The sequence below is a fragment of the Cannabis sativa genome, chromosome 2 (assembly GCF_029168945.1).
Source record: "Cannabis sativa cultivar Pink pepper isolate KNU-18-1 chromosome 2, ASM2916894v1, whole genome shotgun sequence".
NCBI lineage: Eukaryota > Viridiplantae > Streptophyta > Magnoliopsida > Rosales > Cannabaceae > Cannabis > Cannabis sativa.
In genome coordinates, this window is record NC_083602.1 from 77,144,913 (window position 1) to 77,217,001 (window position 72,089).

The 72,089-nt window shown below is 36.0% G+C and overlaps 1 protein-coding gene and 1 long non-coding RNA gene across 2 annotated transcripts; both read right to left on the reverse strand.

Moving 5' to 3' along the window:
- Positions 1-2,400: 2,400 nt before the first annotated feature.
- LOC133034527 (protein FAR1-RELATED SEQUENCE 5-like) lies at positions 2,401-3,771 on the reverse strand. The gene has a single exon (XM_061109628.1). The coding sequence runs from the start codon at positions 3,769-3,771 to the stop codon at positions 2,401-2,403; it is 1,371 nt and encodes a 456-aa protein (XP_060965611.1).
- A 16,780-nt stretch (positions 3,772-20,551) lies between these two features.
- Positions 20,552-42,274, reverse strand: LOC133035134 (uncharacterized). The gene is made up of 3 exons (XR_009686410.1): positions 42,265-42,274; positions 21,000-21,137; positions 20,552-20,864 (listed from the first exon to the last, which is right to left on the reverse strand). It is a non-coding gene; the product is annotated as an uncharacterized LOC133035134 (long non-coding RNA).
- Between the last annotated feature and the right edge of the window lie 29,815 nt (positions 42,275-72,089).

Consider the following 72,089-nt stretch of genomic DNA (forward strand, 5'->3'; position numbering starts at 1 on the left):
TTTAATGAAAAATTCAAATTAAGCTTCAGAAAGAATCTAGTTGGTTATAATTCTATATATAATTTAATACAAGAAAATACATATAGTTTAGCTTAGAATAAAATTCTTTAAACTATGGGTTTCTTAAATTAATTTCAAAATAAATGAAATTAATTATGTTGCTAATCAATTTTATTAGGTTAAACTAATTTAATTAACCGAGTACAGTTATTCGAATCAGGCAAATGGGCCTTCACAATTGGGGTAGTTCATGTGAGGGGGTGCTGGGTTCAGTATGTCGTACCCACTTCTATGACTCTCAACTCTCACACAAGGCCCAAAAGAGAGGAATTTAACCTTCAAATGAACAACTGTTATTAATTGAATAGGCCCGAAACTAAATGGGCCTTAATAAAATCTATCAAAAACTATGATATTTTGTTTAGCAACAACAACCTATATGCATCTATAACAAAATTAAACATATAGGCTCACACAGGCACACAATTTGGATGGATCCTATCATGTTGCTAGGTCATACACAGATGAAAGAAGATTGTAAAAAATTACCTGTTACAAATTATTTACTTGACCAATGGAACCATGAGTTAAAATCAGATCATTGGATCTGTCAACAAGTTAACCATGGCTATTTGCAATCAAGCAATAATAGGTTTTATAAAACTTACAAACAAGCTAAACACATACTCCTGCAACAAGGTTAGCTGGATAGTTGGATGTAGGATTTATTTAATTTTAAATAATTAAATTTCGAAAAATAATTAAATAAAAAAATATTTATTTTCGAAACAAAATAATAATATAATAAAATATAGGCAGCAGATTTTGTGCCCATATGTGCAAAATACGGATTGGAATCCGTTGTACGGCAGGTGGGTCCCACCGTACTTTTAAATGTTTTTTAATTTTTGAAATTTTGGTGGTAACCAGTTGTTGTAGGTGTGGTTACCGGTAGGGAGTTTATTTTTTTAATTAAAAAATAGTTAGGTACGAAAAAGGTACAAAATAGTACTGTGTGTGTTAGTTAGAGTACAAAAAGGTACAGCAGTCTTCACTATTCCTGGCAGTTGATGGTACGAAAACACTGTAGGCAGTGGGTCCATGTTGTCGGATTGAGGCTATTTTGGTATTTTCCTTCATTCATAGGATCATATGTATTTGTGGGATGGTAATTAAGTACATTATATCGAGTACCGTGTACATTACTTGTTTTTGCGTGATGTTTAGTAAAATTAGTGTACATAATATAACGTACCGAGTACAAAATTTCACGTACCGAGTACGTTCATTTACGTTTCGTAGTATATTGTTTAGAAATTTTTTTTTAAGTGATGAAATTATTTGTTGTTATACATTGAGTTTTTAGTTGGTGTAATTTTTTAATTGTAAATATTTCGTATATTAAAAATTACCACAAAAATATATTTTTTCACCTTATAAGATTGAGTTTTTTTTTCCTAGGCATAATTTAGTTGTTCGTCAATAATAATTTTGAGATTTGGTGAAGATGAGAAAATTACCTTAAACACGCCAAACATAACAAGAAGTATATAAATGTAGAATTTTTGAAGCAATAAGTAGAGTCATAAACGTTAAAACAACAATGGCTAAAAGTAGCTAGTTATAAGAATGACCATAGTAAGACTCTTGTGTGGAGGAAGGCGGTTCCGGGAAATACGCGTTGGAGTGGTCATTGAATGAGTCAGATGTTGGTTGATTGTTTGGAGGTTGTTGCCCCTGAGATCCAGTGTTATGTTGACGATTTGGGCACCGTCGATAATCATGGTCTGATGAGCGACAAATGCGACAATGTCTTGAGTTTCTTGGGATCTGCTCCCCGTTTGGTCCTTCCCTTGTATTTCCCGTACCCTTTGTTCTCACAACTTTGGGGTCTTTAATAATGTTGGGGTTGCTACGATATCTTCCAGGTTGTGGCGTGTCTCCTTCCAGATTGGAATTCAAGTCAAATTCTTCCTTGAACATTAGAGTTAGCCGTTCAAGCTCTTCCTTTGCACGGTTGTACGAGTCCTCTGATTTTGCTGCATAGAAAGTGAAGTTATAAGTCAGTGAACTGAGAGATCCAAACCTAGCCATCTCGTAAATGTGCTGTTGTGGTTGTGCTGGCGGGTTAAAATGTAGGTGGAGATTTGTCTTTGTGGATTTGCTCCATCGCTTCATGAGAAGAGAATTAGGTATTCTTCTCATGTTTAATCTTTTCATTGTAGCCCATAAATGTCTACAAGGGTACCCTTGACTTTCATAGAGCAAGCAACTACAGTGTAGTACTCGTCGGCCTTCACAGTAATGAACTCGGTATTGGACGTCCGGATGCTGAAACTTTCCAATGGTGAATATCTGCCACTCTCCTTCTTGCTCCTGACTTATGACAAAATAGTTATTCTATAAATCAAGTTGCTCAGCAACCTTGTGGTACATAGTTCTTGTGTAGAATTCAGCACATTGGTTGTAGTACGTGGTCAAGCATGTAGGATTAGGTGGGTGAGGTCGAGTGCATCTGCTTTCGAAGTCATTTGCAGTCTCGTTGTATCTGAGCTTTGAGACTATCATATCTATGGTTGTTACAAATTCACGCAAGCAATAATTCTTCTCTAAAATTTTTTTTAGAGCGGAGTTGATGGATTCGCAACATTGTGTGGTTCTCATTCCTGCAACGAATGAACCCCTTAAATAAGTTTCTGCCCATTGTTGTCTTGACTCGAATGTTGTTTGACACCATTCATTATCTGTTAGTTGTTGGGTTTGGATGACGTCTAACCATCTTGCTTCAAATTCTTCCTCCTCGTAGTAGTTGTACATGAGATCCTTAAAAGTTTTTAAGAAGATCGGATCTTTAACCTTTTTCGAAGCATTTGTATTGAGATGCCAAGCGCAGAGACGGTGCGTAACATCGGGCATGTGTTCAACGATAGCCTGTTTCATGGCCGCATCTTGGTCAGTAACTACAACATTTGGCTTCTTATCTCCATGGCATTCTAGAAATTTTTGAAGTAGCCAAGAATATGATGGAAGCTTCTCGTGGAGGAGGAGAGCAAAGCCGAAGATGCATGTGTTGAAATGGTGGTTGACGCCAATGAGAACAGTGAGGGGCTTATTGTACTCATTTGTCATGTAGGTTGTGTTAAATCCTAGTACATCCCCCAAAGCTACATAGTCCACGCGTGAGTTTCCATCTGCCCAGAATAAGTTAGCCAAGCGATTCTCCTCGTCAACCTGATAGACCACGAAGAAATTAGGATCCTTCTCTGCGAGACAATCAAGAAATCCCAGAGCCCCTTCTGAGTCCGTCTCTATCTTCTCTTCTCGCTTCGCACCAGCAGCCCTGTTGTACACATCTCGAAGTTGACATGGCATTTTCTCGTAACCTCCACTTTGCAAAGAACCATGAGACATTATGTTGGCAGTTTTAATTCCTGCGGAGTTCATCGACCTAACTTGGGCAAGCAACCCATCGGACACAACTCTATATGATCTCAAAAATTGTACCTCACTCGATGAAGCCAGCTCGTGATTGTGTATTGTGCTGAACTCTTTGCATTTCCAAGTGTTACACGGTTGTGTGAGTAAAATACGCAATGCTGCATGACATCCGGTTCTAGTGACATCATGAGGTCTTTTTTTTCTTGGTGTGTTCGGTGATGCGATTTTTTTCGAACCCTCGGAACAACAAACCCACCTCCGCATTACAATGACCCCATGAGAACCCCATACATCGTCTTTCCTTGTGCTGAAACCCATATGTTTCGCGTACATTTCGTAGAATGCTTCCTATTTTTCTAGTTTGTCGAGGCTCTTGCCAAGCACGTCCTGTATTTCAATCTCATTCACTGGTTTTATCATGTTTAGTTGTGCTGTGATGGTTTCCCATTCATAAGTGTGTTCGTCATTCATGTTGGCTTGTTATTGATTTGTGAGAATTATAGATGAGGAGTAAGGTTTAGAGGGTGCTGAGGGGATTGAAATTAGATTTTGTGAGTTTAAAGGGCTGAGATAATAGGGTTGTGTGGAGTTGGTGATCTCATTTGGTGATCACATTTAAAGCTGTTGGGCTGATATTAATGGGCCTCTACAATATTACAATCTGAACTCAACTCCTCTCGTACGTCAGAACAGTATAATAGTACAAATTGTTTTAATTTCATTCCACATGTAATTGTAAAATAAGGCTATTTGACGAAAAATTTAAAGGGGTGATGGTATTGAGTTGAAAGGGTTGGTGGTTGCATTTAAATAGATTGGCCTTATGTTAATGGGCCTTCACCTAAGTTTTTCAATGAGTTGAACCATTTTCGTACGTCCGAAATAAAACATTGTACTTCTTTTGTTTTTGAAAAAAAATATGTAAAGAAAAGAAGAAAATTTTAATAAATGGTTAGTTGTTCACATTTAAATCTATTGGGCTTATATTAATGGGCCTATACCAACATCTTTTAATGAATTCAACCATTCCTGTACTTTACAAAGATAACGCAGTACTATTATGAAAACTCCCTGCGTGTACACGTGTATTAAAGTGATGACATTTTTTAGTAGAATGGGTAGTTTCTCCTATTTATATATGTTGGGCATTTATATATGGGGTTTTTTCTATTTTGGGTTAATATTACTTTAAATAAACATTTATACTATTACAAGCAAAAATAAACATTTATATTTTTTTTATTAATTTCAAAAATATTATTTTCAAAGTTTCTTATTTACAAAAATACGGTACAAAAACTCCCCTAGATGCGCAAGGAGAAGTGTGACACACATGTGGCTATGTGGGCGAGTGAGACTCACACGGGAGTGAGGGACAAAGCCTTCAGAGTTGTCTGACGCTCACAAACTGTAGCGTCAGAACACAGCAGCCGTTGCCACGTGGCGAATTCGGACAAAGTAGATTTTAACGTGTAGGGCTTCTTTTCTCAGCGCAAAACAACTAAATGACAACACAAAAACAACTAAAAAACAACTTAACCATAACATATAAATCAATTAAAGTTGTTTCCAACATCTTATTTCAACTTTAAAATATTATATAAAATCAAGTTATTTTTATGTTGTTCTATAGTTGTTATGAATTGTTATACACTACACTAGTTGCTCAATAAGTAAAAAATAGAGTTTTACATGTTAAAACAAAAACTTATATTATCTCTTATATTAAGACATGGAAAATAATAAGAGAACACAAATTATGTTGATTTTGAATTAAGTGAAAAATTGATAGGAAGAGATTGTAAATATGAATAAAAATTACTTAAATTTAGTAATAACATTATTGTTGTTTTAAAGTTGTAAATATGTTATTTTTTGAGAATGTTGCTTTGAGTTGTTTGTACGTTGAGTCTCAGTGGTCAAAATCTGTAGATTTCCAGTTATTTTTATGTTTTTATATCGTTGCTAAATTGTTGTTAACAATTTAAAAAAGCCACTAACAACTATTATCTTTTTTAAAATATATATATAATTATACCAATACTTGATGTAGAAATTAAAAATATAATAATAGTTGTTTCTTAATGTACTAAAAATATAAACAAATTAATATATATAATGTTCAATATCCCGTACAAAACACATATGAAGGTCACTAGATAAAAATTTAAAAAAATGTCTAAGCAAAATTTTTTAAATGATATTGCTCTTCAGCACATACAGTCAAAACCAAATACACTTCTCAATTATTAATCCATGCACAGTAGCTTTAATCTTCTTGAAAGAGTTTGGAACATTTTCTTGTACACTTTCAATATGTGTGATTTACTTCATTCTACCAAAAGAATAGAAATGAACAGAAAGCTTATTCTGATTAACTACGAAATTCATCATCACTAGAAATTAAGTTTATTGCATTCAACTGCAGCAGCAAAACAATAATATAAAAATGGATGCATTTAAAAAATAACATATAAGCAACTTATAAACAACGCTATATCAACATAATTATTAAAAAAACTATAAATAAATTAACTAATTCATAAAATCAAAATGAACAAAAAATAATAGCAGAACAACAATACGAAAAGCTCAACTTAAAGAAGAAAAAAAGTACAATTGAATATGTCTTCTTTCTTTAGGCTAGTGAAAACTTAGTGTTTTTGAGCATTTCATCAAACACATAACATATGTGTTTTTATATATGTGCACATATATACATACACAAAAAAAATATACAAACTCTCATATAATAATATATTTACAGAACAAAGTTTGCAACTGAAATGACATCAAAATCAATAATCTATTTTGAAAAAAAAATGTAACTTACAAATGAATAGAAATGGACAACAAACTTATTCTAATCAACTTTGAAGTTCACCATCTTTGAAAAATCAAATTTTTTTCATTCAACTGCAGCAGGACAACAACATAAATAGTGAAGGCATTTACAAAATAACATATAAACAACTTATAAACAATGCCAACACAACTCTATATCAACACTATCATTAAAAATTTATAGATAAATTGACTAAATTATAAAACCAAAATGAACAAAAAATTATGCCAGAACTACGAAAAGCTCAACTTAAAAAAGAAGAAAAAATACAGTTGAATAGGTCTTCTTTATTTAGGCTAGTGAAAACTCAATTCTTTTGGGCATTTCATCAAACACATAGCATGTGTATCTTTATATACATTTAAATATACATATATATATACACATAAAAAAAAATCCAAACACCAATATAATATATTTACAGAAAAAAAGTTTGCAACCATCAATTAATGTACTCAAAAAAAAAAAAACTGAAATAACATTCAAAATTAATAAAATATTTTGGAAAAAGTAAACAAAAAAAATAACTTACAAATTAATAGAAGCAAATGAGAATGGAGATGAACGATACGGGGAGGGAGATGGACTTTGTGCGGCCATTGAGGGATGAAGTGGAGGTTGATAGCAAGGGACTTGGAGATGAGCTTTCTACAATTAAAGATAGGGATGAAGTTAAAGTTAGAGGAAAAAGAGATTCCGTATAATTGTAATTAACAAAACTTAAAAAGGTATAAATGAAAAAGTCAAATTGTATAAAAGTAAAACATGGCACGTGGCATTAAAAATGTAAATAATTTGTCAAATTTGTCATTTTGTGTAAAAAAACCTTTATATATGTTGGGCTGATATTAATGGGCCCTTCACCTACATCTTCTTATGAGTTAAACCATCGTCGTACGTTAGAACAGTACCGTAGTACATTAGGTTTCTTGGAAAAATGGGATTGATGAATAATGTTGACATTTGACCATACTACGTACGCCTACACGTGTATTTAATTGTGTAATTCAGAGATTTCAGCACCCCTCTTTTGACACATCAGATGTGCCCAATGGAGTACATCCCAATGGAGTACAACTAACTAAAAAACGTACTATAGGGTTATTCTCCACGACTTATATAACACACTTGAGACGTTTTCCAATCCAGCATCAAGTTTATAGAGAAATTAACTTGTAATTTAGTTATTAGCATTACAATATATCAAGTATGAGTTCAGGTCCGCACTGGGTTATTTTCAATGGACCAAATGAAGGTATCTATAGTAGGTACGAAGATGCTGTAAGCAAAAACACTACTTCTGATGCGTCCATTAAAATAATTCTTTATGAATCTTTCATATAAGCTTTTTCTGCTTTATGTCTACATGGAGAGATGGGACAATGCTTCACTGGGCAGCAAGTTAGAGAACTTTGCTGTGTTAATGAGTTTCCCTGCATGTGGGATTCTGATGATGATAATGATGAAGAGGCTATCCTTAATTCTGTTTGCTCACTGTTTGATGAGGGTGAATGCTCTGGTGCAAATAAATCACCCGAACAGGACAATGTGAAAGATTCGACTGACAAAGGTGAGGACCGAAATGGAGATGATATAGAAGTTGGGGACAAAGGAGGAGTGGATACTTCTCCCAAAAATAGTAAATGATGCACTGTGTTAGTGTCCAAGTTATGTTATTTTATATTTTGAAGCTATAATGTTTTATGAGTATTTGTTATGAAATCTGTACTTTGGTTTATTTTGGAGTATTAATGTCACTTTCCTCATTAATTAATTGTGCAATTAAAAGTGAAGTGAATCATTGTGAAATCACAACTGCAAATAGAAAGAAAATAATATAGTAGAGTTACATACAACTACATATATAATGGAGGTAAGTGCTTCAATCTCATTAAATGGCCTAACAAAAAGTTGATTCAACGGCCATATGAGATGAGTTGTAACAAAAGTACACTATATATATAAAATACCACGATTGAAACTGAACGGATGTTCAATAAAGTTCTATAACTTGAGGGAACTTCCGTTGAGACGGAGGGCTATTGTCTCTGAACGGGGACTTTGGTCGTGAAGGACTTTGTCTTGGAGTAGTGTTTGGTGATTCTTGTTTTACATGAAGTGGGTAGTGGGGTATGGACACCTCGGTGTAGTCGAGAATGTCATCCATGATACCCTCTAATTTTTCTCTTGAAGTGTTGGCTTCTTGCATGGCATTGGCTGAATGGTAGAGGTGTTCCGCCAGTTTGTATGACTCCTGCTTGGCCTCTGTGGCTCTTAAATGTGCCTTCCTTATAAGTTTTTCGTGTTCGTGGAGAAAAGTCTCGAGCCTTGCACAGTTAGGACATCCTGAAATGGAGGCTGAACGGAGTCTTGGACTTCGTGACGATGTACCTACGGGTCTTGTGGAAGAAAAAGGATGCGGTGGGGATTTTTGAGGACTTGTTTCAAAAGGGTTGAAGTTTTGGTAAGGGTCCATTTGATGTAGGTAATAGTAAAACGGGGTTTGAAAAAAATGCTTAGTTTGGATAACCTAACCTTTACTGATATAGTGGTTTGGTGGGTTGATGTACACGTGATTGGGTTCATGTAATAATTATGGATTTTTTTCCCAATTTAACCATTTAATAGTTAATAAATTTTCACAATGGTAATATCCACTTACGACAATTTGAGAAATCCCAATTTACCCATTTATTAGTTAACCAATTTTAATACAAGGAGAAGGTCAATCGAATCCCACAAATAAAATCTAAGCAATATCGAGAAAGTACTATGTGATGTGACATTTTTATATTAAAAACTAATATACCTATGGTTTTATGATTTAAATAATAATTTCCAAAATTAAAGTAAAAATAAAATTCTTTAAAGTATTAGTACACATGGAAGACATAATGAATGAAGTCAGTTGATTTATTACGGCCGTATAAAAATGTCACATCACCATCTTCAAATAATAAGTACATGGTTTAAATGGTGAAATTAAAAATGTGATATGACATCCACTCATTTCCGTAGTCAATAATTTATTAAAATTTGACATCATAATCGTTGTTGGTACTACTATCATAATTTATTAAATCTGACCTATTTGATTTGTCCAAATTTTAATAAGAAAAATGTCATATTAGTATATTAGAGCCCAACAAATATTAAATCTCCTTAAGTAATATAGGTAGGTGTCGTGTTTTCATAGAGTATCTTAATTAACTCAAATCAAGGAATCCCATGAGATCTGCATGTCATAATGTACTGAGTTTGATTTGACGTTACACTATGAAATCGCTGACGTACGTTATTTAAAGTATAGGAAATACTCCATTTAACGTCAGTGAGTACACTGTGGGACGTACACAGAAAATTAAATATTGATAAGACAACAATTGGTTTTTTTAGTGAGTATCTACAAATTAAAATTACAGGAAATAGTCCATACTTGGTTAAGAAGATTACAATATTTGGACAATTTTTAAATAATTCCCAACAACTTAAGAACATGGACTATTAAGAATGGGTAGTAGTCCAAAATTAGTACAACTCCTAAATAGGAAATGGTTTAAACTGTATTAAAATAAGTATTGTACGAATAAATATGTCCGAAATTATAGTTTACATTTGAAAAAAAATCTTATTATCTCATTAAATTCAAATATTGAGTAAACATAATTGGACCATACTGTATTTACGATGTGAAGTACTCTGTACAGATATTGATGTATGTTATTTTCAAACTTGAACTTATTGAGATATGGGAGATCCAGCTTCTGACGTACATTGAAATACGTTCCAAACATATTTTCATATAATTTATTTTTGTGGCTGTTGAAAATTTATTTTAGGGTTGGAAAGACATATGTAGAAATACGTTATTAGAATAAAGAAATCTTTTATATTTGCTAATTAATTTGTAGGAACCACATTACAGTTTTTCACATCTTGATTAGAATAAAGTATTCAACATTACAATTTTCCAATAATAAAAGTGAACAACCAACTACCATTACAATGAAGATGTTATGAATCCGTGTTGGTCAAATTAATATTAAATATTTACATTTAAAACCTGATTTGACTAGACTGTACAACCTATCAATGAAGATGACTTTGTGAATGCGTTGGAAAAAGGCATTTGGATAAACCCAACCAAATGGTGATGTGAGTTCAAATTTCAAATGAAATATTAAAAAATAATAATTAATAATTTCCAAGGTATTACTAATTACTTCATAGTTATATGTAATTATTTTACTAATATTTTACCATCAATCCGTATAAGGTCACATCAGTAGGGTGTAAGATCTACTTTGAAAACCCTAGCTCATACCATATCAATTATTAAAACAAGAGCAGAACACGCCAAAATATCCCAATAAGATTTTTAAATTGAAAATATTTTTTCATTTGTTCTCATCAAACCCAAATATGCTCCGCATGTCACGCATTATTGAAATTTGATTGTGACGTACTGTGTACAGACTTTGACGTACGTATTTTAAAAACTTTCAACATATTCAAATACGCTGCGAATGTGAGGACTTACGTAGAAATACGTTATTAGAATATATAATAAATCATTTATATTTGGTAATTAATTTGTAGGAACCACTTTCTCTATAAAGATGGAAGTTATTTTTGTGAGTTATGAAGGGTACAAAGTTAGGTGATATGTCATCCACTTATTTTATTATGGAATTATGTTTTAAAATTTGACATTGCAAGTGTTATTCATAGCTTATTGGAAATAATGAAACTCAATGGCACATATTCGGTCAACATAGTTCCATTCCAAATAAAATTTAAGTTTACAGTTACAAAGACATACACAATAGAACAGAATTTGTACATAACATAGTTGTATCCTAAAATAAATTTAATTAGGATGCTTTATTGAGATATACTATAATATCGGTACTGTTATTACATGATGCTTTATCTGACCTAAGACTTTAGTTTTCCTCCCCGCGTCTCGATTTTGTTCTAGTGTTTGGCGCACCGACGGTTGTGTCAAATATGATAACACTCATCCCTCGATGGCCTTGTGGACTGCGGGAGGTTGGGTGAGGTTCGGTTGGATGGCATATTTGGCGGCGTCTCAAGTAGTTCCGTCCAGCCTAATCCACCCATCCGAACCCTTCGTCAACATTACCTGAATATACATGTACCATCCGAACCCTTCGTCAACATTACCTGAATATACATGTAGTACATACATAAAATTTCTAAGAATCAATTTGTAATAATATACTATTGAAATAAATAGACATAAAGAGTTGGGTTATTACCCAGATTTGTTATGAGATGATTGATTGAATTGCTGAAATTCCCTTGATGCACCTACAACACACGGTTGTAGTGCATACCAATCCTTTTATTTACACATCTTCACTTCGGTGCAACAACAATATATAATTTATTTTTTTATATATTATCCCTACACATACGTCTACAGGAAGGGAGTGACTTCTCTAGGAAAGAGAACAATACTAAATTGAGGTGTGAAGGAGTAAGGACAGGTACAGGGCTATATATAGTACCTGTGGATGTGATTGTGTTGTGTAGTCTTTTCAAAAATTAAGAAATAATAATTAATACAAATTGGTACGACTAAAAATGGGGTGATATAACACCAATATAAATCTGATTTTGTCAATGCATTGAAAACCGTAAGTTCAACATACCCAACCAACTAATAAATTTTTCTTGAAAGACGTAATTTGAACCAACCTAATGACCGGTTTTGTTATGGTTTGGTTAAGTTTGGTTAGAAAAATCAAATATTTAAATAAGTGAAATGTTGTCCCATTCGTAAAATTGTCACATGTAGCAACAAATATGCCCATATTATGTCCAAATAAACATGTGTGGCCAAATGAATAAGAAATTAAATTATGATGTTTACTAATAATAAAAACTCAATTTGTGAGTACTACGAACCAGCTCAGTTAATAATTGGTACGTGTAAGAAATTAGTACAATTTGTGAGAAAAATAATTGTTATTAGTTTGTATTGGAATACTAATTTCCAATAATTAGTTGACATCTGTAGGATGTACTACCTTCTTTAAAAACATAAAACATACAAATTTAGGGATATTATTATAACACAAACCTTTGAAGTCAATATGAAAGAAAATAATGTTTTAATTTAAATATACATTTTGACTGGGTTAATACAATAAAACTTAAATTACCTTTGTTTAATTTTTGTCTTTTGTTAATAAAAACTCCTACAGTACAATGATGTGACATATATATATATTTAAAACTCAACCAAGTACGATTTTATAATAAAATAATAATTTGAACACTTAAAGTAAATAGCAAATCCTTCAAAACCCTAAACAACAATTTTAAATAAATGAGGAGGACCTTTTTTGTATTTTAAAATAATAAATATTTTAGTAATATTTTCCCATCAATCCATATACGGTCAAATCAGTATGTTGTACTATCTACTTGAATAACCTAAAAAAAATAATTACGTAGAAATATGTTATTACTATAAAGATACCTTCATTATTTGTTAATTAATTATGATAAACCATTTTTGAAATGATACATGTATATTTTTTGTGTACCGAAGGGTGCAAAGTTAGTTGATATTTTTTTTCATCTCATTTTATTTTTATCTTTTTTTTTGTCAAATTAAATAGATTATTTAACTTATTCTGCTAATTCTGTTCTTAATAAAATTACAGAATTTATTAAAAAGAAAATCAAGTAATATAGTAGTATTTATTTTTTTGATCTAAGTCAAATATTGTATATATAGTTTTTTAGTACAATTTTCTTTAAAAAAATGATTTTAATAATTAATATCTGATTGATTGGGACAAGATATCGTAAAATACGGTTGTTTAATTTTTGGTATAGTTTATTAAAGGATATAATATAAACCAGTTAACCATGTACATCCTCAGATTTGAGTTTGAGCGTCAAATAATAGATAAATTATGGAACCAATTAATTATCATTATTATTTTAGTACGTAAATTGATTAATTATCATTATTATTTGATACTGTAAATATACATTGTATTGAGATAAATTTGTACATATACTATAACATCGGGACTCTTATTACATGAGGAAGCAATTTGACCTAAGAATGTAAAAAAACGCTGACATTTGCCTCCCGCGTATCATTTTGTTCGAGAGTCTGGCGCACCGTTGTGTCAAATATGATAACACTCATTCCACGGTGGCCTTGTCGACTCGGGAGGTTGAGGTTCGGTAGGATGGCATATTTGGGTGGCCATATTGGAAGTAGTTCCGTCCACCCTACTCCACCCATCCGAAACCTTCGTCAACATTTCCTGAATATACATGTACCACATACATAAAATTTTTAAGAAACAATTTGTAATAATATACTGTTGAAATAAATAGACATAAAGAGTTGAGTTATTACCAAAATCTGTTATGAGATGATTGATTGAATTGCTGAAATTCCCTTGATGCACCTACAACACACGGTTGCAGTGCATACCAATCCTTCTATTTACACATCTTCACTTCGGTGCAACAACAATACATAATTTTTTTTATATATATTATCCCTATACATACGTCTACAGATAGGGAGTGAGTTCTCTAGGAAAGAAAACAATACTAAATTGAGATGTGAAGGAGTAAGGAGAGGTAGAGGGGTATATATAGTACTTGTGGATGTGATTGTTGAGTGTAGTCCTGTCAAAAATTAAAAAATAATAATTAATATAACCCTAGGTACGAATAAAAAAGGGGTGGTATAACCCCAAGATAAATTTGATTTTGTCAATCCCTTGAAAAACGTAATTTCAACAAACCCAACCCCCTTTTAATTTTTCCTTGGAAGACGTAATTCGAACCAACAAAATTCTCGGTTTTGTTCTGGTTTGGTTGACTGTGGTTAGAAAAATTATGTATTTAAATAAGGTAAATGTTGTTCCCATTTTTCACATCCGTTAAGAACAACAATGGCCACATAAACTTCTCACATGTAGCAACAAATATCCTAATATTATGTCCAAATAAACATGTGTGGCGAAATGAATAAGAAATTAAATTAGGATGTTTACTAATAATGAAAGCTCAATATTTTTTTTTTGAAACGATTTTAATATTTCATTAAAATATTATTCATTAGAATAAATATTGCAATAATTTTTGTAAGATTACATTAACGTATTAATCGTTGTAATCAAGATTGTAATAATTTTTTGAATACTATACAAATATAGATATTTAATAAAAAAAACAGTTTAATGTTATGAATACAATAGTAGTTTCAGACAAAAAGTGACTGTAGTAATAAAGTCAGGAGAATAGTGACTCTGGTACGCTTCATGATGAACTGAGTACATACTCAGCCCAAACAACCTAAATTCATAATGCGACTTCTGCCATAGTGCATCGGTGTCACTCCATACAACCCGAGGTCGAACTGGATTCGGTGAGTTCGTTAGGAGAGTAGTCACTCCGGTACCCCACAGCTAACTTCACTACATACTGTGTGTCACCGGGCCCGTAAACACCGCAAGTCACAGTGTGATTAGTACGAATGGTTGAGTGTCACTCCGTACAACCGTAGGTCGAACAAGATTCGGTGAGTTCGTTAGGAGAGTAGTGACTCCGGTACCCCAAAGCTAACTTCACTACATACTGTGTGTCACCGGGCCCGTAAACACCGCAAGTCACAGTGTGAGTACTACGAATGGTTGAGTGTCACTCCTACAACCCTAGGTCGAACTGGATTCGGTGAGTTCCTTGGGAGAGTAGTGACTCCGGTACCCCACAGCTAACTTCACTACATACTGTGTGACATTCCGTACAACACTAGGTCGAATGGTTGAGTGTCACTCTGTACAACTCGAGGTCGAACTGGATTTGGTGAGTTCGTTGGGAGAGTAGTGACTACGGTACCCCACAGCTAACTTCACTACATACTGTGTGACACTCCGTACAACACTAGGTCGAATGGTTGAGTGTCACTCCGTACAACTCGAGGTCGAACTGGATTCGGTGAGTTCGTTGGGAGAGTAGTGACTACGGTACCCCATAGCTAACTTCACTACATACTGTGTGATACTCCGTACAACACTAGGTCGAATGGTTGAGTGTCACTCCGTACAACCCTAGGTCGAACTGGATTCGGTGAGTTCGTTGGGAGAGTAGTGACTCCGGTACCGCACAGCTAACTTCACTACATATTGTGTGACACTCCGTACAACACTAGGTCGAATGGTTGAGTGTCACTCTGTACAACTCGAGGTCGAACTGGATTCGGTGAGTTCGTTGGGAGAGTAGTGACTACGGTACCCCACAGCTAACTTCACTACATACTGTGTGACACTCCGTACAACACTAGGTCGAATGGTTGAGTGTCACTCCGTACAAATCGAGGCCGAACTCGATTCGGTGAGTTCGTTGGGAGAGTAGTGACTCCGGTACCCCACAGCTAACTTCACTACATACTGTGTGACACTCCGTACAACACTTGGTCGAATGGTTGAGTGTCACTCCGTACAACCCTAGGTCGAACTGGATTCGGTGAGTTCGTTGGGAGAGTAGTGACTCCGGTACCCCACAGCTAACTTCACTACATACTGTGTGACACTCCGTACAACACTAGGTCAAATGGTTGAGTGTCACTCTGTACAACTCGAGGTCGAACTGGATTCGGTGAGTTCGTTGGGAGAGTAGTGATTATGGTACCCCACAGCTAACTTCACTACATACTGTGTGACACTCCGTACAACACTAGGTCGAATGGTTGAGTGTCACTCCGTACAACTCGAGGTCGAACTGGATTCGGTGAGTTCGTTGGGAGAGTAGTGACTACGGTACCCCATAGCTAACTTCACTACATACTGTGTGACACCGGGCCCGTAAACACCGCAAGTCACAGTGTGAGTACTACGAATGGTTGAGTGTCACTTCGTACAACCCTAGGTCGAACTGGATTCGGTGAGTTCGTTAGGAGAGTAGTGACTCCGGTACCCCACAGCTAACTTCACTACATACTGTGTGTCACCTGGCCCAACACTAGGTCGAAATGGGTTCAGTGAGTTCGTTTGGGGAGTAGGGACTCCGGTATCGTCAAGATTTATAATAATTAACATACATGTTGTTATATGATTAAAAGAAATAAACATACAAATTGCAAACTCAATTAATAGAGAAAAAGTATTGCACAATTTGTTTATTAATTTTGGCCGACATGTGTATTTGGACATAACATAAAATATAAGAAAGTTCATACAATTCCATTAAACCAAACTAAACTGGTTGTATGTGTGGTTTATTCATGTGGGGAGAAATATTTATGTGTTGTACTTTTAACTGTTCATAGAGTTGACATAAAATATTATTTTAATTTGATTGGACTGCTTGTGATTGACACTACTTTTTTGTATATAAGTATAGTGGACCAAAGACTTTGAAGCAAAAAATTTAAGGGCAGCACGAAATATGCTCCCCAATTTTAATATACTTTCTAACATTTTCAAAGATATTCGGTTTCCCCCCTAAATTTATTTTCAGAAGCCTATTTCCACCATAAGGTCGAGGGAAATACTCCTTTTCAAGCCTCACTAACACCCTAATTTGGTTTGTTAAAAAAAAAAACATGGTGGCTGGTTCTGGAGAGGACCCCTACGGGTTCGAGAGGGATTTCCCTTCATGGAAAAATTCACTTGGGGGACACCCCCATTGCTACTGGGGTGATCTAGCTTATGTTCGGACTTCTAGTAGTAGAGCAAATCCTGGTCGTCGCTTCTTTGGATGTCCGCACTATGTAAGACTTCGAACGCCTTAATAATATTTTAAACTAGGCTTTTTAAATATGGTAATGTACTTATTTTAACTTCAGGAGAATAACGAAAGTCGAGGATGTGATTACTTTTGTTGGATCGATCAAGTTCATCCTAAAAAACCTGCAGACACTACTCTCAGATTGCGAAACCAAATAAGGAGTTTGGAGAAAGAGAAGATGCACCATGAAAACATTATTAAAAAATTATATTTCATTATATTTATTTTCCTTTTCATCATTTGCCAACTTTCATTTCGTTAGAGATATTATATGTGGTATGATGTTTATTTTATGTTTTTTAAGTATGTTGTCAAAGGAAAGGTAGGCATTTAAGTTGGTTCTATTAAAAATTTCTTAATTACTATTTGGTCATTGATTGTGAATGTCAATATGTGCGTAGTACACTAATTAATCTAGTGTGAAATACTAGGATTTAAAGATAAATATCAATAATTTTCACAATATAATCCAAAAAGTCTTATAGTAACTTAGTCAATATTGTTGTGTTTCACTATATTGCATTTTAAAAATACTTAAACTTTTTTTTCAAAGTTTTAAATTACATGATTTACTTACCTATGAGTTTAATGCTTAATAGATTGGTACCATTTTCAAACGTTGATGTTCAATACACTGCATTTTTGAAAAATAGTAACCTTTCTTTATTTTGATAGCTTTTAATTGCATTATATAGAAATGGTGAAATTGTGTGAACGCCAGAGTTATTATTTCTCATTATTGTACTGTACTTTAAGTATGAGTTTAATGTTTAATAGATTGGTACCATTGTTTATAATTTTTAATATGTTGGAGGTATCCATATAATTGTTGTAAACCTTGATGTTCAATACACTGCATTTTTGAAAAACAGTAACCTTTCTTTTTTTTTCTGATAGCTTTTAATTACATTATTTACAAGTGGTAAAATTGTTACAAAGGAAATTGTGTGAAGGCCAGAGTTATTATTTCTCATTATTGTACTGTACTTACTCTTTTTGATCCAAATTTATGTCCAAGGCCTGAATTAATGCCTTCATCTCTACAATGGGAAAGTACATAAGTGTAGGTATTTTTATTATTTTGGCTATGGACATAATTGGACTAAAACGGATAGTGTGAAAGAGAAGGTAAAATTGGTCAATTTCATTTTCAAAATAATGTACTTCACTTATTGTTATGGTAAAAAAAAATCCAAAACCTAATAGTACTGGCAAAATATAACAACAGTAATAATATTCATAATAATAATGGGAAAGTACATAAGTATAGGTATTTTTATTATTTTGGCTATGGACATCATTTGACTAAAACAGATAGTGTGAAAAAGAATGTAAAATTGGTTAATTTAATTTTCAGAATAATGTACTTCACATATTGTTATGGTAAAAAAATTTCGAAAACCTAATAGTAATGGCAAAATATAACAACAGTAATAATATTCACAATAATAATCACCATACAGTAATAATAATCTGTTCTACCAAATTCCAAAAACTACCACAAGTCTTACCCTATAGTAAATTATAAAATCACCAACATTAGTGCAATTCCAAATCACCTAACAGTAGTATGATGCAAATATATAACATGACTCACTAAATATAATTTATGACCTAAAACCTAACTTTTGTAACCATTGTACTGAATATACTAAATATATAAATAACGTAACTATTGTACTGAATATACTACTTGTTACTTATGGCCAGCCTTTTAGAATGACGGGTTTTCGGGGACTTGCTTTTGCTAGTCCACATGTTGTCGGACTTGGCCTTCGCTGTGCTGAATCAGGGGTCTCGAGGAGACCTTGATGGACTACGTAATGGTAAAGTTGTAGATGTTGATGGAAGAACTTGGGTTTTTCTCAATCCAAATTGCTTCTTAACTCCCTCCATCAAAGCATGTTTAGCCTTGTTACTCTCGTGGGTGACAATTTTGCCAACACATTCCAGTCTGGCTTCAATAGGATCAAACTGCATTGTACATTAGGAAACCAATTTAGTAATACACATGACAACCAAATCCATAGAAACAAATCCATCAAAAAATAGATTGACACCTCAATTTCGTTATAAACGGTTAGTTAACTGGATGAAAACTTAAACTAAAGAAATCAACATTACATTACGTCTTCCATTATTTCATTTTCCTCGATTAGTGATTCCATGTACTTCATTACAAACATTTCACAATCGTGACCATTTTGTTGTTGTGGGTAGTCCTTGCTTGAAGAAAGAATTACAAATTCCTTGAAATTCAGGTCTCCTAGCTTGACAGGGGCAAACAATTGGTCAAAAGTCTGGAGCTGCAAAAAAATTAAAACAATCACAGTTGAGATTATTGCAATTACACTAATAAAACAACAAACCATGTACACACGTGCATACCATCTCTACGCAGGTGCTCAAACGTGACCTCTTATGCATTGTAGAAGACAACGAGTCCCTAATTTCCACTGTTGTATTCTCCATGCTCACATTCGCCGCAAACCAGTGCGGAGCACTCTCGGTATCCAGTAGGGGTACCACCATCTGCGACAAAGTAAAGCAAACAACGTCATCTGAAAATTGAACTACACACATTTGATTCAACACAAAAGTTTCAAGAAAATGCAAATTACAGTGTGACATAAACTCAAATCTGCATCGTAATAAAGAGTGGACCACTCTTGCTGCTTCTCCATCCTCTCCACAGTCATCGTTCTTCCAAGTAACTTGCTCTGCACAATAAGCACACATAATAGATTACATTTTAAATAAAAACATAGATTTCACAAAGTTTACAGCACAAATACAAAAGATTCATGTCCACTTTTAAATATCAAATTTCATACCGAAATTCTGGTGGGCATAAACCAAGTTCTCTTTGTTCCAATGCCGTTGCGCTTCTTCTCTCAAAAATTCATGATTTGAGCAAAGCAATCTATGACCTGACATTTACACAAACAATATCCGTTATGTTGTCATTCATACAATTTCTAAATGGCATTAACTAAAATAATGAACTACAAATTTCAAAGAAACCAAATGGGAACTTCTACTACACTATTTGATATATCGGTCTCCGGTTTCATGCATTTGAAATACCTCCGCTCGACCTCAACTTTCCCAAAATGGGCTAACACTTCACTGAAATACAAAACAAATAATCAACAACGAAACGAATGTACTAATATCTACTATGTACACAGTAATCATGAAACATGAGATTACCTCGGATCATTGGCGCTAGAGAAAATGTAACGGAAGAACTCGTACTGTTGATTTGAGTAACCCCTCTTCACAGTGAACGGACCAATCACCTTCCCTCCAGATTCTTTGAATCTTTCGAACGCAGCATCATCAAAATCATCCTTCATGGTCTGCTCAACTTCCTGTTTTAAAATAGCGGGGAGATCTTCTCCCGAAAATTTCATAACCTCAAACGACTCATCAGAAACAACCACCTCAGTTGGAACAACGACCTTCTCTTCTGATAGATTAAGTGAAGGGACACTCTCTACATCATCAACATCCTCTTCCAATTTATCCTTCGTCCCTTCACCATCCTTTTCCTCGACACCCACGCCATCCTTCTTCTCGGTCTCCCCGTTGAACGAAAGCGAGCGCTGAACTTTGCTCGTCTCAGGTATCTCCAACACTTCATTCATAGTCCCCTTCCCAAGGTAAGTCGAGAGTACCTTCAGTAACAGCTCTTTTGCGCTGTTCACCTTCAAATCAAGCCGGAAGACCTCATCTTTCAACTCACACACAACTTTGAATATTGCGTCATTTGTGGGTTGCCCAACTGTAGCAGATTCAAAACTTGGTAGTAACACATATGTGTTAGTCAATTTCACCTGCTTAGTACACCAAAAAAACTAGTTAGCATTTCTCCCAAATAAAATTCTAACGCATCAGAAAATTGAAGTACTAAATGTACCTTTCCACTTGTGTGACCACCGTGGTCTCGAATCCACTTGTACACTGACTTGCACTGTTTTGTGGTCCAAAAGTCAATTGGAGCCACAGTGCGGTCCACGTGACTAGCAGTCCAGTCAACGTGCGTCAAATATACAAGCTGCCACCAAACAAAAGTGCATACATATATTACCACAGCAGTACACGAGAGAATAAAATTACTACCATCACAATAATTCGAAAACTTACCTGTAAAAATATCGTGCAACCGAAGACATTTTTGGTGTTCTCCGTCTTGTACCGGTGTAGAGAGCTCATTAGATATCGAAACCCGGCAGTCGCCCAATTCTTCTTCTTAATTGACCTTGTGTCAACTAAAGAATGCATGTAGCTAGTGCTGACCTCGGTACCATTCTTCGGCAGTAACACAGTTCCAATACAGACAAGGAGAAACTTAATGAGAAACAGGTAGTCACTGTCGCTGGTTTCCTTGAGCTCATTCTCCAGCAAAGTTAGGGAATACCTATAGTCCTTGGCCTTAAAGAGGAGGTCAAACTCAACCAGGCCACGCTCACTTTCGGTTGCCACGGGTTCTCCGCCATCCCGGATTCCCATGACATCCTCAAACTGCTTGGAGGATAGTTGGATCGTTCTTCCAAATATCTCCAGCCGAGAAGTGGTTGGATCCACGTGATCGATCAGCCAACTAACTATCTTAGCGTCTATGTACGGGGCATCCTCCCTTAAAAATGTTGAGAAACTGGCATTTCTCACCATTTCTTTTTGAGCCTCGTTGAGCAGTGGGACTATTCTCCCCAAACGCCCGAAGGAGCAACGACCAGAAACTTGAACGTCCCCCACACCTTCGTTGTTGTCAATCCCTGGCTCAGCAGATAATGTCTCCTTCACCTTCTTCCCTTTCCCTCTACCAACAACCTTGGAGGGGGAAGCCTAGACTTCATATGAAGTCCAATGGTCAATCTCTTCCTCGCTAAGAAGCTTAAATTGCTCCTTAAAACTACGAAGCACTTGCAATATTAAGACTCTCGATTATTAAGTAATGTACGCTAAATAAAAGATAAAAAATAAAAGATCCATAACACAGTCCCAATCACTCACATCTGCTTTAGATTTTTCTTTGTGTGCATCAGCATAAGCATAGAAATTGGCTTGGCTGTATCAATTAAATAAAGGAATGGAATTACAAATATTATTTTCAAAACCAAAAAATATTACCACTAAAATAACTGCCACAAATAACTCACTAGTACTTCCTTAAGCTTCCTTCGGATCCTTCTTCTTTATCTCTGCTGCATCCTTTTTGTCTGCAGCAGCCCCCCTCTTCTGTTTATATACCATTTTATAAACCTATTACACAAGACAAAATAACTTAAATTAACAAACATTCAAAACACTAAAATGTTGGAAGACAAAGACTTTGAATAATTCATTTTGATCGTCTAACATTTCAGTGTATTCATGAAATCCCGACACTTAATTTCCTATATGTGTACAATAACAGGTAGGCATCTCTTCCTATATAACATAATTTTATTATATGTATTATATGGAAATTGTTAAGTACAATGTACCAATATGCCTAAATAATGGATTCTGTATCTTGCTAGTTTTGTTATAATTATAATTTCCCTAAAGAAAAATTGAAATAAGATTAAAATGCAATTAAAAGCAATGTCAATTTCCCAAAATCGAGTGGGCTGTACCAAACCAAGAACTCCAGTTACTGATTGGAACAAAAAAACCGCCAAGTACAGCAGTTCACAAACAATTAATAAAATAAACAAGTAATAATAACAATAAAAATCACCCATCTTGTTGCAAAATAGTCTCCCTTTGCTTCCAAGTTATCATATTTTCCTAAGATAATTTACTATTACAATACCATCACAGCAAAGTCAGTTATACAGTATTTACTTTTAACATACAATGATGCCAACATATGTAATATAAAATATAGAAAAAATTATATTAAGATTTTATTGTAGTATAAAGGTTCAAGGGTAAATAGGCATCTCAGTGTAGATGCAGAAGGAACATGAAAATATACACTGAAAAGAATAAATAATAACGATCTACCACTATTTTTAAACTTATTTTCTATCCCTTCCACATTTTTCCCCTATACCTAACATAGTCAAAATGTCCATAATTCTTCAAAGGAGAATGCAACTAATGTCTTACTTGCAAACTAGAGTACTTACTAATGTCTTATTACACTTCCTCAAGTACGAACATTAAGCTTTGATGGGGTTGCAAAATGGGACTTCTAAACCTTGTCCACTTGTATATTACTTTACAAAATAGCTTTCTTTTGATAATATTTTATAAGATGAATTCTATCCGGATGAGTGAAAAAATTTCGAAAGGGTTTTAATTTCATAAGGTCTAAAAAATGTACGAAAATTTTATTTTCTGCAGTACAAATATCTTTACAAAATTTAAAACATATATTTTTTTGAGTTATTCTTATCCGAATTTTTAATAGTACTCCTAATTTATCTGTGTTAAGTTTTTAATTCAATACACAACTTGTTTGGTTTGATAATATCTCATATTTCTATTAGGATATTTAAATTGTATGACATTATGCTCATTACCAATGAGTATAGTGCCTCTAAAATTGGTACCATACTTACAAATACTTGATGTTTTCATATTTTATCCCAAAAACAAGAAAGAAAGCCAAATCAGTTACATAATGATAAGATCACTAAAACACCATCCAACCGAATATTATAGAACTCGTGAATTATATTTTTCTCATGTTGCTCAAAAACATATGATACAGTTATATCTTTAGTCTTCACCGTACACATAACTGAAAAAGATAACATCTTTTTCTCTAATACCTATACATAAGGCCATAATAATAATAACAATACAACTATTTTTATTTTATTGGGTTCAAATTTTTAAATTGAAATGAGTTTTGTCATATTGCTCAAAAAATCTCCATTTATCCAATCCCCAAATATTCAAAATCCAAACAAGTCAACTAACACATTTCACAAATACCGAACTCAAAATACCTAAATCAAAATACCTAAATCAAAACCCCTAAATTACAGTACATTCCACACTAAATCAAAATACCGAATCATATATTCATAAAAATGTATCACCAAAAACTCAAAACAATTTACAGTAAATTCCACACTAACAACCAAGCACATGCACGGGGGGAGACAGAGAGAAAGAAATGCAAACTCCATTCAACACAAAACCCGAGAGAAAGAGATAGAGAGAGACAGAGAAAGAAATACCTCCACACAGAAATGCACAATTCCGTTCAACACCTCACCCTCCACCCCTGAGACAAAATGGAAGATATTAAGTACACGAAAATGCAAAAACACCACGTTCGCTTGAAAAATGTATTTTTTTTTTCTGTGAAAAGTATGTAAAGTAGAACGGACAAAGTGTAAAACCCACCGTCGACACCCCCCTGTAACAACTCCAACAATGGCAGACTTCGAGTAATGTACACCACAGTGAACAAAATGTACAGTATGGGTTTCACAACCTCAAATGAAAATGGAAAATGGAAAAACAAAATGGAAAATGAAAAAGAAAATGGAAATGAAAGAACTTTGCTTTTGCCCTAGCAGAGACGAAAATGGAAATGAAAGAACTTTGCAAAATAAAAAACAAAATATAAATAACAATGAAATGGTATAATGGAGAGGGACGACGGTTGATAGGTTGATAGGACTTGATTGATGGATGCTACGGTTCACTTTTCCATTTTTTAATAAATTTAAATTTCAAAAAAGTAACCGGTACCCATTTATTTAACCCTACATACCCCTACATCAACCCCTACATGAACCCCAGCCTTTGGATTAAAGTAACTGCCCATCCGACGGTTACTGTACATCACGGATTGCAATCCGTGTCCGTACATTAACGGGACAAAATCCGGTCCCATAAAATATATATATATTTTCGAAATTAATAAAATAATATTTAAAATTAAACCTACAATTTTGAAAAATTAGGTTTCAACTAACCTAAATATCATTTCAAAATTTGCTAACTACTTTTAAAAAATTTAATGTTATTTTATAAATTAAATATTCAATAAAAATAAAAAAGATAAATAAATATTTTTTTTCAGATTTTATGATTTAATTTAAATAAATAAAATAACAATATTTAAAAGTTAGCGAAATATCTTACTTCTATTTAAAATTACATGATTATAGTTATCTTATTTTAAATTTAAATAAGGTCAAATTATTTAAAAAAAATATTTAATTTAAAATTTAAAATCTGATCTTAAATTCAAAAATAAGATAAGATATAATCAAATTTAAAAATAAGATAGATAATTAAGCAAAAAAGATAGATATTTACTATTTTCAATTTCAAATTCAAATTACACTAATATCATGAATTAATTTAAAAAATTAATTAATTTAATTATGATATTTAGAATTGAATTAGGAATAGTAAATGTCTAAATACAAAACTACACAAAAAATCGGAAGTTAAATCCATGAAATAGCATGAAAAATCGAAGAAAAACAAAAAAATTGCGAGCTGTACGGACAGTATGCATTGCATACTGTCCGCGCGCGCGCATCAGCATGCATGACCGAGAAATCTCGGCGCAAGAGGCTGCTAGCAGCCTCTCCGCGTACGGAAGCCTCGATTTCATACAGGAAACCGTGTCTGAGCGCGTGTTGTCCGAAGGTTGCCCCTCGTCCGCGCGCGTGGGTTGGTGCACGATCCCTGATATTTTTTGAAACTTCAAAAAATCATAACTAATTCAAATTAAATCGAAATTGAGTTCTGTAAAAAAGTAAATTGCTTAATTTTTTCCATAATATCCAATAAAAATAATTCCAGAAACAGATATTCAATTATTTTTCACGAAAATTCACAAACATCAATCAATCATCAAACAACACTCAAAACAACATGATACCATCCAAAACACAAACAAATTGTTTTAAGTCCAAATTTCTTGCAAGCAAATCAATTACCATGGCTCTGATACCATTTGTTGGACATTATTTTACCAGGATCTTAGATCTACTCACAAGTATGTTGATTAACACCCTAAATATGAACTTCTAAACCGATTATGAAATAAACACATATAAAGCATTAGAAACCTTACATTGGGTGCAGCGGAATTAAATGTAATATCCTGGAAAATAAATAATATTTAAATAGATATATTTTATTAAATATGTAATTATTTTGGTAACGAAGTAAGATTTTGATCTTGCTTAGGGTAATTATTGAGAATTTACTCAATGAAATAAATAGCGTAATTTATTAATTACGGAGATTATATTGGGATATGTGAGTACCGCATATATCAATTTCGAAATAAAATATTTTTTTTGGGCCCGGTAATTGTGGAAATTTAGCGATGTGGTCAGAAATGTCATGACGTTAATGGAAGAATTATTTTGGGAATATTCCGGATTAGGTTAGAAATTTTAGAATGTCGGTTTAATGGAATTAGCAAAATTACAAAAATGCCCTAGGTTATTTTAAAGTTTATTTTTATTTCATTGGGGGTAAATTAGTCTTTTTCTTTTAGGTTTTAGTGTCCCTTTTATTTTTGGGCTGGTAAGAAAAGAAAAAAAAAAAGAAATGAAATGAAAATGAAATGAAATGAAATGCATGAAACCTTATTTAAAGGGAATAGCTTCCAAGGCAAGAAACTAAGTTTCTTCTTCTTCTCCCTTTCGTGTGAACCAAGACCAGCCAGCAAGAGGATTGAAAGCTCACCATTTCACTTGAATTGAAGCAGCTTGTAGAACCTAAGTCCAACCTAGAAACAATCAAGGTAAGTTCTCAACAATTTTTGGATTGAAAATCCTAGTTTTGAGTTAGTTTTGAAGTAGGGTTTTACTTCTTTGTTACTGTAGGACTTAAACTAGGTTTGGGGTGTGTTTAGAGTAGGTTTTTGAGCATGATGGGAATGGTTTTAAGTGGTCTCCATGGCTGCTTGAATTGGTTTTGGTTTGTTGAAACCAAAGTTGAGTTTTCTTCACTTTGAAGTGTGATTTTGAGCAAATGGATATATTTCAATGAATTGGTTGTTGGGTTATGTCATGTTTACTATATTATACTGTTTTGGAAGGTTTGAGCAGGTTTGGTGGAGGTTTGATTGGTTTTTAGGGTGAAAAACCAGAAATCACCATGGCTGCCAGGAAAAAAAGGCAGGCCGTTTTTCTGGGCGTCTGAAAAACGGCCGACCGTTTTTCCCAGGAAAGGGGGATTTTGGGTTTTTCTCCTCAAGTCCGATCTGTTTCGGGGTGTCTTTCGGAGTGGAATTCAGGGTGTTTTAGAGATGGTTAAGCTAGTTTGATCTGGGGGAAAGTAGGGTGTGTTCGGTTGTGAGAATAGTTGATTATCAGAAATTTGATTAAGGTTTTCATTTGAGTTTTAATTGTCATGACATAGGACCGGAATTGCTTAGCTTGTTTTCCACTCAGGTCGGCCCGTACTCTTGATTTCTGAACCAAGGTAAGAAAAGCGGTAAGCACCGTATGTGGTTAAAGATTAATGGTTGAATGGAAGTGGCCTTGATTATTATCAAGACTTTGATTAAATATTTAATAAGCCTAGGTTATGACCTAGGGTTGGAAACGGTTATTACCGTTACGAGTAATTACTCTTGAAACCGCGGTTAGGTTTCTTACTTATCGTCTGCTTTATCGGGCAACGATAGTGACATATTCAGCTCGTGGTTAACGAGTGGTAAAAAGGGGTACTTTATAAAGTACCAAGATTGTGTAATGTGAATGTGTAATGTGTAAAGGAATACTTTATGATATTGTATAATGAGTAAACATATTGGTATGAGATTAAATTGATAATTATTTTCAGTTAACATTTTGGTTACTTTTCTTGCTGAGTCTCTGTGACTCACGGATGCTTTATGGTGCAGGTAAAGGAAAGGCAAAAGTTGAGCAACCATGAGTTTGTGGTCGCAGCAGCAATGTACATACCGAGTACGGTGACACGGCCCGATAAACAGGATGCTCTATTTTGATTGTATTTTGGAAGTATAAAGTTTATGTTGTAAAATACTTTGAAACCAGTTTGTGAATATTTTGAAAACAGGGGAACCCCGTAGTCCATATTACTTATCTTTTGTTAAACAGTTTAAAAGTTGAATTTTAATTATCAAAATTTAATTACCCACACTTTTAGTATAATTACATATTATATAAATATCAGTATTTTATTAAATTGCACACACGTGGCGTCCCTGTTGGACAGGGCGTTACAACATGGTATCAGAGCGCCAAGGTTTTTAGATCCTGAAGACTGGTTTGATATGTACATTGGCTGCAAGGACCTGATCGACTCATGGTTTAGTAAGCTTTAAGTTAAAAGATAGTTTGTTAATTTTCTGATTACCTGATTATTTGAATTATGTTGATATCGTAATGGTGTGGGTAGAATTATAATATATGGAAATACTTATCAGTATTGCTATTACATGGAATGTGATCGCAGGTGTATAGTTATGCACCCGAGGCGGACTGGTAGGGGTACCCGTGAGCTAGCTGGGCTCGGGGCTGCCGGTGAGGGTGAGAACCCTCCACCACCACCTAACTGGGAAGAGTTATATGCTGCAATGCAAGAAAATATTCGACAGCAGGGTGAGCAAATCAGAGAATTAAGAGAGCAGCGAGCTCAGCCTGCTCTAAACCTTAATCCTGATCCTCCGGCACCTCTGGTAGTGCCACCGGATGCAGGGAATCGTTTGGAACCATTATATGAGCGGTTCAGGAAGCAGAACCCGCGAGTGTTTGAGGGTGGTGTTGATCCACTCAAGGCGGAGCAATGGATGAGTATGATAACATCCATTTTTGATTTTATGCGAGTTGAAGATAATGACTGGGTCAGGTGTGCTACTTATATGCTACGAGATGATGCCCGTATTTGGTGGGAGATGCTATCTCAGGGCCATGATCTGAATAACATGACCTGGGAAACTTTTCGGGCCTTATTTTATGAGAAGTATTATAATGAGTCTATTAAGGCAGCAAAGGCAGAAGAGTTTATACGGTTAACTCAGGGTAGTATGACTGTGACAGAGTATGCTACTAAGTTTGATCGACTGGCAAAGTTTGCCTCAGATGAGGTGGCTACTGAAGCTGCTAGAAAAGCAAAGTTTATTCGGGGGCTGGATGAACACATCGCCCGGGATGTGATTATTGCTTCTAAACAACCGGGGGTCGCCCGAACTTATGCTCAAATAGTTGAGTTGGCCTTAGTTTCTGAGGGTGCAGAAGCTCAGATACGAAAGAAAAATATTGCCAGAAGAGATTCATGGAAGCAAACAGCAGGTGCTGGTTCGGGTAGGGGTACTGATCCCGGTGACCGCAAGAAAAGACCTAGTGAATCATCAGCAGCAGGCCCAAACAAAAGATTCCAGGGTAACCAAGGTTTCCGTCGTGGTGGAAACGAAAACTGGCGGACTTTTCCTGAATGTTCGAGATGTAAAAGGCATCACCTGGGCGAGTGTCAGGCCAGGGCCTGTTTCCACTGTGGAATGGTGGGTCACATGAAGAGAAATTGTCCACAATTGCTACGACTAGAGCAAAAGAAGGATGATACACCCACTCCTGCCCGAGTGTTTGCCCTGACTCAAGCTGAGGCTGATGCTGGTCCTTCTACTGTGACAGGTCAGCTTTCTGTTGCTGGTACTTTATTGACTGTGTTAATTGATTCTGGTGCGACGCATTCTTATATTTCAAGTAGAATAATTGAGAAGCTGAATAAACCTAGTGATGTGCTTTCTAGAGGTTTTGGAACCTTGTTGCCTACTGGGGAGTTGGTTATCTCCAGCAGGTGGGTTCGATCCCTTCCAGTATTTGTGGAAGGAAGAGAGTTATCAGTTGATCTGATAGAATTGAACCTGGAGGATTTTGATGTTATTTTGGGAATGGATTGGCTTGCTAAATACAACGCCACCATTGATTGTAAGAGAAAAATGGTAACTTTTCAGCCTGAGGGTGAGGATCCTTTTGTATTTGTGGGTAAGATGCAGGGATCTCGGATTCCTTTAATTTCAACACTTAAGGCAAGGGATTTGTTGTGTGAGGGGTGCATTGGTTTCTTAGCAAGTGTTGTGGATATTACTAGGGAACCACTGGCGGGACCAGAGCATGTCCCAGTGGTTCGAGAATTTCTGGATGTGTTCCCAGAAGAGTTACCAGGGTTGCCACCAAAACGTGAAATTGATTTTGAGATTAATTTAATACCAGGAGCTGAGCCTGTATCGAAAGCTCCCTACAGGATGGCACCTGCGGAGCTGAAAGAGTTAAAAGTTCAATTACAGGGGATGATGGATTTAAAATTTACTAGACCTAGCACTTCACCTTGGGGTGCACCAGTTTTGTTCGTGAAAAAGAAAGATGGAACTTTACGAATGTGCATAGATTATCGGGAGTTAAACAAGTTGACAGTGAAGAATAAGTATCCTTTGCCAAGAATAGATGATTTATTTGATCAGCTGCAGGGAAAGACTGTCTTTTCTAAGATTGATCTTCGGTCTGGTTATCACCAGCTGAGGATTCGGGAGGAGGATATTCCCAAGACAGCTTTCCGGACCCGGTATGGCCATTACGAATTCCTGGTAATGTCCTTCGGATTAACAAATGCCCCAGCAGCATTTATGGACCTGATGAGCCGAGTGTTCAAAGACTTTCTGGATGATTTTGTTATTGTCTTTATTGATGACATTCTAATTTATTCAGACTCAGAAGAGACTCACGAAAGACATCTTCGAATGGTATTACAACGTCTCAGGGAACATAAGTTGTATGCCAAGTTTAAGAAATGTGAATTTTGGTTACCTCAGGTGAGTTTCTTGGGCCATGTGGTGAGTAAAGATGGTATTTTAGTGGACCCAGTAAAGATCGAAGCAGTACGTGACTGGCCTCGACCTAAGTCAGCAACCGAAGTTAGAAGTTTCCTGGGGTTAGCAGGGTATTATCGAAGATTCGTTGAAGGCTTTGCAAAGATTTCTACGCCTTTAACTGAATTGACCCGAAAGAATTGTAAGTTTGTTTGGACTGACAAGTGTGAATGTAGTTTCCAGGAATTGAAGCAAAGGTTGATTACCGCTCCTGTGTTAACTTTACCAAAAAGTGATGAAAAGTTCGTGATTTATTGTGATGCATCCAAACAAGGGTTAGGTTGTGTTCTTATGCAGACAGGGAGAGTGATTGCTTATGCATCCAGGCAATTGAAGGAGTATGAACAACGATATCCTACCCATGATATTGAATTAGCAGCGGTTGTCTTTGCACTAAAAGTTTGGCGTCACTATCTGTATGGTGAGAAGTGTGAAATTTATACAGATCACAAAAGCCTCAAGTACTTTTTCACTCAGAAGGATTTAAATATGAGGCAACGACGATGGTTAGAACTGGTCAAAGATTATGACTGCGAGATTCTCTACCACCCTGGTAAAGCAAATGTGGTAGCGGATGCTCTAAGTCGGAAAGGACCAGGGCAAGTTTGTGAACTAAAGGAAATCTCAGCAAAGTTGGCTGAGGATATGACGAGAGCGGGAATTGAATTTGTAATTGGAAAACTTGCTAATATCACCATACAGTCTGATTTATTGGAAAGGATTAGAGTAGCTCAACAAGGAGATCTTGAGTTACGGGGGCATAATGAGAAGTTAGAGGCCGGATTGGCAAAAGATTTTTCATGTTTATCTGATGGGTTGTTACGATACAAGAACAGAATCTGTGTGCCGGTTGATAAAGAAATCAGACAGGAGATTCTTGATGAATCTCATACTACACCGTACTCCTTACACCCAGGAACAACCAAGATGTATCATGATGTGAAAGCTTTATACTGGTGGTCGGGTATGAAGAGGGATATTGTTGAATATGTGTCAAAATGCTTAACCTGTCAACAAATTAAAGCAGAACACCAAAGGCCGGCAGGTTTGCTTCAACCTCTAAAGATTCCTGAATGGAAATGGGAAGACATCACCATGGATTTTGTGGTGGGTTTACCCAGAACAGTAGGGTATTATGATTCTATTTGGGTAATAGTGGATCGATATACGAAGTCCGCTCACTTTCTCCCGGTGAGGACAACGTATACAGTGGATCAATATGCTGATTTGTATATCAAGGAGATAGTTCGACTTCATGGTGCCCCAAAGTCGATAGTTTCAGATCGAGATCCAAAATTTACATCCAAATTTTGGGAAAGTTTACAGCAAGCAATGGGTACTAAGTTGAAATTCAGTACAGCTTTTCATCCTCAAACCGATGGTCAATCTGAAAGGACTATCCAGATACTTGAGGATATGTTGAGGGCATGTGTAATGGATTTTGAAGGTTCTTGGAACAAGTACCTACCTCTGATTGAGTTTTCTTATAACAATAGTTATCAGAGTACCATTGGCATGGCTCCGTATGAGATGCTTTATGGAAGGAAATGTCGATCACCTATTCACTGGGATGAGGCTGGTGAACGTAGGTACCTTGGACCTGAAGCTGTCCAAAGAACGAGCGAGGCTATTGAAAAGATTCGAGCTCGTATGCTTGCTTCCCAAAGTAGACAGAAAAGCTACGCATATCCAAAGCGTAAAGATGTTGAATTCCAAGTTGGGGATTTTGTTTTTCTTCGGGTATCCCCAATGAAAGGAATTCGAAGGTTCGGGAAGAAAGGAAAGTTGAGTCCCAGATTTATTGGTCCATTTGAGATTCTTGAGAAAGTAGGTCAGGTAGCTTATCGGTTGGCTCTACCTCCTGCTTTATCTGGGGTTCATAACGTGTTTCATGTCTCGATTCTTCGAAAATATGTATCTGATACAACTCATATCTTAAGTTATGAAGACATTGAGCTTCAAACCGACCTGTCATATGAAGAACAACCAGTACAGATCTTAGATAGGAAAGAAAAGGTGCTGCGGAACAAGACTATTCCGCTAGTTAAAGTGATGTGGCGGAACAGCAAAGTTGAAGAAGCGACTTGGGAGTTAGAGTCGCAGATGCGGGAGTTGTATCCCGAGCTTTTCAGGTAAATTTTGAGGACAAAATTCCTATAAGGGGGGATAGTTGTAATATCCCGGAAAATAAATAATATTTAAATAGATATATTTTATTAAATATGTAATTATTTTGGTAACGAAGTAAGATTTTGATCTTGCTTAGGGTAATTATTGAGAATTTACTCAATGAAATAAATAGCGTAATTTATTAATTACGGAGATTATATTGGGATATGTGAGTACCGCAGATATCAATTTCGAAATAAAATATTTTTTTTGGGCTCGGTAATTGTGGAAATTTAGCGATGTGGTTAGAAATGTCATGACGTTAATGGAAGAATTATTTTGGGAATATTCCGGATTAGGTTAGAAATTTTAGAATGTCGGTTTAATGGAATTAGCAAAATTACAAAAATGCCCTAGGTTATTTTAAAGTTTATTTTTATTTCATTGGGGGTAAATTAGTCTTTTTCTTTTAGGTTTTAGTGTCCCTTTTATTTTTGGGCTGGTAAGAAAAGAAAAAAAAAATAAAATGAAATGAAATGAAAATGAAATGCATGAAACCTTATTTAAAGGGAATAGCTTCCAAGGCAAGAAACTAAGTTTCTTCTTCTTCTCCCTTTCGTGTGAACCAAGACCAGCCAGCAAGAGAATTGAAAGCTCACCATTTCACTTGAATTGAAGCAGCTTGTAGAACCTAAGTCCAACCTAGAAACAATCAAGGTAAGTTCTCAACAATTTTTGGATTGAAAATCCTAGTTTTGAGTTAGTTTTGAAGTAGGGTTTTACTTCTTTGTTACTGTAGGACTTAAACTAGGTTTGGGGTGTGTTTAGGGTAGGTTTTTGAGCATGATGGGAATGGTTTTAAGTGGTCTCCATGGCTGTTTGAATTGGTTTTGGTTTGTTGAAACCAAAGTTGAGTTTTCTTCACTTTGAAGTGTGATTTTGAGCAAATGGATATATTTCAATGAATTGGTTGTTGGGTTATGTCATGTTTACTATATTATACTGTTTTGGAAGGTTTGAGCAGGTTTGGTGGAGGTTTGATTGGTTTTTGGGGTGAAAAACCAGAAATCACCATGGCTGCCAGGAAAAAAAGGCAGGCCGTTTTTCTGGGTGTCTGAAAAACGGCCGACCGTTTTTCCCAGGAAAGGGGGATTTTGGGTTTTTCTCCTCAAGTCCGATCTGTTTCGGGGTGTCTTTCGGAGTGGAATTCAGGGTGTTTTAGAGATGGTTAAGCTAGTTTGATCTGGGGGAAAGTAGGGTGTGTTCGGTTGTGAGAATAGTTGATTATCAGAAATTTGATTAAGGTTTTCATTTGAGTTTTAATTGTCATGACATAGGACCGGAATTGCTTAGCTTGTTTTCCACTCAGGTCGGCCCGTACTCTTGATTTCTGAACCAAGGTAAGAAAAGCGGTAAGCACCGTATGTGGTTAAAGATTAATGGTTGAATGGAAGTGGCCTTGATTATTATCAAGACTTTGATTAAATATTTAATAAGCCTAGGTTATGACCTAGGGTTGGAAACGGTTATTACCGTTACGAGTAATTACTCTTGAAACCGCGGTTAGGTTTCTTACTTATCGTCTGCTTTAGGCAACGATAGTGACATATTCAGCTCGTGGTTAACGAGTGGTAAAAAGGGGTACTTTATAAAGTACCAAGATTGTGTAATGTGAATGTGTAATGTGTGAAGGAATACTTTATGATATTGTATAATGAGTAAACATATTGGTATGAGATTAAATTGATAATTATTTTCAGTTAACATTTTGGTTACTTTTCTTGCTGAGTCTCTGTGACTCACGGATGCTTTATGGTGTAGGTAAAGGAAAGGCAAAAGTTGAGCAACCATGAGTTTGTGGTCGCAGCAGCAATGTACATACCAGCTGCAGTGACACGGCCCAGTAAACAGGATGCTCTATTTTGATTGTATTTTGGAAGTATAAAGTTTATGTTGTAAAATACTTTGAAACCAGTTTGTGAATATTTTGAAAACAGGAGAACCCCGTAGTCCATATTACTTATCTTTTGTTAAACAGTTTAAAAGTTGAATTTTAATTATCAAAATTTAATTACCGACACTTTTAGTATAATTACATATTATATAAATATCAGTATTTTATTAAATTGCACACACGTGGCGTCCCTGTTGGACAGGGCGTTACATTAAATGTCTCCTTCCGTTCAGATCTCTAACCCTTGTATCCTTTCTATCGCAGAGTATTATCAAGATCTGAACCTGGATCTCTTTCTCTCCTTCCTTAGTGCTGAAACTCCTTCTTGTTGAATGTTTTTCTTCACGATCTTCCTCACTATGATTGAGGTATCACTTGCTGTGTGTAGGCACTACTCTAATCACTAAGTGGTTCGAAATTCAAGAGGGAAGAAGAGAGTTTAAAGTGGCGGCTAGGGTTTTAGAAAGAGAAGGCTCATGCACCCAACCTGAGCTTTACTTTAACCAATGCTCTGGAAAGAACATAGCATTTCTCCAAATGCAAGTAAACTCTGTTGTAGATTATCATATTAGTAAAACCCTATGTCTGATAAATCTAGGAATCTTTATTCACATAGTCATGTTTACTTTCCAATATGTTGACAACACAATGAATAGATTCAAGTATGTGAAAAGGGTTTCAGATGAATTTATAAATCAAATAGACAAGCAATTGATAAGGTGAACCAAAACATACACAAATGAATGAAAAATACTTCTGTTTCTTTATTGATGTTGAATAAAATGGATTACATTGAAATAGAGTTTTATATAGGGCATAAAACCCAATAATACGTATCTTGTTCATAGTGGTTTTGACAAGATCAATCTCTGCAAAGAGTAAATATTCCTATATCCTCTGAAAATAAGTTCATCTCATTCGCAGATGGATGTACATTCAGGGGTGGATATGAGTTTTTCGTTATATTCTTAAAACGATCACTCTAGACTTTACCTTATGCAAAGAAATTTGAAATGTTTGAAAATTTTCATGAATTTCTAGCAATGGTGAAAACCATTAAGGTAATTGGTTAAAGATCTTGCGAACTGATAGGGGTGGAGAAATAGTTAGTAGATATGCCGTTCAAAGATCATTAAGTTGATTTTGAATTATATCCAAACTTACCTCCCCAGAAATTCGAGTTACATATTATTGATTAGTTACTAATCGTTGCCTTAAGTCCTTCTATGGTAATACAATTTCAGAATGATGCAATGGTTGGGTACTTAGTGTAAACCATTACTAGATTCATGGATGACCTAATTGAAATCTTAAGAAAAGCTAGAACTGTTAACCATGGTTTGCATGTTTGTTAGCTATTCTAAGTGATTAGGGGTGGAACATCCCATAGTCGATAGATAAGAAAGTGTTTGTTTAAACAAATAGTAATCTTCTAAGAAAATGACTAAGTCTGAAAATAAAGTAACAAATAAAGGAGATATTTTTTTTGATTCCATAAGTGTTCTATCATCTTATTCGATACTAGATGATCCCACTGCCTCTGTTCTCTTGACACAACCGAAGAGGTTAATACCATTTAGTTTTCTTAGACATAATTCACGGTACCTTGTCGTAGTGGGAGGGTTTCTAGGAACTCACCTTCTTATGACTTGGAAGACACTAGTGATTAAAATCCATTGTAAGTTTAAACAAGTAATGGATTGTCAACATAAGAAACTAAGAAGAAAATCCAAGAGAACTATGGTTTGATCCATTCACATGGAATAACCTAAGGTTTTCTATTACAAGGACAAGAATGGAAATTTTCGTGTATAAGTCTATTCAATGGACTTAACAAGACTTCCTGTTCCTAGTATTATAGGTTTGAGTTTATCTAAACCTATGGCTTGTGGTATACCTGGCAATTACTTACTCTAATGCAAGTAACTTACTTTAGTAAGATGCTGAAGCATTTTCTTTTCTAATGGCAATCTATAGAAGCTTCTTGACTTCTAGGCATAGATTTTATTTATCTAAGGAAAAGTCTCAACTATTCCAGAAAAGATAAACCGTGAAAGAATTAACAGTGTGAGGTCTCAGATATGCTTTAGTATGCCTTAGACCAGACACCTGCTGTTGAGTGGGAGTAATGAGTAGGTATCAGATTAATCCAGAAGAGGAACATTGGAAGACAATCAAGTAAATCTTAAGATTAAGAAGAGGAACTATATGTTAGTCGATAAGGGTGTGTTTAAAACTCTTAGACTACACCACATCAGATTTCGAGACTTGCCTTTGTGCTAGAAAGTCTGCTGATAAGATGGTGATTACTCTGGGGGTGGAGTAGTGATTTTGGAGAAGTGTAAAAACCTATCTGAAGTCTCTAGGTCTACCAGAGAGAGACTGAATGTTAAAGTTGCAGGAAAGGTACTTATTCAGTCTAAGGAAAGTTCTATACATTTGTGGCACCGTTCCAACTTGTCTTAACTACTAGTGTTATTTCCTGATTAACCAAAAAGTAGTTGCCAAAAGTATAGAATCCAGTATCCCAAGAGAGTAGACATATAGAGAGGAATTTCACAATATCAAGGATTTTGTGATTAAGGAAGAGTAATGGTGGAGGAAAGGTTGTGTTTAATTCAACCTGTCAGATCCTATTACGAGGAGTATACTACTACTACACTTGATTTGTATATCAAGGTGTTGAGATTATTTGAAATGCAGATTTTGTTTTATATTAGTGCTAGTGGGAGTTTGTTGGGTTTTATGTCCTAAATAAAACTCATTTCAATATAATCAGTTTTACTTATTAATAAAGATCAGAAATAACATTTTAATGATGCATGGTTCACATGATTTATTTCATGATTATATATATAATGTATAAATTCTATTTAAGTCCAGAAAATATGAATTTGTTAATGATTATAGTGTTGTCAGCACAGTAGAATATAATCTTAATTATATGTTCGAAATTTTATTCCCTAATTTGTCAGAACACTGGATTTAGACTGACATGGTATAATCAGCGATAGGTATTCTTACACCTTATATAAGTGCTATCTCCTTTCCAGGGCATTGGCAAAGTTTACCAGTATCGGATGTATGGAGTATACATCGGAAGGGACCGATATTAAAATTTACCGTAATATCTATTCAATTCAATATCACCCGTTGATCCTAGATCAAATGATCTTAATCCTGATATGTTTAGGTTCGATCTCAAGAGTATTATACATGTTCTTTGATTTTTTAGTTAAGCCTACTTTTGGGTCAGGGTGATACTTACATTTTGGGAACATGATAGTATAATTGAGTGGGAGCGCTAACATAAATATGGAGTCTATAACTTCTATAGGAATTTAAAAGTGAAACGATGATATACATCAAGCTTGGCTAAACAGAGATAAATGGTGAAGTTCTCATTTCACTTCGCTGAAATATCATTTATGCGGAGCTAAGTGTTTTAAGGATAAAATACATTGAACGTGTAACGGTAACTTAGTGCCTATTCAATGTAGATCATCTATTAGAGGGTCATTGATCAAATTAGGATTATAACAATGGATAACTAATGACGTATCTATATCCTGAAACATATAGAGCGTTCTATATGACTGAGAGTGCAATTCCAAGTTCTAAGTGTGGATTCAATAAGGAATTAATAAGTTAGGGAATTTACTTGGTAAATTCGGTTCGACTTATTGGAAGCTCGGTTATATAGGCCCATGGTCCCCATACTAGTTGAGACCATACTGCTTGTAAGACTCAGTTAATTGATTTTGATTAATCAATTATAATTCTAAAGTTAGACTATGTCTACTTTGTGAATTTTCACTAAGCAAAGGGCAAAATTGTAAAGAAAAGAGATTCTAGGTTTATTTATTAATTAAGAGACTTTATATGTCTAATTAATAAATATATTAAATGACAATATTCTTTAATAATTAATTTTTAGTTATTAAATAATTAGAATTGGAATTTAAATGGTTGAATTTAAAAATTGGCGTTTTTGAGAAAATGAGACGCATAAATGATAAAACAGCAAAATTGCATAAGTGAGGCCCATTATCCAAAGCCCATGGCCGGCCACTCTTATAGGCTTTTATCATTTATTTTTTCATTATTTCAATGCCAAATAATTCTAACTTAAACCAAGGTGGTTACCTATAAATAGATAGTGATGGCTCTCATTCACACTTAACTTTGTTAACTTTGTCAGATGAAATTTGAGCCACCTATTCTTTTCTCTATAGCCGAACCACTTTCCTTCTTCTTTTCTTCTTCAATTTCGAAATCCTTGAGTGATAGAGTAGTGCCCACACACATCAAGTGGTATCTCAATCATAGTGTGTAAGACTGTAGGAGATTCCAAATAACAAGAAAGAGAATCAGCATCAAAGGAAGGAGAGAAAGAGATCCAGGTTCAGATCTTGGTGATGCTCTGCTACAGAAAGGAATCAAGGGCTAGAGATCTAAACGGAAGAAGTCATTATATTCCGCTGCACCCAATGTAAGGTTTTCTTAAACTCTTATGTGTTTATTTCATTATTTTAGAATTCATATTAGGATGTTAATGAAACATACATGGTAGTAAATCTAGATCCTGGTAAAATATTTCCAACAACTAGTACTATGAAAGAGACTAAAATTTAAATTTATTCCACTCAATATGAGAAGTTTAAGATGAAAGCGGATGAAACCATTGCTAACATGTATACTCGCTTCACTACAATTACTAATGGTTTGAATTCTCTTGGGAAGGTACTTACTCAAAAGGATATGGTGACCAAGATTTTGAGAAGTCTTACCAAGGCTTATTAAGGAAAGGTGGTTTCCATTCAAGAAGCCAAGGATCTCTCAACACTTCCCTTGGAAGAATTAATTGGCTCACTTATGAACCATGAAATTTTCATGAGAGCTCAAGAAGAAGAGGAAGTTCAGAAGAAAAAGAAGACTATTGCATTCAAGCCTTCCTCCTCCCATGCCATTAGTGAAGAATATGAGGATAGCTTATGTAGTGACATAGAGGACTGGGAACTCTTTTCCAAGAAATACAAAAAGTTCATGAAATTCAAAAAGAACTTTGGGAAGAAGCCACAAAGAGGTAGTGACTCAAAAGAAAGAAAGAACAAAGATGATCCACTAATTTTCTTTGAATGCAAGAAGCCCAGACATATGAAAATGGATTGTCCAATGAGGAATAAGAATAAATACAAAGGAAGGGCAATGTTGGTGGATTGGCTCAATAGTGATGAAGAGGACTCTAAAAAAGAAGGAAAGAATAAAGTAGCAAACATGTGCACGATGGCACTTGATGATGGGGTAAGAATTTCTAGCCAAAATGATTATGATAGTGAAAATAATGATGATAACTTAGATATGTCATATGATGAGTTGTCTAATTCATTTAAGGAACTATTTGATGATTTTGGTAAATTGCTTGTTAAAAACCAAACCCTTAGAGAGAAGACCCACATGCTTCTAAAAGAAATTGAGATTTTGAAAATAAAAGAAAAAGAACTTTTAGCTAAATCTCAATGTGCTACATGTGCTTCATATAAGAAAGAAATTATTGATTTAAATCCCTATGTGAAAAGCCTAAAAAATGACATATATACTTTCACTAGAGGTAAAGAAAGTTATGATCTCATGGTAAGAAGCCAATCATGTGGTTTTTCAAAAAGTGGCATTGGTTATGATCCTAGTAGAAAATAAAAGTTCTTGAGAAACTTTTTTGTGAAATCATCTAGTCTACCTCACTTCACATGCACATATTGTAACCAAGATGGTCATACTATTTCCTATTGTCATGTGAAGAAATATGCATATCTAGGCAAGACTAAATGGGTACCAAAGGGTTCTAGAACTAACAAGAAAGGACCCAAAGTTATGTGGGTACCAAAAGCGAGAAAATGAACTTATTTTTGTAGGAATCAACAAGAAAGAGCCGAAGCTTATTGTTCTTGGATAGTGGATGTTCAAAGCATATGACAGGTGATCCATCAAGATTCTCAAACTTTAAAAGCAAGGAAAGTGGCTTTGTCACTTTTATAGACAATTCAAAAGGGAAAATCTTGGGCATTGGTGATATCAGTAACGTATACTCTCCATGTATCAAAAATGTGCTTCTTGTTGATAATCTTAAACATAACTTTCATAGTATTAGTCAATTATATGTTATAGGTTTTCGTGTTGTGTTTGAAATCTCAAAATTCTCCATTGAAAATGCTTCAACCAATGAAGTTATTTTCCTTGGAGAAAGGAAGGGTAATGTGTATGTTATTGATGGTGATTCATTTGATAGTAAAAATAAATGTTAAACCGTTATGAATGATAATTCCTTATTGTGGCATAGGAGATTAGGACATGCTAATATGGATTCTATCTCAAAATTAGTTAGAAAAGATCTTGTTATTAGTTTGCCATCTATACCTTTTGTCAAAGATAAACTTTGTGATGCATGCCAATTTGGAAGACAAATTAAAACATCTTTTTATTCCAAGAAAGAAATTTCAACTACTAGACCTTTGCAATTGCTTCATATTGATTTATTTGGTCCTTCTAGAATTGCTAGTCTTGGTGGTAAATACTATGCATTTTTAATTGTTGATGACTTTTCAAGATTTACATGGGTTATTTTGATTCTTAAAAGTGATGTTTTGGAAAAATTTGTCAATTTTTGTAAGACTGTGCAAAATGAAAAAGAATATTCTATTACCTCCATTAGGAGTGACCATGGTGGTGAGTTTGACAATGATGCCTTAGAGTTGTTTTGTGATGAACATGATTTTAACCATAACTTTTTGGCTCCTAGAACTCCACAACAAAATGGAGTTGTCGAAAGGAAGAATAGAACAATTCTAGAAATGGCTAGGTCAATGCTAAATGAAATCTCATTACCATAATATTTTTAGGCTGAGGCCGTTAATACTTATTGTTATATTTTGAATCGTGTTTTCATTAGGCCCAACATGAATAAAACCCCTTATGAGCTTTGGAAAGGGAGAAAACCCAACATTGGCTAGTTTAGAGTTTTTGGATCCAAATGCTATATTTTAAACACCAAGGACAACCTTGGAAAATTTGATGCGAAATCTGATGTTTGAATTTTTATTGGGTATTCAACACATAGTAAATCTTATAGAATATATAACAAAAGAACCGATGTTGTTGAAGAATCTATTCATGTTGCTTTTGATGAGACTAACCCGTCTACAAGCAAAATTTTAGATGATAATGTTGTAGGTTTGGGAGATGAGGTTCAAAAATTTGAAATTGGAGAGACTTCCAATGCTCCTTCACAAACTCCGAAAGAGGAACCACTTGTGAAAATGGTAAATGAAAGCCAAGGTATTAATTCTAACCTTCTACATGAGTGGAAATTCAAAAGTGCTCATCCTATAGAACAAATTCTTGGTGATCCTTCTTAAGGTGTCACTACTAGAAACTCCTTTAGAAATTTGTGCAGTTTCATCGCTTTTATTTCTCAAATTGAACCAAAGAATTTAAAGAGGCCGAAGTTGATGAATTTTGGCTTCTAGCTATGCAAGAAGAAATAAATCAATTTATAAGAAATAATGTTTGGGAGCTAGTTCCAAGACCGTCACATCAATCGATGATTGGAACAAAATAGGTCTATAGAAATAAGGTAGATGAGCATGGGGTCATTGTGCGTAACAAGGCTAGATTAGTGGCCCAAGGTTACAGTCAAGAAGAAAGAATTGATTATGAGGATTCCTTTGCCTCAGTAGCAAGACTTGAGTCCATTAGAACATTGTTAGATTTTTCATGCCACAAGAATTTTATCTTGTACCAAATGGATGTAAAAAGCGCATTCTTAAATGGGTACATTATGGAAGAGGTTTATGTCTCTCAACCACCCGATTTTCAAAATCATAAATACCCTAACCATGTTTATAAATTGAAAAAGGCTTTATATGGTTTAAAGCAAGCTCCTAGAGTTTGGTATGAAAGATTAAGTACTTTTCTTATCTCAAATGGTTTTTCAATTGGTAAAGCGGATAATACACTTTTTATAAAAAGAAAATTGAAAGACATTATTATAGTATAAATTTATGTTGATGATATTATCTTTGGTGCTACTAATGATGCTCTTTGTGAAGAATTTTCTAAATGTATGCATAGTGAGTTTGAGATGAACATGATGGGAGAACTCAACTTTTTCCTTGGACTTCAAATCATGCAACAAAATGATGGCATCTTCATAAGTCAAACCAAGTACATCAAATATCTTCTTCAAAAGTTTGACTTAGCAAATGCAAAGTCCATAAAAAAATATTTCCATGAGCAAACCTATAAAGATGCACAAAGACGAAAGTGGTAAGAATGTGGACATTACCAAGTTTCGAGGTATGATTGGCTCTTTATTATATTTAAGTGCTAGTAGACCTAATATTTTGTTTAGTGTTGGTCTTTGTGCTACATACCAATCTTGTCCCAAAGAATCCCACTTGAGTGCCGTTAAGAGAATATTTAGATACTTGATAGGCACAATGAATCTAGGACTTTGGTACCCTAAGAACTCAAACTTTGAAATAGTAAGCTACTCGGATGCCAACTTTGCCGGTTGTAAGACGGATAGAAAAAGTACTAGTGGAACATGTAACTTTCTAGAAAATTCTTTAGTGTCATGGTTTAGCAAGAAACAAAACTCGATAGCCCTATTCACAACCAAAGCCGAATATATAGCCCCGGGTAGTTGTTGTGCACAATACTTTGGATGAAACAAACTCTTAAGGATTTTGATGTTGTTTTTGAGTGTACACCCATAAAGTGTGAAAATACTAGTGCCATTAACCTCTCTAAGAATCCAATATTACATTCTAGAGCCAAACATATTGACATAAGGCACCACTTCCTTAGAGACCATATCCAAAGAGGTGGTATTATGCTAGACTTTGTGAGCACCGAATTGCAATTAGCGAATATATTCACCAAGCCTCTTAATGATGAAAGATTTAGTTTAATTAGAAGAGAGCTAGGCATGACCAACTTGAATGAAATATAAGGTTTGCTAGCTATGAAAATTTCATATCTCTTTACTTATTTATGCATATTCATTCCAAATTTGAGATTAATGAGATTTATATGCATAATTGAGAAAATTTCTTGATACTTGACCTATATGAACTATACTTGTTGAAAACACAAAATTATAGGTCATTATGTGAACTTTTGGTGAACTTTGGACTTGATTTCAAACAAGTGAACATATAAATTATATTTAATTATCTTGTGTGTCTATATATTTGAACATGTGAAATTGAATGTATTTAGTGTGCGTATAGGTTTGTTTTAAATGAAATACACATGGAACAAATTTTTGGCCCTCTACTTGTTGATTTTCTAGGTTTTTAGGCCTAAAAGAGTGTTTTTCGCCAAACCTTCTCATTTTTCAACATTTTTTGATTCCATAAGTTTGTACACCTCAAATTTTACATCATCAAACTACTGGATTTTCTTTTTCAATTTCATTGCATAAAACTCATTTTCGGTAAGGTTCTAGTTTTCTTGAAAATTTTCGAAAAAGCTTACCGTAAATCATCATTTTTATCATTTTTCTATTTTTCTTGTTTGAGCAATTCTGTTTTATCATATTTGAAGTGTTGAAAAAAGTTTGGGGGTTAAACGGTTGGATAAAACGGTTTTTTGTGTCTTTTCGGGGAATTTGCCTGCTGCAGAAACTGGTTAACCGGTTCTGCATACCTGGCAAATCGGTTAACCAATTTCCTCACAGGTCACGATTCAAAGGCTGTTTTAGTCTTTTCAAAATCAATTTTTTTGCTATAAAAACCCCACTACCGACTTTCTCACTCCCCATTTAGATACTTTAGCCCTTGCGTATGTCAATTTTAATTCTCTTTTTGAACGTATGGGATGGGAAACATTGTTAGAAATTCAAACAAATATATATCCTAGGTTAGTTAGAGCTTTCTATGCTTGCATTGAGGTTAGTTGCGATCCATATAGTGTTAAGGTAATTCTAAAAGGGGTACCATTTGAGTTAACTATAGATTCGCTTAATGATCTCCTTAATGCACCCAAAGAAGGCCTCTTGCTTGACCACAGACCTCGCCTGTAACACCCTAACTAGCATAGGCGTATTACGTGATTTTCAAACGTACTGTGCAGGTCGTTGGTAATCAACGAGGTTTATGGAAATCGTGATTAATTAAAATTTTTGCTTTTTAATTAAACTTATAAAATACTTTATACAAAATACTCGGGATCCCGATTGCAAAATACTTTACAAAAGTTTACTGTCTAATAAAAAATACTTGTCGCCTAGCGACTAATTACAAAAGCACTGTTGTCCCGAGGATCGCACGCTCTAGGCCTAACCGCCCCGACATGTACAATCTTCATCGGCTCGTCCTCACGGTTCCTCAGCCTTGGCCTTGCCCTTACCTACACATGAACATAACACTGTGAGTCAACAGACTCAGTAAGAAAAGCATAATCATAATCATACATAAATCCTGGGTTATGATCAGATGCCCATACCCCTGACGATAACCCTAACTATCGTGTCCCACACGATACTGAGTCCCGAACGTTCATAAGATGGTACTATTGACAAGTAACAGCCTATACTCGGTACACTAGTCATACTCCAGCTGCTAGTCATACTGTAGCCTGTACCGATGTGTTACAGTATCAGCCTATACTCGGTACACTGGTCATACTCTAGATGCTAGTCATACTCTAGCCTGTACCGATGTGATACGGTCAAATAGTACAGTACCACCAACCATAGTATCAGCCTATACTCGGTTCACTGGTCATACTCCAGCTGCTAGTCATACTCTAGCCTAAGCGATGTGATACAGTGTCAGCCTATACTCGGTACACTGGTCATACTCCAGCTGCTAGTCATACTCTAGCCTGTACCGATGTGACACAGTTGGATGGTACGAAGCCAATATACATATCTAATGTAATCTAACAGGCTTCCTAACATGCACGCTAAACATGTAATATATATGCATACTGTTATACTAATCTTACCTCGATTCCGAATTCAGGTGTGCCAGTCAACGTGAGTGGAACAAACTGCACGGCAGTTTACAGGCTCCTAAACCATAACAATCACAACACTAATAAGTGATATGCTAAATCACATCCCAGGGACTTAAAACTATAAACTAAAAGTTTCCCTATCGATAAAAAGCATGGCAATACCCCAAATAACATAAAAACGAGAAAAACTAGGGTTTCTGAAAATCCCCCAACCGGCAGACCGGTTGCACAACCGGAATTTTGGTTTTGGGAATTCCTGAACCCCATCCGAAATTCCGGTTGCACATCCGAAATTCCGGTTCCTCGCAGGAATCATGCAAAATTCCAAAACTCAACGAAATCAAATCCAAATCAAACCAAACCTTCCAGACCTGTTCTAAATACCCCAAAGAACATTTCTAAAGCATCAACACAGCCCAGAAAACACAGATACTAAAAATGCCATCTGAGCTCCAAGCTTTGAGTTCAAAACTCAAACTTGGCTAAAGCTCACCCACAAGCATCAAAACCAGTTTAAATCTACTCAATCATGCATATAAAAGCTTCTGAAAACACAGGAAATCGACCCCAACAAACACAGCAACAAAACTCATCAATTTACCTTGAAAATTATAGTTTTGAGTTAAAAATTCACAAACTTGAGCAAGGATAACTATCATGCATCAAAACCTATCTCAACTCACTTAATTAAACATTTTTAAACCACAGAAAACAACAACAACAACTAACAGCAGCTACAACCACAAAACACAAGCATGCAATACTCAACTTTTTCTAAAATTTCAAGAAACTAAAAGAGAAGCTAGAACAAGGATTACCTCCACTAGAATTACTCTGAACTTGATGGAAATCACTTGAATTAAGCAAAGAAACAGAGCCGTAGCAGCTCCCAAGCATGGCCAAATGAAAGAGAGAGAGAGAGAGAGCTCTTGAATGAAGAAGATGCAATTTTGCTTTTCTTTGATTTTTTTAATAAAATGAAGAAATAATAAAGCTACAACTAATAATCAGCATATTAGTCACATAGAAACAACTTATTAACTTAAAATAAAGTCCACTAAAGGACAAACATAACAATGGGGCAAAATGACCATTTTGCCCCTCCACCCAAAAATAATATAAAGGGCACTAACGGGTATTTTGGGAAATTCTAAATTCCCGACCACTCCCGACATTCCCAATGTCTAAATAACCATCCCACAATACTAACATACTAAGTTATGATTTTACTGAGCCAAACACCGAGTTCCATGTTACCGGGCACCAGAAAATGCAAAATTATGAAATTCACTATAGGACATAAAATGCATTTCAGAATTCAGTAATAACAGCATAAATAATTATTTAAATATCTATAAATAATTTTCTATAATTAAACATAATTAACTGGTAATTTCCAAGTTAACTAAGCGGTCTTTACATCGCCTTACAAATGACGCTACTTTCAATTTTAACCTTTTCAATAATCATGTGTGTGTAGGTAACAACTTTAGGTTAAAGCCAAAAAGAACCTACCTTGCCCTTCAAGGGAAAATTGTCCATGCCTTTATATGCTCTAACCTTGGTCCTAGAAAAGGCGATCAAGATGAAGTAAGTTCCCTTGATCAAGTGCTCCTATACAATCTTATAGTGCTCGATAACCAAATTAACCTAGGCTATCTCATCCTTAAAACCATAAGTGAAGTGTTTAAGCCTTCCCTAAAAAAGGAATTACCCTATGGTTATCTCCTTAGCTACTTGTTCCCACTTCTAGGAATCCCAATAGAAGATGAAACCGATGTTTATGAACCCAAGGATTCTGACACTCTCCGTGAGATCGCATTCAAATCCATGCGCTCCAAATTTAATGAAGAGGAAAAGAAGTGGATTCCCACCAAACCAATGTCACATGCCCATGAGGAAGCACACTGGGTCCCAAGTGAAGGTGAAGGGAAAGAGCAAGAAGTCTAAGCTCAAAGTGAAGAGGAAGTGCCTCCAATACCCCAAGCTCCTCACTTCAACCTTGAAGAAGCTTTTGCTAACCTTACCACCTCCATGACTTCCAATTTCAACAACTTGAGAGGTGCAATTAACAACCAATTTTCCACTCTTCAACATGAGATGACAACTACACGGAGTGATATTGCCACATTGAGGGGAGACATGTAGCAAGGGTTTGACAACATGCAAGAGGAAATGGCACAATGGAGGGCATACATGGATCGTTTTGGACCTCCACCACATTATTTTCCTTGCATTTTTATTATCTTTTTTCATTTTTACTCATGTTTTCCTTTTTTTTTGTTGTTTGTGTGCTAAGGCTTAGTGCCTTTTGACTTTTTTATTGTTGGATGTTATTTTTTAGTATTGTTGGATGTTATTTTTGTTAGTTTTGTTGGATGTTATGAGTTTGATTTTTTTTTAACTATGCATGGTATGTGTTGCTTTATTTTTCTCTTTATTTTGTAAATTCCTTGCCACCCTTTTTGATGAATCAAAAGGGAGAGAAATTCTGTATGATTATTTTTTGACATAACCTCAATTTTTTTTTTTTTTTGATATCTAATCTTTTAATCTTAAGTACAACATTGAGGGAGAGTTTACAAAATCATGTAACGTAAAATTAAAAAGTAATTTTTTTTTCTTGCACACATTAAGGGGGAGCTAATCCAATATACATTGTTTAAATTTTTTCTTTTCCTTTTCAAAATAATCAAATATTTGATATCATCAAAAATGGAGAGATTGTTAACTCAAACTTTTAGGTCTCCTTATTTTTATGATTAACAAATATTTGATTATTATTTGTTACTAATGATTTGTTAATTTTGTAGAAAAATTAAAAGAGAAATTTTTTTTTCAAGACAAATTGGTATTTTTACTAAACTTCATAAAGTGATCCTAAATAGATTCAACAAGCATATCAAGAGCAGAAGATTCATCAAGGGATCAATAACTCAAGACCCTATTCAAAAGAGGTCTTCAAAAGCCCAAAGTCAAAAGTCAACCTAAAAGTCAAAGTCAAAGTCAACATGGGATCAAAAACATGCAAATCAAGCTAGGAGGCTCATCTACATCAAGACTACCTAAAATCAAATGGTATAAATTTACTTTAGTCTTGTTAAAGTGATTTGCATAGCACATTAGGTTTTATAAATTCAAATTTTGGCCCATTCACTTACTTGTGCAACAAGTTTTCTCACCTAATAGTTCAATTTTTTTTTTTGATTAGATTTCTAAATCACATTTCATTTAACTAAGAGAACAAAATTGAAATTTCTGAAATCAGATAATTAAGTAGAGAGTTTTGGCCATTTTAGTGCTAAAAATTAGACTTTTTTCACTGTCTGGATTTAAGTTAACCGGTTTCAAAGAGGTTAACCGGTTTGCCCATTGATAATCTCGTTTTTTGCATTCAACGACTATAAATGGCTATTTTTTACCCCAACATTATATAAACTCGATTTTCACTCAAAAAATCAAGTAGGTTCAGCATTTATATCATACACCTAACCTATCCAAGTGAGATTAATGAGCTTCCAAGTTTAAAATTAAACAAACACTTTTCACACACTTTGAGCCAAAATTTGTGTTTATTCATCTTGAGTGTGCTTGCTTATCACTCTAGGTTTCCACTGTATCATCTTAATTCTCGAGTGATTTTGCTTGTAATTTCAAACACATATTCATATTGTGATTAAGGTGTGGTTGGTACCGGTATTGTAAACAACTCAGTTATAGTGAGATTGGCACTACAACAATCTGATAAAGAGGTTAATAGTCCTCGGTGGTGCAAAATTATTGTAAGAGCTTTGAAAGTACCTTGGTGAAAATTTCTAAGTTGTAAGGGTTAGTCAAGCCCGTTAACTTGGCTTGATATTAGAACTGAAAGCTAGGTCCATAGCTTTGAAGACCAAGGACGTAGGTGGCTTAGTTCTACCGAACCTTGTAAAAATCGAGAGTTTACAATTTCTAACCCTTAAACTCTTTACTTTACAAGTTTAATTATTTGTTATAATATATTGCTTGCCATATTACTTACTTTTATTTGATTAAGTGTTAATTGCTTAATTTTGTGTTAAAAGTTTTAATTTACTGAAATTAGTTTAAATTTTCAATTCACCCCTCCTCTTGGAAACATATCTTGGGCTAACATGCTCACCCTAACAAGATGAACATTTTGATAGAGTTATGAAATTAGAGAGAAAGATAAATATGATTTACACTCATATGGTTTGTAAGAAATATTGGAATGAATTGTTCTTTGCCAAGGAAGATTATTCAAGGAAGTGAAACTTCTTCAAAAATCGTGATGAGAAAAGATTTTAGAAGAGCAATGAAGAAGTCCAATTTTAGTTTAAAGTTTGAAAAAAAAATTATTATTGATCTATTTTTTTTGAATTCATATTTGCATATTTAAAGATTTTTTAATTTAAATAATTTTATTTTTGAATTTTTTATTTATTTGCTAATAAATATTTATTTAATTTCAAACTTATCTGCAAAGTTAACTAAATAGGACTTCAATGCTCATAGTATAATTCTAAAATCAAATTTAATATTTGATTATTTATTTTAAATAAATTATAAAAAGTAACTATTTGGAATAGTAACTTATGAAAAGTTTCTCCACTTATGTTTAAAATGATTTAAAATATGATTTTGATTCTATATTGTTAAACTTAGAAATTAAAGATAATTAATTAGAGTTTCTGAATAATAATTCAAAATATTCATAGATGTGAGATTCCATCCCAATCATGTATAATTAATGATTCATTAAGGAATCAGTAGAAACACCAAATATTTAATTAGAATACTCTAGTTAAATTAAACAAATAAACATATAAACATTCACTGATTAATTTTTTTTTATTGAAATAGATTATAACTAACAAAATATGAGAAATGATTTAAATAAATTAAAAGTATTTTAATAAATGTATTTAGAACACATTAAGATTGAGCATAATGAATTGAAATTATTCAAATGACTGAATTTCAATAAAAATAACAATTAAAAGGGATTGTCAAAATTAAATTTTTTAACAGTCACTACTATTAAATGTATACAAAGAAATAAGAAATTTTTACACCGAAAATTCAAAATGATAATTTTATTACATAAATACATATACACGGCTAAACTAACTTTTTTACTCATCTTTTATATTTTATTACTATTTTACCACATGCACACACAATTCAACATTTTTGACACGTCAGTGATTGATGTATTACATCAATCACTCTATACATCATTTCTCTCATTTTTCTCTTCGTTTTTTTTTATTTTCCATTTCTTTTCAGTTTTTTTTTTAAAAAAATAGTAACCTCCATTTTCCCTCTCCACAATCCCAACTCCATTTTCCCTCTTCTTTTTGTTGTTCAAATTTTTTTAACTCCCATTAATCGTATTCCCTCTTTTTATTTTCTCTTAATCTATATATAAATATGGTTGTAACTCATTCTTCATCAACTCCTTCCCCTGTTCAAAAAAAAAATTCTAAAATGGAGTTGAAATCTTTACCTAATAGAAACAAGGGTAAACGACCTGTTGTTGAGGAGGATGACTCTGATTTTGTTCCTCCATTGTCAAAACGTGGGCGAGCTCTTCCAAAGAAGAAATCAAAGGTGGCTACCAATGAAAAAATTCTTCAAGATGATGCTAAAAAAAATGATCAAGATGGAGTTGGTCTTCGGTATAAAGTTTGATTTTAGTTTCTTTTTGGTTTCGCCCCTATTTGAAATTTGTTTGTATTTGCTATTTGTGTGTCTTGTGTTTTTCGATTTTACTATTCTAGGTTTTCCATTTTTGCATTTCGTTTGATTTTGTTTGGTTTTTTAGGGCTTCTATTTTTTTTAGTTTAATTTATTTGTTCTTTTTATGGGTTTTTCATTTTCGTTTGTTTAGTCTTAAAAACTGTTTCATTTTGTTGTCTTTTTTTTTTCTTTCTGTTTTTGTTTTTCCAGATGTTTTATTCTTTTTCATTTTAGTTTCTTCATTTGATCTATTCTCAGTTTGTATTAGTTTTTTCATAGTTTTTTAATAGTGTAAACACGTTCTGTATGTATTTTTTTTTGGGAATATGTTTTTGTCTAGTTGTTTCCTGTCTATTTTTATATCATCAATGGGTAACAATTTGATTTATCATTGATGTTGATGTTCAAAGAGTTTTTTCTGTATTTTAGTTTGTTTTCAGTTATTTTATAGTTTTATTATGGTTTTGCTACTTGCATAATATATAAACTATCATAAAACGATAATGCAACTATAATGCAACCAAAACAAAAAATAAACAGACTTACACGTAACTTGTTGTCTCTTAATTCAAATTTGCTCTTCTTATTGTATTTTTTTAAACAATATATTCCACAATATTGAAAAACAGTAATCAACCAAAATACAACTATATATAACGTAGATATATTATTCATGAGGTTTTTTTAAAATTTTCACATCATACCTTGTTTTGGATTGGGGGGGAGCTCCAGATCTGTTTGTTACAGATCTACATTTCATGAATTTGGATTTCTGGTTTTTTCCGTAAAGTTCTGTTTAGATCATTGCAGGTCTTCTTTTTTAGTTGATTTCGTCGGAATTAATGGTTATATTTCCCTCATTTTGGTTTCATTTTGGTTGTTTTGCCGATTTGAAACGATCGAGGTATATTCATCTTCATCGTTCGCTCCGTCCAACTGAAGGTTTAGTGCATGTGGTATTTTTGTAAATATTTGTATGTGGACTGTATAAATGTTTAATCGGCCGGCCGATAGTATTTTTGTAATTTTTTTTTTCCTTTTTTGTATTTTTCAATTTTTTTCCCAAGAAATAAATATTTTAGTGGGATTATATTCTAGTCATTAAAATAAATAAATCCAAAGAAAGAAAACTAGATTGTTCTTAAATGCAACAATTAGTATTCCTTAATGAATGTCATAAGTTCAAAGATGTTATTGTTGGGTTTTGTGCCCTAAATAAAACCCTTTACAATGGTTGCATGAATTTTACATGCTAATGGTTTAATATGTTTATTACATTCACACACAAAATCAGTTAAGTCCAGATAATATGTTTATTCACAATTACAGTATCGTCAACACAGTGGAATGTGATTGTGATCATATGAATCAAAAGACTAAGTCCCTGTTTCATCAGTGTTTTGGATTTACACTAATGTGATAATCAGCGATGATGTGTACTTACACTTGGAGTAAGTGTTATGTTCTTTCCAGGACATTGGTAAAGTATACTAGTTTCGAATGTATGGAGTATACATTGGATTGGACCGATATTGCCACTTAGTTAAGATATTATAAACTTACCGTCATATCTTTCCAAGTCAATATCAGTAGTTGATCTTAAGATTAAAAGAATCTAAATCCTGATATGCTTAGGCTCAACTCAGAAGTACTATTCATGTTCTTTTATTTATTAGTTAAGCCTACTTTTGGGTCAGGGTGATACGTATATTTTGGGAACATGATAGTATGATTGAGTGGGAGTGCTGAACATAAATATTGAATCTATAGCTTCTACTGGTGTATAGAAGTCAAGTGATGATTCCCTTCGAGCTTAGCTAAATAGAAGTAAATGGATGAGCTCTTGTTTAAGTGACTAATTCTTAGATCACTAAACATTTACAGGTAGCTAAGTGTTTTAAGTGGCAAAATACGTTGAGGGGTGAGAACGGTAAAATTATCCCATCTCGATGTAAATCATCTATATAGAGGATCTTTGATCACAATAAGATTATAACAATACTTAAATGAGATAGCATATCTATATCGTGGAACATATAATATGCTCTATATAAGTCTGAGAGTGCAATTCTAAGTTCTAAGAGCGGATTCAACGAGGAATTAATAAGTTAGAATTTACTTAGTAAATTCGGTTCACTTATTGGAAGCTCAACATATAGATCTATGGTCCCCATTCTAAAGTTAGACTATGTCTAATTTGTGAATTTTTACTATGCATGGGCGAAATTGTAAAGAAAAGAGATTCTAGGTTTATTTATTTATTAATAGACTTTATATTTCTAATTAATAATTAAATTAAATGACAATTATATTTAATAATCTATTTTAGTTATTAAATAATTATTTTTGGCATTTAAATGGTTAGAATTGGAAAATTGGCGTTTTTGAGAAAATAGAAGTAAAAATTGTGAAAACGGCAAAAACCAAGTGAGGCCCATTACACACCTTGGCCGACCACTTAAGCATGTTTTTCAAATTGATATTTTCATTATTTTAATGCCAAATAATTACTAACCTAAACCTAGTAGTTGCCTGTAACACCCTAACTAGCATAGGCGTATTACGTGATTTTTAAACATGTTGTGCAGCTCGTTGCTAATCAACGAGGTTTATGGAAAACGTGATTAATTAAAATTTTTTGCTTTTTAATTAAACTTGTAAAATATTTATACAAAATATTCGGGATCCCGATTACAAAACCATTTACAAAAGTTTACTGTCTATACAAAATATTTGTCGCCTAGCGACTAACTACAAAAATAGCCTCGCTGTCCCGATGATCGTACGCTCCAGGCCTAACCGCCCCGACATGTACAATCTTCATAGGCTTGTTCACGGTCCATCAGCCCTAGCCTTGCCTTTACCTACACATAAACATAGCACTGTGAGTCGACAGACTCAGTTAGAAAAGCATAATAATACTCATACATAAATCCCGGTCATGATCAGACGCCCATACCCCTGATCATAACCCTAACTGCCGTGTCCAACACGATACTGAGTCCCCCTAACTGCCGTGTCAAACACGGTACTGAGTTCTGAACGTTCATAGGGACGGTACTATTGACAAGTAACAGCCTAATCGGTCGAACCGGTCATACTCCGGCTGCTGGTCATACTCCAGCCTGTACCGACGTGTTACAGTATCAGCCTAATCGGTCGAACTGGTCATACTCCGGCTGCTGGTCATACTCCAGCCTGTACCGACGTGATACGTCAAATAGTACGGAACCACCAACCTAAGTATCAGCCTAATCGGTCGAATCTGTCATACTCCGGCTGCTGGTCATACTCCAGCCTGTACCGACGTGATACAGTGTCAGCCTAATCGGTCGAACCGGTCATACTCCGGCTGCTGGTCATACTCCAGCCTGTACCGACGTGACACAGTTGGATGGTTCGAAGCCAACATACATATCTAATGTAATCTAACAGGCTTCCTACATGCACGCTAAACATGTAATCTACATATGCATACTGTTATACTAATCTTACCTCGATTCCGAATTCAGGTGTGCCGGTCAACTTGACTGGAACTATCTGCGCGGCGGATTACAGGCTCCTAAACCATAAAAATCACAACACTATAAGTGATACGCTAAATCACTTCCCGGGGAGTTAAACTAGGAACTAAAGTTTCCCTATCGATAAAAAGCATGGCAATACCCCAAATAACATAAAATCGAGGAAAACTAGGGTTTCAGAAATTTCCCCAACCGGTAGACCGGTTGTCCAACCGGAATTCCGGTTTTGGGAATTTTCGAAACCCATCCGGAATTCCAGATGCACAACCGGAATTCTGGTTCCTCGCAGGAATTTTTCGAAAATTCACACAATGCTCAAATCCAATCCAAACAACCTCAAACCTTCCAGACCTGCTCTAAATCACCCACATAACATTTCTAAAGCAACTACACAGCCCAGAACACCCATAAATCAAAAATGCCATTAAAGCCCAAGCTTTGAGTTCCAAAACTCAAACTTGGTTAAATTCAACTAACATGCATCCAAATCAGATCAACCTATTTAAACATGCATATAAAAGCTTCTGAAAACTACTACAAACGTCAACAAAATCACAGCAACAGATTTTAACCATTTCTCTTTGAAAACTATGGTTTTGAGCTAAAAACTTCCAAGCTTGAATCAAAGCAAATATCATGCATTCTCTAGCTCTAAACTACTTAAAACAACAAGATTAATTCTCTGAAAACAACTACAAAACACAGCAGCAAGCATCACAACAAATCACATGCAACAATCATCCTTTTAAACATTTTTTTTTTCATAAATTACAAAAGGGAAAGGTTAGAAACCTTACCAAAGCTTGAAGAACACTTAGATTGGAAGGAAAAGGGCTTGAAAATCAAAGGAAAAATCCAAGTTCTTGCTGCTTCAAAGAGGCCGAAAAAGAGAGAGAGGTTGAGAGGAAAAAGCTTGCTTTCCTTTTAATTTTCTAACTTTGTAATTTTTTGAAACTTTGAAAAATGAAGGTAAGGAATCAATATATTCATTTCAGCCAACAAAATATAATAAAACACATAATAAACTTATTTTCTAAGTCCACTAAAGGACAAACTAATAATGGGGCAAAATGACCATTTTGCCCCTTCACACTAAAATCACATAAATAACACTAAAGGGGTATTTTTGGGAAATTCTAAATTCCCGGCCATTCCCGACATTCCCAATGTCTAATAAACCGTCCCAAACTACTAACATACTAAGTTGTGATTTTACTGAGCCAAACACCGAGTTCCATGTTACCGGGCACCGGAAATGCAAGATTATGAAAACTACTAAATGACATAAAAATGCATCTCAGAATTCAATAATAACAGTATAAATAATTATTTAAATAGCTATAAATAATTTCATAATTAAACGTGATTAACTGCTAATTTCTAAATTAAACTAAGCGGTCTTTACATTGCCTATAAATAGAAAGTGATGGCTCAGTCAAATTAATGCTTTTTGTCAGAAAATCAGAGTATCAATTTTTTTCAGAAAACTGAGCCTTCCCTCTCTCTTCTATAGCCGAACCAACCCTCTCTCTTTTCCTCTTCTTAATTTCAAACCCTCAGTGATAGAGTAGTGCCCACATACAGCAAGTGGTACCTCAATCATAGATTGGAAGATTGTGAAGGATCACGCACAAAGAGAAGGACATTCGAGCTCAGATCTTGATAATACTCTGCGACAGAAAGGATACAAGGGTTAGAGATCTGAGTGGAAGGAGACATTATTCCGCTGCCATCAATGTAAGGTTTTCTTAACTTTATATGTATTTATTTATCGTTTTAGAAAGTTCATATTTAGGGTGTTAAACAACATACTTGTGAGTAGATCTAAGATCCTGGTAAAATAAATTCCAACAGTTATACCCGAAATTCGGCTACACTTCAAAGAGTGACACGTGTCAATTAAGTGGAATATGAACCACTTTGATATAACAACGTTATATTAGTTCTATCATTTAATGCAAAAAGAAATAACTCATTACATATGGAATCAATAGAGTATATTTATAACTCGCTAATTGTACAGTCTTAGGCGAGGTAAGGATACAAAACTATTAATGCCTATATTGACGAGACACCAACCTATCTCGAAATTATACTTTTCTCACTGAGTCTGTTGACTCAGGTTTCATGTGTATGGAAAGAAAATGAAAAAGTTGAGCAACAGTGAGTCTGGAGCTCATTGGTGATTGTACATATGAAGATTGTTAGGCTTGGAGAGCATAGTTTCCTGGGACGAAATAGGCTTATTCTTTGTAGTTGCTGGGTGACACCTTTTACTTATAATATATTTTGAAATATTTAAAAGTTTAAATACGGAATCCTAGAAATTATAAAATATATGTTTATATTTATTTTATTACAAAAGTTTAAATAAATCACAATTTTCATTAAAATCCTTCTGATTAGCAAAGGTCAGCACATTAATTTGGAAAACATTGTAACACGCCTAAATAAGTCACTACTACAAATGTAAGCTTTTATCCCAATTTTTAGGGGCATTATATACCGGTTTTCGCTGATTTAAAAATCAAGATATATGCTAGTAGGATAAAATGCCTTATAAAAAATGGGATACAAAGAACTTTTAATCCAGATTTTTATGTAAAAATCAGAATAAAATTAGGCCTTTTATCTCGATTTTTATAAAAATCGGGATTAAATGTAAAAACAAAATATAAAAAAATATAAAAAATAATACTCAGACTGAAAATCTTATTATTAATCAATTATTTTACAATATTTATACATATGTCTTTCAGTATAAAAAAAAATAAAAATCCATTGTCTCATAATTTTTTCGTAACAGATTCAAATTAATATAATAAAACCTTAAATAATCATTACACAAACTGTCGCCGACGCCACAAACTTAGAAGCACCGTGGTTAACGAACCACTACAAACCTCGAACCTCCATTCACATAAGAAAAGAAAGAATGAGAGAGATCCAGAATATACGAAGAACAAAATTGGTGTTTCCAAAAAAAAAATAAAAATAAAGAAAGTGATGGAACGATACTTGGAGGTTTCAGAGGGTGTGGAGCTCAGATCTTAACTCCATTAGTCATCTGTCGTGGGAAAAAGGTCACTAGGCTACTTTGTCGAAGAAAGAAGTGGAGATGAAGGAGAGGTAGCGGCGAAAGAGAGAGAACATGTGTGAGAAAATTATATCAGATCTAAAATAAAACCCTAAACGGGATGAAAAGATTAGGGAAACCCTTATATCCTGATTTTTTGTAAAAAACAAGCATAAAAGGGTTTTTCCTTTACCCTGTTTGGCTCTAGCAAAACAATAAAGGGTAAAAATTTAATTTTTTGGTGACCAGTCAAACAAGGTCCTTGCTCCAAAATGTGATAGAAGACCCATCATGGGCATGTTTGACTAGTCAATAAAAAAAAATCTTTCAATTCTATTTTATTGTAACTTTCATTTTTTTAGTGCTCAACAAAACATGGCCCTTGTGCCTTATATAGAAGTGGGAAAAAACTATCAACATACTTTTTATCAAATTTTTTATATCTTTCAAGTATAAAATGTGGGATAAAATGTCCCTTTTTGTAGCAGTGAGTAGGGTGTTACACATTCATTTGCCGCTATGGCTTATCAAACGGTGCGTAGTTGATCACTTTTTAGCGTCAAGATCAATCTTGAAAGCTATTGATACTCACAAAAAGATTACTATTATATTTTACAGTGAATGTTTCTTTTCCCGAAAAAAAATATAGATTCACTTATGTATAATAGTGACGACAACATCATTGAATTGAATGAGGACTAAAATTGAGATACATTGCTGATGATGATTATGAAATCATAAGATGCGTTTTCTATATATTTATCAATTGTATTTTTATTAAATTTTTACTTTTTACAAGAGTTTTTCAATTTCTAATATTTTCTTCATTATATTGTTTGTATAGAAGTGACTATTTAATTCATTATTATTTGTGTTATAGTGAGATTTCTCTCACCTAGAAACTCGAGACCAGACTCCTGTTTGGAGGACACGTGTATTCAGTTTTCCAAGAAAAGCTGGGATATCCATGAGAGACTCCTCGAGTTTAAACCTCGCCTGAGCTAGAGTCAGCGAGATGATGCGAATATGATTAAAGTCTAAACGCATTCGTGTGACTCGCATTATGTGGGACCAAAGAACGGATCTAACTTGCATGTACCAGGATATGTGCGGGTATCCTTTCTATACTCCTGCGAAGACATAGAGATCGATTCTCTATAATGCGACCTACGGAATCAATGTACCACTATACTCCTGTGAATCAATGTACAAACAGATTTACAATGAATACAATCCTCGTGTAATTAACTGAAAACTTGCTTTGTATATAAAGGAGTGATCTACCACGAAATGAGACCTACGGAACTCTTGCAACAGTGGACTAAGCAGACCGTGATCTGACTGAACCACTATAATCCTTTGTCTTCTTGTTATTTCTAGTTTTTTGCTAAGTACTTACATTCCCATCTCGAGTACTCGCCGTTTTAGGTTGAATACTCGCATTTGTTCTTCATATAATTTCTTCTTATTATTAATATTATTATTTATTTTGGTGTTGCGAATTTTGCTCGACAACATTTGGCGTCGTCTCTGGGAATTCGAGAAGTACGTTCTTACTAAATACAAGAAGGGAATCATCAGGGCTGGAAACTAAGCAAACGAAGGTGTTAACAACGAATCCATCAACATCGGAATGATGAACGTTCCATTGTCTGGGGTTAGAACACCACCTGTAGATGTCATCAATGGCAGAGTAGGTCGAGGTAATGTCAGACCCCTTAACCTATTCCCTGAAACTGCTGGCCCACAAGTCGGAGAGACATCCATGCCAGCAGCAACAATGGGGCACTTTCCACCCATCACTCCGCCGGCAGTGTTCGAGGGAATCGTCCAGCTAACCACTGACAAGTATACCGCGATCTAGGACCAGCTACGCGCCCTGCAGGCTGAGGTGCATGGACTGAACAGGGCCCGATGCCCTCCTCGAGCCCCCACTACTCGCACAGAAAACCCTCAGGTAACACACTCTAGACGTCGTAATAACCGTGCTCGCAGGGAACGAAGGGCCAACCCTAAAGGACTCGACCTGAATCAACCAACCTCGAGAGACCAATTTGCGAGATATCCCAACCAGGAGACACAGATAGACGCAGACCCCGAGCGACGTAACCCTCGCAGCAGACCTTCGCGAGACAACAATGTAGAATCCGCCTCCTCTTCCTCGCATGGTCGCACACCTAGCAGGTACACGAGGTCCGGTTCTGTGGAGACGCAGCAGGGAGGACGATATCAGGTTCACAGGGGTGATCTGCGTGATCACCTTAATGTTGTTTTCAAAGCACACTCCCACGCCCCTCGTGACGAGGAAGCGCCCCGTGATCCCAAAATGGGCGATCAAGGCATAAACGCTCGCACAAATCTGCCTAACGCACCAGCAGCGACTACCGGGGTTAATGTCCCAGCAAACCTCGCCCCAGTAGCCACAGCTCCTGCAGCCGCAGCAATCCCGACTCCCTTAGCCGGAGGTATTGATCAAAGCATGCTCTTGCAGGCTTTGAAAATGCTCGAGCAGCAGAGAAAGCCCATATACAAGCTACATGGGACCTCCCCTTTCACTACGGAAGTGCGACAAGCTCAACTCCCTAAGGGATTCCGGTTATCTGAATCACTAAAGTATAAAGGTATCTCTAATCCCATTGATTATTTAGAGAAATTCAATACTATTATGGAAGTGGATCAGGTACCCCAGCTTGCCAAATGTCGCATTCTTGCGGCAACGTTGGAAGAAAACACCCATGATTGGTTCAGCCAATTGCCTGAGGCTTCTATCTGTATATGGGAGACCTTTGTCGACCTGTTCTTTACGCATTTCCAAGCCACGATGACCTATAGGCCACCCTATACCACTCTCGCTAACATCAAACAAGAACCCGGTGAGTCTTTGCAGGTCTATTTTAAGCGTTTTAATGCCGAAGTAACAAAATTTGAGAAGGCACCTGAGTCTTTGCTAGTCTGTATGCTAATAACAGGTGTACTGCCGAGAACTGACTTTTGGAAGGAGCTACAGGCCCGGAGACCAGAATCGCTAGTCGAGTTCTTTGCCATGGCAGAACCGCATAAGAGGATTGAGAATTCTCTGGCAGAATTGGAGAAGGGCAAAGACAATCGTAAGTTACCAGTGCCTCAGTCACGATCCCGCAGTCCCCGAGGGAAAAGTTCCAGAGGTCGAAGCCCAAGAAGACGCAGTTCACGGAGACACCGAAGTCTGAAATTTGCCAAGTCCCCTCTAGAGAAGGAATCCTCGCCGAAAAGAAAAGGTGGACCGCGCTTCGCGAATTATACTGAGCTCGCGGTATCACGAGACCATATCTATGCTATCGAAGAGAAAAATGGGGTCCTCAAGAAGCCACACCCGATCAGGGGAAACCGCGACAAGAGGGACCCCAAAAAATTTTATAAGTATCATAAAGATATTGGTCGCACTACTTTGGAGTGTTGGGTTTTGCAGGATGAGATTGAAGAGCTAATCAGGAGGGGGAAATTCAGCAAATATAAAAGGAACGAGGAAAGTCATCCCCGGGCAGATGACAAAGAGGAAAATCAAAACGCGAGTGGTTCAAGAACGCCTCGCAATATATTGACCATCATAGGCAGGCCCCATATCGCAGGCGACTCCAGAAAGTCACAAGAGCGATATGCAAAGGAAGCCAAGGAGAAGTCGCTCACCAACGTGAACAACCTTAGTGAGGGACCAGAGAAGTTGTTCAAAAGAGAATGCGATGACATCACGTTCATGGAAAGTGATGCGAGATGGATCCATCACCCGCATTCTGACGCATTGGTCATTGTCGCCAATATTGGCAGAGATTATGTCCACCGCATACTCGTGGACAACGGAAGTTCAGTGAATCTCTTGAACTTACAAGCCTTTAAATAAATGGGGTTGCATGAGAAGGATATGCGACCTGTTACGTCGAGTATATATGGTTTTACCGGCGACGTCATTCACTGAAAGGGATGATCAAGCTCCCGTTTACCTTGGGAACCGCCCCTGTAGTAGCCAAGTCGATGGCTGACTTCGGGGTAATCGACCAATATTCGGCATACAATGCCGTGATTGCTCGGCTAATTTTGAAGGAGATGAAGATCGTGAAGTCGATCTATCATCTCACTGTTGGGTTTTATGCCATAAATAAAACTCCATTTCAATGTAATCTATTTTATTTAACATCAATAAAGAAATAGAAGTATTTTTCATTCATTTGTGTATGTTTTGGTTCACTTTATCAATTGCTTGTCTATTTGATTTATAAATTCATCTTAAACCCTTTTCACATACTTGATCCTGTTTATTGTGTTGTCATCACATTAGAAAGTAAACATGACTATGTGAATAAAGTTTCCTAGATTTATCAGACACAGGGTTTTACTGATATGATAATCTACAACAAGAGTTTACTTGCATTTGGAGAAATGCTATGTTCTTTCCAGAACATTGGTTAAAGTAAAGCTCAGGTTGGATGCATGGATTATGCATCGGAAGGGACCGATATTGAACTTTGACTTAGATTTAATTAAACTTACCATAAAATCTATTCAAGTCAATATCGCCTAGTTGATCCTAGATCAAATGTTCTTAATCCTGTTATGATTAGGCTCAATCTTGAAAGGCTATTCGTGTTCTTTGATTTGTTGGTTAAGCCTACTTTTAGGTCAGGGTGATACGTACATTTTGGGAACACGGTAGTGCAATTGAGTGGGAGTGCTAACATAAACATGGAATCTATAGCTTCTATCTGGAAAATAGTAAGCAAAGGATGATCTCCTTCGAGCTTGACCAAACGAACATAAATGGTGGAGTACTCATTTTACATAAGCTGAAACATCATTTATATGGGGTCAAGTGTTTTGAGGATAAAATACATAGTAGGGTGTAACGGTAATCTAATCCCTTTACAGTATAGATCATTCATATAGAGGATCATTGATCAAATTAGGATTATAACAATGGATAACTAATGATGTGTCTATATGGTGGAACATATAGAGCATTCTATATATTGAGAGTGCAATTCTAAGTTCTATACGTGGATTCAACGAAGAATTAATAAGTTAGTGAATTTTAGTGATGAATTCTTGATCTACTTATTGGAAGCTCGGTTATATAGACTCATGGTCCCCGCACTAGTTGAGATAATATTGTTTGTAAGACTCATGTAATTGGTTCTCATTAATCAATTGTAATTCTTAAGTTAGACTATGTCTATTTGTGAATTTTCACTAAGTAAGGGCGAAATTGTAAAGAAAGAGTTGTTAGGGGCATATTTGTTAATTATGATACTTTGTATGGTTCAATTAATAAATATGATAAATGACAATATTATTTAATAATTATTTATAGTTATTAAATAGTTAGAATTGTCATTTAAATGGTTGAATTAGAAAATTGGCGTTTTTGAGAAAATCAGATACAAAAGTGATAAAACTGCAAAATTGCAAAAAGTGAGGCCCAAATCCAATAAGCCTTGGCCGGCCACTTTTATAGGACTTTTACCTCTGATATTTTTATTATTTTAATGCCAAATAAGTCAAACCTAACCCTAGTGGAATGCTATAAATAGGTAGCGAAGGCTTCAGGAAGATTACACTTTTCATTCAGAAAAACCTGAGCCTCTCTCTCTACCTTTGGCCGCCACTCTCTCTCTCTCTTCTTCCTTAGAATTTCGAAACCCCTTAGTGATTAGAGTAGTGCCCACACACAGCAAGCAATACCTCAATCATAGTGAGGAAGATCGTGAAGAAAGATTTTCTGCAAAAGGAATTTCAGCATCAAAGATTCAGAGAAAGAGATCCAGGTTCAGATCTTGATAATACTCTGCGACAGAAAGGATACAAGGGTTAGAGATCTGAACGGAAGGAGTCATTTAATTTCGCTGCGCCCAATGTAAGGTTTGCTAAACTTTATATGTGTTTACTTCATCGTTTTAGAAAGTTCATATTTAGGGTGTTAATCAACATACTTGTGAGTAGATCTAAGATCCTGGTAAAATAATTTCCAACACTCAAATTGAAGTTCCCTACTCCCGGTGGAGTAGGTTCTGTGCGAGGAGTCCAGTCAGACTCGGGAGAATGCTACAATGCAGCAGTCAAGCTCGCAGAGAAGAAATCGGTTAATGTCATCTATCTGTTAGAGGCACCACCTCCTCCCCAGGAGTTCCTTAGGATAGAAGAAGTGTCGAATAAAGATAGACCGGATATGGATCCGAGGATCCTCGATTATGCCGCGACCGCCCAAGCCGCAGAAGACACTATTGAGGTACCTATCGATCCCGTAGATAATGGTAAAGTTTTGAAAATTGGCTCTAAATTGACTTTTCAGCAGCGAGAAAAACTAACGACATTTCTCAAACAAAATCTTGATGTTTTCACTTGGAAACATTCAGATATGGTCGGAATATCTCCACAGGTCACGTGTCATTGCTTGAACATTGACCCCGAAGTGCGAGGTGTCCGACAGAAGCGCCGCAAAATGGACCCCGCAAGGTACCAAGCGCTAAAAGATGAAGTCGACCGCCTCCTAGCATGGGGCTTCATACGGGAATCGTTCTATCCCGATTGGTTAGAAAATCCTGTACTCGTGCCCAAGCCTAACAGCTCATGGCGCACATGCATTGACTTTACAGATTTAAATAAAGCCTGTCCCAAAGACAACTTTCTACTTCCTAGCATTGACCAACTTGTTGATGCCACTGCAGGTCATGAACTTATCAGCTTCATGGACGCATACTCGGGATATAATCAAATCCTGATGTATGAGCCAGATCAAGAACATACCTCGTTCATTACAGATTAAGGTCTGTATTGTTATAAAGTAATGCCTTTTGGTTTGATAAACGCAGGTGCGACGTGTCAGAGATTGGTAAATATGATGTTCGTAGATTTGCTTGGGGATACCATGGAAGTGTATGTTGACGATATGCTCGTAAAATCTCAACACGCAAAAGACCATGTCAACCATTTACAAGCGATGTTTGAGATACTTAGACGATATAAAATGCGGCTAAATCCACTAAAGTGCGTCTTTGGAGTTGGTTCAGGGAAATTCCTCGAATTCATGGTTCATCAGCGAGGAATATAGGTAAACCCTGTGAAGATCAAAGCATTAGCAGAAATGCGATCACCGACTAAGCCAAAAGAAGTCCAAAGTCTCACAGGTAAAGTCGCTGCTCTAAACTGTTTTATATCTCGATCCTTTGATAAATGCAAGGAGTTTTTTCAGATTTTAAAAGGCAATTAGAAGTTCCAATGGACGGAGAAATGCGAACAGGCTTTTCAAGCATTAAAAACGCATTTGGGGCAGCCCCCAATCCTATCAAAACCCATAACCGGTGAAGTCTTATCGATTTATCTAGCGGTGTCAGAATATGCGATTAGTTCGGTACTAATCCGCGAAGATCAAGGACGACAGTACTCGGTGTACTATGTCAGTAAATGCCTGCTAGACGCTGAGACCCGCTATCCTCAAATGGAAAAGTTAGCATTCGCCTTGGTAATGTTGTCGAGAAAGCTGCGGCCTTATTTTCAGGCCCACAATATTGAAGTTTTAACAAACTACCCTCTGAGGCAAGTCTTAGCAAAACCAGAGACATCGGGGAGATTGTTGAAATGGTTGGTAGAGCTAAGCCAGTTCGACATCAGATACAAACCGAGAACTGCGATCAAGGGGCAAGCCTTGGCAGATTTCATTCTCGAGTTCCCAAGTAGTGAAGTGGCACTCATAAATGACAAGATCGACACCGCTATACCAAATGGAGAAGGATGGACATTGTACGTCGATGGGGCTTCTAATAACAAAGGTTCCGACGGTGGAATCATACTAATCAGTCCCAACAATTTTAAGGTACACACTGCTTTACATTTCGAATTTTCTGCATCTAACAATGAAGCCGAGTATTTTTGATCGCAGGATTAAAGCTCGCTCTCGAGATGAAAATCGAATACTTACAGGCTTTTAGCGATTCCCAAGTCGTATGCCAGGTGAATGGAGAATATCTGGCCAGAGGTGGACGCTTGGTTGAGTATCTCGCCATAGTATGCGAGCTGTTGCAGAAATTAAAGAAAGTAGTCGTGTCCCGAGTACCGCGTGCTCATAACTCACACGCAGATGCATTGGCCCGTTTGGCCTCGACTAGAGAAGCTGAATTACTCGATGTAATTCCTGTTGACGTATTGACTTACCCGATAATAAATCGAGAAGAAATAATGGAAATTGATATCGCCCAAGAAGTCACCTGGATGACTCCAATAATCGCATATCTGGAAAAGGGTATCTTGCCCGAAGACAAAATGGAAGCGAGAAAACTGCGGCAGCGGGCTGCCCGATATGTCATCTATGATGGAAGATTGTATCGCAGAAGCTTCAGTCAACCACTACTCAAATGTATTGATGGGGAAGATTGCGAGTACATACTTCACGAGGTGCACGGGGGTATTTGTGGGAATCATACTAGTGGTAATTCCCTTGCCCTAAAAATCATGCGACAGGGGTATTACTGGCCTACCTTGCGGCAAGACGCTTTCAACTTCGCAAAGAAATGCGACAAATGTCAGCGGATAGCCACATATGCCTATCAACCTCCGAGCTGCTTGCATTCCATCACAAGCCCTTGGCCCTTTGCAAGGTGGGGCATTGACTTGATAGGTGAACTACCTAAAGGAAAAGGCAGAGTCAAGTACGCTGTAGTCGCAGTCGATTACTTTACAAAATGGGCTGAGGCCCAAGCACTAGCAACCATCACAGCGGCTAAATTGCCCGAGTTAGTCTACAACTCCATAATCTGTCGATTTGGCATTCCCTATAAACTCATTTCAGATAACGAAAAGCAATTTGACTGTAAGGAGATGCGACACTTATGCGAAGACTTGGGAATTAAAAAAGGTTCTCAACAGTCGCCTATCTGCAAAGTAATGGGCAAACTGAAGCAGTCAACAAGATAATAAAGCACACCATCAAAGGAAAACTTGAAGAACGTAAGGGGGTATGGCCAGATGAGCTTTCGCAAGTTTTATGGTCATACAACACGACCCCCCGATCCACGACTGGTGAGACTCCTTTCTCGCTCTCTTATGGATGCGAGGCTATGGTACCAGTTGAGATTGGGGCAGGTTCCCTACGAAGAGATGTTTTTAACATTGAATAGAACGAAGAAAAGCACTCGCTCTATCTCGACCTTCTAGAAGAAAAGCGCGATCAGGCTCACCTAAAAAACGCAGCTTATCAGCGGCGAATTGCAAGATACTTCAACTCTAAGGTCAAGGAAAGAGTCCTGCGAGTAGGAGACTTAGTCCTTCGAAAAATAATGCCAAATACGAAGAACCCAGCGCATGGGGTCTTCGGGGACAGTTGGGAAGGACCATATCTCATCGCAGAAAAGGTTGGCAACGCAACATACATACTCACAGAACTCGATGGTAGTGCGATTCGAAGAGCCTGGAATGGTGAGAGCTTAAAATTATATTATCAATAGTACTCGCACTGTATCATTTGTACTCGCTATGTATTTATACTTAGTCATTTTCTCATAAAAATCCTAAGTATAGGGGGTATGTACCACTATGTACTATTGATCAGTAAAGAGTTATGAAATTTTTTCGAAGTTTTGAAATTTTTCTACCTTAATACTTATTACACCAAACTGTAGTTAAGTCGCAATGGAGATATTATAAATAAAAAAATACGCGAGTACCCGTGTACTGCGAAAATGTTATCGATAAATATCCCCGAGAGGATGTAAATTCGCTCAAAAGAGAAATAAATATACACTTGTCCAAAGTACAAATTGCGAGTACCCTTGTACCACATGTACATATAAAAGAAAGAGTTTAACAGAAGTAAATATTAAAAGTTAAGCGTTGGGAGCGGCAGGGGCAGATCCATCTGCGACTTTGCTGATAGCCTCGTCCACGATTTCCTCATTGTTCGCAGCATCAGCATCCTCGGGAAACAGATTCCTTCCACTGCCTTGAGTCTGCGTAGGCGACATGGCCTGAAAAGCCTCAACCATCTCAGCGGCTTCTGCCCCAAGGATTGAGAAGTCGAAGTCTGGAATTTCGGAAAGAGTGGTATAAATATTGTCAGAGACCGCCTGGTCATATTGCTTCTTCCCATTCTCCTTCTCGACCTCCAAGTCGTGAGATATCTCCTCGACCTTCATCTGAGAGTTCTTGGCTTCAAGCTCGACCTGCTCCTTAGACTTGCGAAGTTCTTCAAGCTCCTTGTCCTTGTCAGCCGCTTCCTGTTTTAATTTCTTAACGCTCTCCTGAAGCTGAGCATTCTGCCTCTTCAGCAGTTCAGCTTCCTTAGAGCCAGCATCAACGACTTTCATGAACATGGTCATGGATTGCGAAGCCAACTCCACAGAACGCGGAATAAGCTCTTCAGAAGGAGTCCTCTCTGCCTTGAACATAAACTCCTCGCCCACAAACTTTTCCTGCAGAATCAAGAAGTCGCGAGTTCGGACAGCTGGATCGATCATGACTTTCTTCCCCTTGTCATGTGGAACCTTAGCCAGCTTCTTGGAAGAATCCGCGGCAGGAGGGACCACAACATCGCTTTTCCTCTTCTGAGGAACGACAGGCAATGTCGTCACTGTTCCTGTTTTTGGCTTGTGGTTAAGGACAGGTGCGGACTTTAGGAAAGTCATCTCTGCGAGGATAAAAAACAAATAACTGTCAATAATAATAAGATTTTGATGCACTAGTTTATGCATGCGATATGTTACCTGACGTTGGTCGAGAAGTTTGCTTGGAGAGGCGTTTGTCTATCCGCTCTTGTTGCTTCTCAGACGGCTCCTTGTACACTGGCTCTCTTTGAAGGCTTGCGGTCTCTGGAATCAACTTGTGTTCTCGCAGTTTTGAGGTCATGGCACAGTAATCGCCAGTCACGATCTTGCACAGGGAGGCTTCCAAGAACTTCAGTAGTTTCTCTGCGAGTCGCGTCAAGTGTAGGTCCAGCCGGTCTATCTGCGACAATAAAAAGGGCGAGTTAGCTTAAAGTCATAAGATAACTCAAAAAATTGACTAAGTAAAGAAACACACGACATACTAGGTCCACGGTTAAAGTCAGTCCTAATCCCTGGAACCTTAAACACATAAATCCATTTGGATTTCCAATCTCCCATATTGGAAACCATGCCTCCCACCCCATTGATCTCAGAAGTGGCCCACTTGCTGAAGCAATAGAAGCCGTTGTGGAGACCTACATTCTTTATGTCGTAGAAATAGCTAAACTCTTCTGTCGAGGGTGCCCTGTGCACGTACTCCATATACATAGCGTAAAAGCCTAAGGCTATGCGATAGCTATTAGGGGTTAATTGGAAAGGGGACACATCATACTGTTTGAGAATAGCGGAGATGAATGGATGGAAGGTGACTGACACTCCGCATCGGAGAATGGGGATAGAGACTACGACGTCCTCTGAGGGTATGATCGCAGACGCATGGTGCCAAGACGCAATAAATTTAACCTCTAAAAAGTTGTCAGGTCAGATTTGGTGACCCGTGAGACTAAGTCTTTGCAGGAGAATGGCTCATTTAACTACGTGTTATCAACTGAATCAGACTCACTGCCTTCGGCATCTCCATCTTCGTCAGATCCACGATTAGGAACCTCCCAATCTTCACCCATCTCCTCGACTTCAACGTCAGGAGCGTGCCCAGAATGAATAAGATGATCACGGACTGACACCGTAGACTCGCTGTCTCGAATCTCGATGGTTTCTGGTTCAGCGAGCTCCTGCACCATCCTCTCAATGTCTGCAGAGGACAACGGACCCAGCTCTGTGTCTCTAGTAGTAGAGACCTCCTCTTCTGAGATCGAGGTCGGAATGAAGCTATCTTCCTAATCGCCATCGAACGCGTTGCCTCTTGAGCCAAGCATTTGGCTATTTGATAGATCGCTCATCTGAAAGATAGAAGATCTTTTCAGCGTGGTGAATGTGCGAAAACAAAGTAAGTGATCTCACCCGCATATAAAATGTAAAACTGTCTTAGAGGGCTGATTTGAATTCTTGCGAAAACTAATCAGCCCACCAAGACGCGAAATGTCAGGAGTGCGATTAGAAGGATATCTCAAAAAACGGTTGGGTGTATCCTAGTAACCTAAGCGGCATGCGTTTTCGAGCATGACCCTGAAGTGACTAGGAAACACCCACCGTTTTGAGGAACCTAACCAATCACAACCTGCGAATGTGCCACGCATCTCCAGCTAGCGATGTACCTCAAAAAACGGCTGGGGGTTTCCCAGTGACCCAAGGGGCATGCGTTTTCGAGCATGACCCTGAAGTTACTGGGAAACACCCACCGTTTCGAGCAAATCTACTAGCCAAAGAATACGCTTATATTGGGACACTGGCGTATGTCGCAAATGGCTGGGTGTATCGTAGTACCTCAAGGAACATACGGTCGCACGTATGAGCATTGGAATATTGCGATACGCCCACCATTTGAAAGACTTAACCAATGTCCCCGCAACAAAATATACAGAGTATAAAATCCTAGGTTCTAAACAACAACTAGAAGTGATAAAGTCTCTGTGAAACCTAGGGCAAGCAGGCATGCGAGTATTCGAAGTGTTCATCTGAATACCCGCATGTATTAAAGAAATAAACAGATAGGAAAAGTGCGATTATTTAAACATTCTTCCTAAAGTTCACGGCTATGGAAATTTCAAGTCTATTTTCTTTTGGGATTACCCAGTTCTACACAGAAAAACATAGCCCTATGTACGTTTCCTACAAGCATGCATTTTCAAACCCCTCAAAATGCAAAAACCCAGAAAAATCAGTTTTCCCTTTTAAGCAGAAACCAAAAATGCAAATAAATTCGAAACTAACCTTTAGTTTTGGTGATTTTCCCTGCAGTTGGTCTCGATCACTTCTGAAACTAAAGAGATTTAAGAGGAAGAAGCAAGAATTTGGATAGAATATGGGAATTTCTTCGAATCTCAGTAAAGGAGGGAAAAGGGGGTTAAGGACGAGAGGGAGAAATGAGGAAGTTATTTCGTATCAAAGAGTTTAAATACTCATATCCCTCATAAATTGGGATTACGACACGTGGCAGCAAGAATGCTTAAGGTCGCCCTATCTAACGGCCAGCCATGACCACGCCTACACGAAAACCGAAGAGTTTTGTGACGTGGCACCATAAATGTGATAAAGTGAAATAATTACAGCCGTCATTTTTTGAAACCCTCAATGGGACAACCAAAGGTCACCTCCTCGTGACAACCTTTCACCTGTCTCTCGCGTATAGTTTCCCTCGTGACCGCATCTGTCACATCACGAAACTAGGGGCATGTGTTATAGTGAGATTTCTCTCACCTAAAAACTCGAGACCAGACTCCTGTTTGGAGGACACGTGTATTTAGTTTTCCCAGAAAAGCTGGGATATCCATGAGAGACTCCTCGAGTCTAAACCTCGCCTGAGCTAGAGTCAGCGAGATGATGCGAATATGATCAAAGTCTAAACGCATTCATGTGACTCACATTATGTGGGACCAAAGAACGGATCTAACTCGAATGTACCAGGATATGTGCGGGTATCCTTTCTATACTCCTGCGAAGACATAGAGATCGATTCTCTATAATGCAAGCTGGTCCCGGTGACCCAACAACCTCGATAAACCAATATAGACTCATGCATCTAGGTTCTATCAGCTCATTACACGATGTCCGTAAATGCAACTATTTAAGAACGTAGGCATCTTAGACTTAACCAAATGTTAGGTATATCCTAAGCCCGCGAGCTTACACCAGAATATGAACAGC

Bases quoted from the DNA above. Each gene is read 5' to 3' on its own strand.
- LOC133034527 (XM_061109628.1), bottom strand. From the start codon at position 3,771: ATGTACGCGAAACATATGGGTTTCAGCACAAGGAAAGACGATGTATGG.